Genomic DNA, 68,053 nt, shown 5'->3' on the forward strand with positions numbered 1-68,053 from the left:
TTCTGGGTTGGCCCAGCCTAGTATGGCCAGTAGGAGCCTGGCTTCCTTCCTTCCTTAATCAGCACAGCAATTCCTGTTGTACAAAACCAAACCTTTCTTCCTCCAAATGAACAAACACTGACTAGCACTCCTGAAATCTGTTGCAGGTTTTCCCCCGATCCTGGATCTGACTGGAAGTTGGTAATTTGGAGGTTCATGGGGGCTCACCAGCCATTTGCCAGATAGTCCGTGTAGATCCAGAGCAGCTGCTTCTCATTGATCTGTACTTGCCATGCAAACATTGATAGGATGGAGTTACTACAGTTTTTTGGTGGTGGTTGCTTTTAAGTTGGAAACAAGACACTTTTCATGGCAGAAAAACCTGCCCATTTAATGTCTTCAGTCCGGCTGGTAAAGGGTAATTCAGAGTGTTGGGAGGTTTGGCTAACCCTTCTCTGTGGTGTGTGTTAGAGTGTGTCTATTCATAGCTAAGCAAAATGTAATTGCCCTACCCATTAATAGGAACTTCATCAAAATCAGATCAGCAGGGGTTGGGAACTTCTGGTCCACAGGCCTAATCAGGCCAGCTAGGCCTCATTTGGCCCATGAGGCGACTTTGGGCCAAGCCATGCCCACCTGCCCACGTGGACAGGTAAAACCTGGCTCAGCCAAAATGGGGCTTGCAGGCACCGCCAGTCAGCTGATTGTCAGAAGTCCCATTCAAAGCTCTGCTCAAGTTAGTACTTTGAGAGGGTCTGCCAAAGACCCCTGTAGGCAAAAAAGCTTGTGTGATGTCAGGTGAGACTCAGCCTGCATGTCATACTTGGCCTGCGAGAGGTAGGAGAGAAAATGATTTGCCGCCCAGCCAGATCCACTGTCCTACCCCCAAGATAACAGATGCAGCATAGTTGTTGTTCTTTTTAATGTTGTTTCTGTAGTTTATGAGGTGGTGAGGAGGACTAGAACACAAAGCTATGGCCTCTTTTATCAACATATTGAGCAATTTTGTGTCAAGAGGGAAATCTGGCCAGAGTATGAATGAGAAGAATAGCACTTCAGACCATGAGTTCTGCAGAAATGGTCTTTGACAAACTATGGCATCAGGCAGCTAGCCAGAGCGCCAGTGTGGTGTAGTGAATGATGTGATGGAATGGGGAGACCTGAGTTCAAATCCCCATGTGGCCATGAAGCCAATAGGAGGGCTCTGAGTAAGTCACTATCTAACCCAAGAATAGCTAATGTGTTACCCGCCAGATGTTGTTGGACTACAGCATCCATCAGCCCCAGCCAGTTTAGCCAATGGTCAGGGCTGATGGGAGTTATAATCCAACAACATCTGGAGGGCACCCCACTGTCTATCCCTGATCTAACCTGTATACAGACACACCTTTACATTGTGTAGACAGGAGCTGGCTATCTTTTGGTTGGTTGATTGTGTTGCTTCTCAACCCGAGCTCTTTGAATAGCGTTGGCTACAAATCAGAGGGAACAAATAATAAATAAATCACAGACATCTACCAGCCCAAGGCACAACTGTCAAATGTTGAGTGTCTCCAAGGCCACAGATCAGAGCTGGCAGCACAAATCTTACGTCTTGTCCCAGTTTGATTGCAATTGGCTTGTTACGTAATTTGCAGAAAAGCAGCGGAGATCTTGGCAGCTCGGCCAGTCTGCACTGTAGTGCTTCAGACCATCTGCTCCTGAGTACATCGAAATGTGACTGGCATTCAGGGATGCCACTGAAAAACAACTATTACCACCAGTTCCTGATGACAACAGTGTATGTGCCATGACCCCCCAAGGGTAGAGAGAAGTCTACATGGCCAATGAGAAAATGTGATCTGATTGAGTAATCAGACCCAAGAAGATACAAAAGGCAGGTCGCTGGCCAGCAGTGATTTAGGGAGAAGACAATAAGAAGGACTCTTCTTTTTTCCTTTCCTTTTGGTATGTCAGTCTGTGTCCTGTGAGTGATGTTTTCCTTTTGTTTTCTTTCCCCTTAATCTGATCACATTGAATCTTGATTTTTTTTCTCAGACTTGTGGAAAATGTGACAGAAGCAGAGCGCAGCATTTCCTGTGTCAGGGTGACTGAGGTGTAGCAAGAAACCACAATGCTTATTTCTGGTGGTGATGCAGCAGTCTGGAAACAAATGTACTGCAGAAGCATCGCTCTTCCTCTTCTTTTTAAAGACCGAACTATTTACGATAACCTCGAGTGGAAACATTTACAGCCCGGCGGAACAGGGCGTGTTGTCCCTTGTACAGACAAGGCATTCAGCCTCATTTCTTTCCTTTGCCATATTAATAGTAAGTTCCAATGCCACATTTGAGATAAAGGAACAGGTGCCACAAACGGCCACTTACAAATCTAATTTTGAAAGGGTGGGGAGACATTGGACTGTACCCAGCTCTTCAGAGGCCAATCTTGCAGTGTAGCATCAAGGCTAAGACGACTTACAGGGTCAAACTCCTCCAGACAACTTATTTATTCAGTACTCATCCTGATTTGCTTCCACAAAACGTATGCAATGATCACACTACAGTATGTCCGGTCTATATTGAGCACTCATTCTGGTTTTCAAAGCAGTTATATGACAATGAGCATTCATCCTGATTTGCTTACAGGGGTGTTTTTACTCCTTCACATTAATCATTGGTCATCCCACCCTTTTCACTACATTTCCTTGTCACTTTCCAAATTGCAAACAAAAAACATCAGGGTGGTGGTTTTTAAAGTGGATTTGCTATGCTAGGGCAACAAAGTGCTTTTATCCACTTTAACTGCACAAACCTAAACTTCCAGCATGCACTTGAACCTCTCTTGCAAAACTCTGGCTGCCTGAAGGCCCCCCTGTGGTACCAGAGGTCATCTACTTGTCACAGAAGGCGAATGGTCAGTTGCGCAGGCAGCTAACATGTCTCTCCTGCCGAGTTAGCATCCACCCAGCCAAAACGGCTTCTTTTCATGCTAATATCAGCAAGGTGAGAAAGTGCTTTCAAATGATGCTGGATGGATATGTTTACTGGCTGCTAATGGCCTTGCGGCGTTATGCGCCAGTGCTACACGAAACCAGTAACAGTCCTTTTGTGTGTCAAAATACATGCCTTAAACATACTGCAAGGAATTCACAATTGACTGCAGCTTCTTGAGATGCAGACTCATAAGGGAAAGGAAATCAACAAAACCACAGTCAGAAACCAGGGACAGAAAGAGAATAGGAGTAGATAGAAAGTAGTGTGTCAAACTGAAGACGCACAAGAGGAGTGTTTATGTAGTTTATAATACGAGCTTCTCAGTTCTGTGATTCATGTTTTATTGTATACTTGCCAGAAATAACAATAATTATGCTGCTTTTATTGTTTTGTATGGTATTTTTCCATATTGTTTTTTATTATTTTAATTTTTGTATGTCACCCGAATTATTTAAGTTTTGGGGCAGCCGTACATGTACAGTAGATCGATAAATAATATTTTCAAAAAACAGATTACTCTCTTAGCGGAGTGTGGAAATACAGCAGACATAATGTTATGACAAGTTTCAGGGCTCCCAGGGCCTGCACTGGGCTTGGTTTCCTTGAAATGAAGATCACTGAAGACTGGTGATGTTTTCCGTGATGTTTTCTGTTTATTTACACAGGTATAGAGGCTGAGAATAAAATGGAAACATCCCACCATTATCCCTCCAAGAGAAACTGTTCCCACATTATATTTGGGGGGGGGGGCACCAGCACCAAAGCCATTGCTTTGGTTTCTCCCAGACAGCAAACCAGGCCTCTCTTTCGAGATTGCTTTACTGTTGCTTTTCTTCAAGCTGCAATACCATCACCTTCAGCCAGGGGAGGAGAGAAAGAGAGACATGCCCCCTTCAGCTTACCTTCCAGAAGCATCTACAGTGGTACCTCAGGTTACATACGCTTCAGGTTACATACGCTTCAGCTTACAGACTCCGCTAACCCAGAAATAGTGCTTCAGGACAAGAACTTTGCTTCAGGATGAGAACAGAAATCGGGCTCCGGCGGCGCGGCAGCAGCAGCAGGAGGCCCCATTAGCTAAAGTGGCGCTTCAGGTTAAGAACAGTTTCAGGTTAAGACGGACTTCCGGAACGAATTAAGTACTTAACCCGAGGTACCACTGTACAGCTAATTAGCTTCTATCACAACACTTCCGCTAAAGCTTACGTAACCAAGCAGTACTCAACCGACCTGGCTAGGCTGCTTCCTTACCAAAGAAACTGGTCAGATAATTTCTGCGCTCTCCTTCCAGGAAAGAGTGACCCATCTGGTGGGGCAAAGCCACAGCAACAATGGAGCTGCTGTTTACTAGAAGGTGAGAGGTGAAACCTGACACTCACATAGCCCTAACCTTGTTGCCTCTTCCATCCCTTCCTCTCCTAGTGACTGTGATGCTACTTCTAGGAAGCTATTGCTGGACAAAGTGTTCCTGTCCCCTTTTCTGCAGAAATCTTGCAGCTATAGCTATACAATCACGGGCTTAGAGGGGAGCCCCCAAAGCCATTTAATCCAACCCCAAACATATTATATTCCCCCCTTCCAAGAAGTCTGCCTCCCATTATCTCTAGAGACAGATGGATGCCAACTCAACCCCCCCCAAAAAACCCCGCATACTGTAAAGCAACAATAAGCCTACGGCAGAAGAACCATTTCTCCTCTAAGGCACAACAAAATAGATCAATACACGATAGATGCATATATGATTAAATACACACAGTCATTGCACAGTTGCATTTCCTAGCACCGACAGAAACCCCTTTCAGGCAAACTTTTTCCTATTCAGACCTCAATACCAAAAAAACCAGGGCTAAAGTCAATTAGCCTTCATCATCTCTCCTAGTGCTCAAACACAAAGGTTAGATTGCTCATTCTGAAGAGCTCACCCAGTCCCCATCACCACTAAGAAGGCTAATAATAATAAAAACAAACAGTGTTACAGTAGGTGTCAGATGCTGATGGTGGTTGCTCGTGAGTAACCAGGCAGAACTCCGACCTGTCTTTTACAGGTTTTATTGTGCAAACTATTTACAGTGCAGATCTACAAAGTTCATATCCATCTTAGTCACTTGCAGAATCCGGGAGTGGCCCTTTCTGGCTTCTCCCCCAACATAAGAACTTCGGCACCCCAAGCCTCCTCCTCCCCTCCTTGATTTCACCCTCTGCGCAAACCCTCCTGGCCAGCCTGGCGAGGAGATGCACTGGGGCTCTCAGCAGCAGCCTTGAGCTGTTTTCTCGCTTGACTGGACCCTTCCCTCTCTTCTCCACTGGAGGTGTGGCTTTTCCCACTGCTGGAAGAGGAACTGCTCCTCAGGAGTTTCGGAGGCTCTCTGTATCCCAACAGCCCCCCTGCCTCCCTCCCCTGTTCCGATGGCAGTCCCCTGACAGTAGGCAATGGGTATGTTCACATTAGGACCTTCTCTGCATCCAGTGTACTCCCACTGCCAGTATTTGAAGCCATATTCACATGTTAGCTACAATTCTTGATAGATACTGCTGTATGATATTTTTAAAATCAAACCAGTGTCAATCCGGCTAGAAAACTGGATGCAAAGTAAACGGTAATCTGAACATACCCTAACAGCCATCATGCATGCGCAGATGAGCACACATACGCAGATTAACAGCTTCATGAATAGGAGTTGGGGGGATGTTGCAGGAACAGGGAAACCAAAAAGGTCATGTAGGGGGCAGTGAAGATCCCTTCCCCATTCTCTGATGAAACACAGCAGGGGGAAATGACCTTTCTTCAAGTTGTGGATCAGTAATTTATCATTTTATCATGATCTCAGCAAAGCATTTAACTAAGTGCCCCCATGACATTTAGCTTATGAGCTAGCTGTTTAAAAGGCCTGGGGTGGATGCTAAAAAGACTGTAAGATGGCACCAGACCAGTCTCTCCAGGAAGGCTCTTCCATAACTGGTGTGACACCACCAAAAAGGCCTCCTCTGCCTTGCTTCATTTGGTGGAAGCACCCTCAGAGCAGGGCCTCTAATGAGGATCTTCAAAGATCAGGTAGAGAAGATTATTCTGGCAAGATTTATTCTTGACAAACCCATGCTGGCTGACACTAATCATTACATAGTTATGAAGATGGTTGCTCTGCTCCCCGGCTGAATTTCAGCAGGAAAAGGGGGCTTTCTTTCAATGCAGGAAACCAAGAAGCTGTGTCCCTGTTAATTCTTCTGGATCACTCAGCAGCTTCCATTCTCATCAGCCATCATATCCTTACAGATCATGTGTCTGAGATGGAGACTGAGGCCATAATGTTCAATGGCCCATTCCCATTGGGATAGCCACTTCCAGAAGGTGGTGCTGGGGGACTATCACTTTGGCCCATGGCATTTTTGCTGTGGTGTGCCAGAATGTCAGGCCTGGACAGGGAATCAAATGCGGCCCTCCAGGCCTCTTAATCTGGCCCTCTGGACTCTTCTCAGGCCACATATCTCCCCAGCCACACCCCTTCTCCAACCCCCATGAGTGTTTCTGCCTGGCCATGTTCTTTCTCCAGTGCTGGAGGCAGTATGTTTCTGAATACGGGTTGCTTGGAAACGCAGGTAGGCAGAGTGTTGATGCTCTCATGTCCTGCTTGTAGGCCTCCCACAGACATGTGATTGGCCACTGTGACTAGATGGACCTCTGGCCTGATCCGGCACTCTTCTTATCATCTTGTGTGTCCTTTAACTCTTGACAGTGCCACTTGCTTCTCTAGTTGGAGAATAGAGAGGGGTGTGCAAGTGGGCGTGTAGAAAGAAGTCTGTGGTACAAAGGGGAAATGAACCTTTGTTGCCCTTCCTGCTTTTCCTTCTGGGCCCACCCACCACTGGCACTGACCCCTGGAAGGCTGCTGCCTGGAAGGAAATGTGTCCCTCAATCTACATGAATCTGTTGAGTGAGGTCATCTGAGGATATGCAGTGCCGTGTTATCAGTATGCTGATAACACCCAACCCATCTCCCTTTCATCAAATTCAGGTGAAACTCTGTAAGTACTGGACCAGTGCCTGGAATCAGTAATAGATTGGATAAGGGCCAATAAACAGAAGTTCAATCCAGACAAGACAAAACTACTGTCAATGGTAGATCATCTGACCTGGAAGGTGGATGGTGGCATTCAACCTGTTCTGGATGGGATTACGACTCCCTCTGAAGGATCAGGTTCACAGTCTGGGGGTATTATTAGATCCAACCTTGTATTGGGAGGCCCAAGTGGTTCTCAGGCTATGAAGCATCTCTCAACAGCTTAGGCTGGTACACCAGCTGTGGCTACTTCTGACTAGATAGAAATAGCCTGGTCACAGTTATCCATGCTCTGGTGCTGCTGGGACTATTGCAATGTTCTGTACACACAGCTACCTTTGAAGACTGTCTGGAAGCCTTAGGTGGTTCAAAACATTGTGGCTGCATTTCTGACTGGCACTGGGAGTATGGATCATATATTATAAGTTTTGAAACAACCACTTTGGCTCCTAGTCTGGTTTTGAGCACACATCCTTATTGATTGGTTTTAACATTTGATGTAATTTAAAGTCTGTGGCTCTCCTGCCAACCTAGCAGTTCGAAAGCACGTCAAAGTGCAAGTAGATAAATAGGTACCACTCCGGTGGGAAGGTAAATGACGTTTCCGTGCGCTGCTCTGGTTCGCCAGAAGCGGCTTAGTCATGCTGGCCACATGACCCGGAAGCTTTCTGTGGACAAACACCGGCTCCCTCGGCCTATAGAGCGAGATGAGTGCGCAACCCCAGAGTCGGTCACGACTGGACCTAATGGTCAGGGGTCCCTTTACCTTTACCTTTAAAGTCTGTGACTAGGGTATCTTAACGGCCAAAGTTTCCCACTTGAATCTGCCTAGGTATTATGATCACCGCAAGGGGCCCTTCTCTGGCTCCATCCACTACCAGAGATGAGGTGGGTGGTGACCTGAGACAGGGCCTTTTTGGTTGTGGTGTCCCATCTCTAACATTTGCTCCCCTGAGAGGTTTGCCTGGGGCTGAGTCTGCTTCTTTTCTTTTCTATGTGTGTTAGGTGAAAACTGCTGTTGTCCTGGGAACCCTTGTGAGCTGGAGTCACATGCCTTAAATAAGCAAGAAAAAACAAGGTAGTGTTGTTATTCCTATATTAGGAAAGGAAGAACAGAAACTGAAAGATGGTAGGCTGCCTAAAACCACCTCATGCTGAAACGAGCTTTGAACTGAGAACTTCATGGTTTGCTCTTAAACTGAACTATGATGCACACAAACATGGGAGTGAGTGCTAATGATTTTTTTCTTTATTCAAAACTGTCAGATAGCCTGGGGAGCAGGCAGTTCCCACAAGACTGGAAATCATCAGAGGCCTACACTTACCCCTCTATTTCAGAGGCAGCATGGTGAGTATGTTACTCCAGAGTAGGAGATCGGGCCACTCTGCTTATCACTGGGTTTTCTCCTGTCCATGTAAAGTCCCAGCACCTCACCGCCTGTATAAAATCTCTCCCCGAATATAACCAAAGCATGCATAACAATTGTCAGATTCCCTTCTCTAGTTCAGCTAGCACAGGGATGTCCAACTGGTCGATTGCAATCTACCGGTCAGTTGTTCCTGGTCAACTTTGGGTTTGACTCCCCAATAAAAGCTGAACAACTTCGGTTAATCCAATGGGGTAGATCACTGCCAGTGTTTTTATCTGTGTGTATCTGAAGAAGTGTGCATGCACACGAAAGCTCATACCAAGAACTAACTTAGTTGGTCTTTAAGGTGCTACTGGAAGGAATTTTTTTATAGTGTTTTTATAGTGGGAGTAGGTCAAAGTCTCTTGGAAGTTGGACATCCCTGAACTAGCACATCATCCGAATAGGGTTTCCCCCCATCCAAAACTGGGGAGAAACACAGCTGTCGCCTGAGTAATGCTGAATCCAGCAGTATTCCCAAGCCCCTCTCATACAGTCCCATGCAAGGTAGGTCATGCACTCAGCTCTGAATTAGCTGTTCTGCTGAACAAAAGTATCTCTGTGTTGACTTGATTCAGTTTCCATTGAGCAATGTAGAACTTGCTTCTGAGTAGACATGTAGAGGATCAAGCATTAGTCATTATGCAACAGTTCACAGGAAAGGATTCAATGAGGAAGGGGCAATAAATCTGAAACACATCAAGAACTGTACTAGAGAAATGCTATTTGTAGGAAGAGCTCAGTCCTATGCTTGCTAATTAACATTATCAACAAATTAGATGATTAGCAAATGCGTTAGAAATCAACAGAGGAAATGGATAAAAGGTTCTGGTCTGCTCTTAAACATGGCATTACAAACAGCCTTAATGGGGGTTTTTTATCCTCATACCTTTGGGATTTATTATGATTATTTATTAAACTTATTAGAATGTGACCTGAATTAGGCCCAAAAAATACCTGGCCTAGTTTTATCGGTTTTGTTTTCAGCACAGAGCAGGAAACAGGGATTTCTTGGAAGGGGAGAGAGGGGAGCCTCCTGAATCTACCTCTGACAGATGTTACAATGTTGACAGATGAGGATTTCTTTCAATCCCCCTACAGAGAGATGTAGATGGAAGTGCAACCTACAGCCTTCGTAGACATCTTTACAACCAAAGGCAGAATAACAGCCTACTCCCCTCCCTGCCACACTACAGGAAGCTGCATCCCCAGCCCCTTGCCCAAGAGCGAATGTGTAATCTGCAGTTCTCCTGCTTTCCAAGTCTCCTGTCTCAACGACACAAAAACAGGTTTGGGGCCCTGAGAACCCTTCCCTTCCTTCATTTCCTTTGAGCTACTTCTGGAAAATGGTGTGCATGTTCAAGCCTGTCTTTGCATGTTCTCTGTGTTACACACGTGTGGCGACTTCCACATCTCAGTGATGTCAGCGGCAAAATTCCCTGTTGATTTTAGCAGCTTGTAAGCTTATTGATTTATTTCCCTCGTATCCAACTCCAACTCAGATCAACTTGCATCTGGTTGCCAGGGCACTCTCCCATCCCAGCAGCTTACAAAGCTAGACCTGTTCAGTTTTCAACAGTGGAATCGCAGATGATGCTTTCAGATCGTCGTCTGCGCTGTCTGGTATCATGGGTTAATTTTATAGGTTCCTCACCCGCTTTAGGTAACAACATGTAAATCTGAGCCACATGATTGGCCCAGTGGTTGCAGCGGTATGGTCATTCTTCGCCCCCTTTTGACCTTTGAGTAGGAAGTCTAGAACATAAAATATTAGCTCTGTGTGTGTGTGCGCGCTCTAATTTACAGCAAGTGCAATCTGTTTTCACTGTGCTAGCTCACAGCATTTCCCTGTCCCCCAATCACAGAGAAGAGTGCCCTCTTCTGGATGGATGGTATCACAGCATTTGACATCTTTATTTCAACTGCATTTGTTTTTGTCTTTGCTTTGTGGTTTATGGGCCATTAAATTAATAAAACACTTAAAAATTTAGTATAAGAATATAGGTTTCCTGTAGTATCAAACAATGGAAAAATGATGAATAAATAATCAGACAGAGGGATATGATATAGCTTTTCTGATATAACTGAAAAATGAATTTAAAATGTAGTGGGTTGGATTCAGAATTCAGCATAAAGGTAAAGGTAAAGGTACCCCTGCCCGTACGGGCCAGTCTTGACAGACTCTGGGGTTGTGCGCCCATCTCACTTAAGAGGCCAGGGGCCAGCGCTGTCCGGAGACACTTCCGGGTCACGTGGCCAGCGTGACATCGCTGCTCTGGCCAGAGCCAGAGCCAGAGCCAGAGCCGCACACGGAAACGCCGTTTACCTTCCCGCTGGTAAGCGGTCCCTATTTATCTACTTGCACCCGGAGGTGCTTTCGAACTGCTAGGTTGGCAGGCGCTGGGACCGAGCAGCGGGAGCGCACCCCGCCGCAGGGATTCGAACCACCGACCTTTTGATCGGCAAGCCCTAGGCGCTGAGGCTCAGAATTCAGCATGCCTGGTGCAAACTGACTTCCTCACCTTCTGGTTCCCACAACAGCCTTCCTAGCACCTAGCATTGTTCCACCAAGGGTTGGGGAGCCCTGCTGAATGGGGTCGGCTGTTGTGCAGATAGGAAGGCTGAGAGGATGGGTCACACACACAAAAAAAGCTGAGTGGAAGCTCCTTCTATGAGCAGAGCCCCCATTCGCATAAGTTTCCTCTGCCCCATTTGAGAGGAGGCACCCTTCCCCCTCAGCGCCCTCTGCCACATCTCAGCCCACCCAACAAGGACCTTATGGAGCACTGGAAGGGTGCCATGGGGGCACTCAGCTTCAACCAGCTCTCTCACACATGGCTTAACTCCGTGTCCAACTCATTGTATGAACTAATCTTAAATTGCATGTACACCACAGATCACCTTATAGCCTTTCATGCCTATAAAGCCAAATGTTTTGCTTAAAATACCAAGTCCGTAAAGGGGGGGGGGATGATATAATAGCTTTAACCACTTATAAAAGCAGTTTAAAAATATGCCACGATACTTTCTAAAGCCAGAATTCTGTCCCGTTTCTCTCACTGCAGCCTGAGTATGTGGCCAGCTGTTCTTGAGGAAAGGCCACCTTCCTTGCACCATGTTTAGGGATAAAGTAATGATTGCATGTCATCATATGCAATCCCATCCACATTTTTCAGAATTTCTGATAGTCAACACACTTTCAGTTTCTCCCTATAGCATATTTTCTTATTTTTGTTCATGTTTCTTGCTGTACACTGCCCCAAAATCTCATACAATAAAAGATGGTAAATAGGGGTGTGGGGGTGTACACACATGGCTCCCTCTAACAGCAATCTCATGCTCTGAGTGACAACGACTATGCGGCCAAAATGGGGCCACTGAGAAAGAAGTGGGAGGTTATGTGGGAAAATCCGGAAGTCGGCAGAAGGACAACTTTAAAAGCAAACAAACCCATAGGGGCTTATAAACAGCCTAATGAGGACTGAGCATGCTCAGTAGCCAAGGTATATTGAGTGTCGTGGGCTGGGGTGGGGAGAAGGAATGAAGCATGCAGAATTAAAGCAGGTTTAATGTCATTTTTGCTTAATCTTGACTCTTTTGTTGCAGGTCCCACCTTTTCTCTATATATAACTGCGGGGTCATCTGCGGCCTGTTCACACGTTTAGATAATGAGACTTACAATAGTCTATTCAGGCGGGCTCCTTTCGTAAGCAAGGACTCCCTTGGATCATCCCCGGACCCGGATCTTGCAGCGGTATACGCTGCTCTGCAAAGCGTCCCCCTAACGGAGCCGCGTTCAGACGACGCTGCTGAATGACTAATCTAACGGGGAGGGGGTGCCTGTCTTTCTTTCGCCCTGCCGCGGAGGGAAGGGATCCCGCAGCAGCTGCCAAGCCGGGGAGGGAGCCTCCAGAGCCCGCAGAGTGACGTGGCCAGGAGAGCACACGACAGGCGACGACACATAGGGGTCTCCTGGGCATGCGCAGTGAGGGAGGAGAAATATTGGGGAGGGGGCGATGCTCGGACGTCTCATGCCAACGAAGCTTGTATGGAGCCATCCTCGCTCAGGTTCTTGCACGCCGGGTGGCTGCTGCCTGGGAATTCAGTGGAATCCGTAAAAATGGGTGATCGCCCCCCAAATCACGCGCCCCTTAAGATCAGGAGTTGTGCTGGGGAAGGGGGTGAAATCCAGCCTCACAGAGAGAATAATGAAGTGAAGATGCTTAGAAAAGGGGAGATCATCCACTTCCTCACCAAGGGGTTGCCCTTGTAGCCGCGTGGGGCGGGAGGAGGTGGGCAAAGGATGCCTCGGCTTGGGCTGCCTCTGCCCGGCTCGCAGCAGCCTCCGCCTCCGCCTCCCGCCCAGGCTGTGAACGCCGAGGATTTCCCTCCCGTGGCAGGGATTCCTCCTCCGCCGCGGCCCCCGCGCGCGGAGGGGGCGGAGGGGGGCTGGGCTGGGCTGCTGATTCCGCGTCTCTCTGCAGCACTAGCCTAATTCCAGCACAGGAGCCTCTCTCCAGCTCCCAGCTCCGAGCCGAATCTCCCAGGACTGCGGGGGAAGCACTTGCAGAGGCGGCCGCGCAGGCTCAGTGAGATCTCACTGCGTCTCAGGTTCTCTCGCTGGGCAGATGCCAAGAAAAGGGGGGGGGAGGGAAGCGGGGGAGAGAGAGCCAAAAGAAAAAACCCGAAAGCCTGGGAAGCATCAGGGGCTTCTCCTTGGCACCGAGGAATCCCTGGGCTGCCTGCGCTGGGGAGTGGGGCGAATCCCACCTGCTGCTGCCAAGCAGCCTATTTTGCAGGGCCAGCCAGCTGCGAAGGAGACGCTCGGTCGCAGCTGGCCCTGGGCGCCAGGGGGCAGCACTGAGCCGCCTGCTTTGCAACTCCCCGAGATTCCCCTGCATTTCGCATCATCAGGAAATTCCCTTTGACGAGATGCCTCTGCAGCCTTCTGCAGTGTGCGCGCCCGGGGTGCTTGGCGCTGGCACAAGCTCTGCTTTCTGTTTCCCTCCAACCTCCCGCCCCCAAACCAGCCAAGCAGATTACAAGGGTAGCCCAGGCTGGACGAAGCGCCCGGCTCGGCCTGGAGGAACAAAGGGCACCCCCAAAACTGGCCCCAGAGGAAACAATTGTTTAGCTCGCTGAACATATGCAAACATCGCGAAGGCCTTGCAGCTTCAAGTTGGTGAAAACGAATCCTTGAATTTTCCTTGGAAATGGGGGGGGGGGGAGGAAGACCAAAATAAATTGAGGCGGCTCGACAACTTCTCTAAGAGGTCAGTTGGGGAAATGAACGCCTGAGGTGAGAATGGGCGCGTGCGAAGTGTCTCTGGCAAGCTGCCATCCCGAGCAAGAAGAAGGTGCAGCAATGCTACGTGGTCTCAGTGGTTGCCTCCGCCATGTAGTGCTTATCCGTACAAGGCAGGCTGTCGGCAGCAGCCGCCTCCCCGAAATATATCAGGAAGAAACACGTGCACGCTACCGCCGTAATGCAAGAGGAAAGCATAAAAAGGGAGAAGCCCCAATTCTGGAAAACACCTCAAGGAGGATGCCGATCCACCTAAAATGCATATACAAGATCACATCCGTGTGCATATGCATATCACTAATTTTGGAATCAGAACTATTGCCCGGTTCCGATTGCGCCCAGGTCCTAGCAGTGACCTAACTTCGCCCATATGCACGTATTGACAAGAAAGGAGGAAAAACCCATCCTTTCGCCCTCGCCTGCCCTGATTATCGTTTAAAGCGCGACTAATCCGCTTTAGCAGAGTTCTAGAATGCACGCTTCAAACTTGGGAAGTTATTCCCGCAGGAAGTTCGACGGGCGCCCTCTGGCGGCGGGTGCGCTTCTCGGGCGCCGCTTATTGGCTCTGCCCGCTGCACTTGCCGCCGGCTTTTCATTCTCCCGCGCGCCCCCTGGCGACCGGGGGGCGGGAGGGCTGCTCCTCGACTCGGACCCCGCCGATGCGGAGTTGCCGGGAGCGCCGATCAGGCGGCTCCGCAGCGCCTGGCCCCACAGGGCAGCAGGGAGACCAAGGGCTCCTCCGCGGCTCTCCCAGCTCCTCCTCCCCCTCCCTCCTCGCCGGTCTCTCCTCGCCTCCCGCCCCTGCCGGAATTGCCATATAAGGAACAGGAAGGCTCGTGCCGGAACAGGGCCTTTTAAGGGCATGGCCTTATATGGACTCTGCGTCCGGGGGCTTCCGGGGGCCGCGGCGGAGACTGCAAAGCGGGGATCCCGCGGGGGGGGGGGCGTGCGAAGGCTCCGGTTCCGAAGCCCGTGCCGAGGGACGGGGGCCCCAGCGGCCCAGGCAGGCCGCGGGACTCCCGCCTCGGGCCCGGCCGCAGCCCCCCTTCTCGGCTTCCCCCAGTGTCAGGCTCTGACGCCAGGCGGGGTCCTCGCGCCCGGGAGCCATATAAGGGCTTCCTGCCTTCCATATTTGGACATGTACGTCAGGAAAGGGGCGGTGCGGGGCCGATGAGACCCGATATATAGAGGCTGCTCTGGGGCGGGCGGGGAGCCGAGAGCTTCTAGCGAATCGAGCCAGGGGGAGCCCCAGGCAAGGCGGGCGGGGGAAGGGAACGCAGCGTCTCCCGCGGGCAGAGCCAGGGGGAACCCCAGGCCAGCGCCCACCCCGTCGACCCCCGCGCCTCTCGCCGCCCCACGGGCGCCGTAGCCCCCGGCCCAGCGCCCCCCCTCGCGCCCCCATGGCCGCGGCCAAGGCCGAGATGCAGCTTCTGCCCTCGCTGCAGATGGCCGATCCCTTCGGCTCCTTCCCGCACTCGCCGCCCACCATGGACTCCAACTACCCCAAGCTCGAGGAGATCATGCTGCTGGCCGGAGCCGGCTCGCAGTTCCTCAGCCCCGGCGGCGGCGGGAGCGAGAGCGGCGGCGCCGGAGGAGCAGGAGGCAACGGCAGCTTCAACCCCTCGGGCGAAGGCGGAGAGCAGTCCTACGAGCACCTCGCTGCAGGTAGGCAGAGGCACGTCCCGGGATGGGGGGGGGGCAGAGGGGCAGCCCTCCACCCCGTCGGGCAGGGGACTCCGCTATCCTGAGCGCGCGCGGGGAGGGAGGGGGATTCTCCGAGGTGCGTCACCCGCCCGGGCCAGGTAGCTCCGGCAGCTGGAGCCGCGCCAGGCGCTGCAAGATGTAGCGCTCCATCCTTCCTGAGCCCTGAGGGAAGCTGGGGGGGGGGGAGTCCCCGAAGTGGGGCCGACCAGGCGAGCGGGATGCCCCGAGATGAACAGCTAGCTGGGGGGTGGCAGCTGTGGCTCCGATGTCTGCTTGCTTGTTTGCTTGCCTTCGGGTTGGCGATGGACATAGTAGGAGGCGGCACTGTGGGGACTTACCTTGGGCCGCTCTTCTCTCGGCAGACACTTTCCCCGACATCTCCCTGAGCAGCGACAAGCCCTTGGTGGTGGAGACCAGCTACCCGAGCCAGACCACCCGCCTGCCGCCCATCACGTACACGGGTCGCTTCTCCTTGGAGCCGGCGCCTGGCAGCGGGGGCAGCACCCCTCTGTGGCCCGAGCCTCTCTTCAGCCTGGTCAGCGGTCTGGTGGGCATGGCCACCCCGCCTGCCACCTCCGCCGCGGCGCCGCCGGCCTCGTCCGCCTCGCCGTCCATCCCGTCGTCGTCGTCCGCCTCTCCCAGCCCGGCGCTGAGCTGCTCGGTGCAAGGCAACGACTCGAGCCCCATCTACTCGGCGGCGCCCACCTTCCCAGCCCCAGGCGGCGCCGACCTCTTCCCGGAGCAGCCCTTCGCCAGCCCGTCGGGGGGCTCGCTGTCCTTCCCGCCGCCGGCTTACCCGACGGGCAAGAGCACCTTCCAGCTGCCCATCATCCCGGACTACCTCTTCCCGCCGCAGCCGCAGCAGCAGCCGGGGGGCGACCTGGGCCTGGGCCCGGCGGAGCAGAAGCCTTTCCCGAGCCCGCAGCCGTCGCTGACGCCGCTGTCCACCATCAAAGCCTTTGCCACGCAGAGTAACGGGGGCGGCGGCGGCTCGGCGGCGGCGGCGGAGCCCAAGAGCCTCCCGGGGTCGTACCAGGCGCAGCTGGTCAAGCCCAGCCGCATGCGCAAGTACCCCAACCGGCCCAGCAAGACCCCTCCCCACGAGCGGCCCTACGCCTGCCCCGTCGAGTCGTGCGATCGCCGCTTCTCGCGCTCCGACGAGCTGACGCGCCACATCCGCATCCACACGGGCCAGAAGCCCTTCCAGTGCCGCATCTGCATGCGCAACTTCAGCCGCAGCGACCACCTCACCACGCACATCCGCACCCACACGGGAGAGAAGCCCTTCGCCTGCGACATCTGCGGGCGCAAGTTCGCGCGCAGCGACGAGCGCAAGCGCCACACCAAGATCCACCTGCGGCAGAAGGACAAGAAGGCCGCCGACAAGGGACACGCCGCTGCAGTCGCAGCCGCCCCGACGGCACCTTCCGTGGCCGCCTCCCCACTGGCGCCCTACTCCGCCTCTCCGGCCTCCTACCCGTCCCCCGCCTCCTCCTACCCCTCGCCGGGGCCGGCCTCCTACTCTCCCCCCGTGACGTCCTATGCCTCTCCCGTGACTTCATACGCCTCCCCCGTGACGTCACCCTTCCCCTCCTTCCCCTCCCCCTCGGTGGCCACCAGCTACGCTTCCATGGCCTCCTCCACCTTCCAGAGCCAGGCGGCAGCCACCCCGTTCCCATCCCCCGGTGGCCTCGGCAGCCCCTTCGGCTCGCAAGTGACTTCTGCACTTTCTGACATGGCCTCCACTTTCTCGCCCAGGACAATCGAGATCTGCTGAGAGGAGAAAAGGGGGCGAGGGAGGGACACACAACCACCACTAAGACTTTCCCGACGCCCACCCACCCGTCTAGGTAGGGTGGGGTGCTGATAAGTAATCTTCCTCTGGCACTTGGTGGAGGAACAGTGGGCTCCCTCGCAAGCCAACCCGGCCCCCCAGCTTTCCAGCAGCCGTGGGGTGGGCTGGGGTTGGGACTTATCTTTCAACTTCAACTGCCTGAAGACACAAGCTCCTGGACACCGGAGTTCCTCTCCACTTCTGTTCTGCATGGACGAGAGAGGTCTTTTTCTTCCGGGATGATTTCCCCCCAGCCCGCAATTCATTCCTTAGGGGGGAGCAATGGGGCTTTGGAAAAAAATCCATGCATAGACAATGTAATATTGTATTATGTGCCATGGCTTTGCTTTCCTTCTGGGTTCTTGACGTGAACAACCTCTTTGCATATTCATATTGCATTCTTTGGAGTACGAAGGGCCATCTCTCTCGCTCGCGCTCTTTCTTTTTTGTATAAATGGTAATTTTTCGCTCTTTTCGTGACGACAAAGCTGTACTGGGTTTTACAACTTGTTTTGGGGGGTGGGGTGGGATGGGGAGGAAACAAACAAACAAAAAAAGCAGCACTTAACTATGTATTTGAGCATGTCAACAGAGTGTGATGTTCTTTGTAAATATCACCTAGAGGATGAAACACTCTCGCGTGGCGAAAAGTTTTCGTTTGGTTTGATTTGTTGTTTTTCCTTTTGAGAACAAAAAAACAAAACACGTCCCAAGTCTTGGTGCCTTGTTGTGAAGCCCTGCTGACGTCATGCAACTCTGCGATTGGATGCTTTGCATCTAGCCTTAAGGTGAAAAAAAGGGAAAGTGGGGGGGAAGGGGACTCTGAGGCTCGAAGACACACACACACACAGGAAAAAGGGGAAAGGAGCCGGGAGACAGAATGTAAGCAAAAAAGCAAAACAAAGCAAAACAAAACCCCGAACTTCTCAAAAAGTCTATTTTTGTTACAGAAGTGTAAAATTTATAAATATATTCAGCAGTTGGAATGTTGTAGTTACCTACTGAGTAGGCGGCAATTTTTTGTATGTTATGAACATGCGGTTCATTATTTTTGTGGTTTTATTTTTGACTTTGTACTTGTGTTTGTTTAAACAAAGGTGACTGTTTGGCTTATAAACACATTGAATGCGCTTTACTGCCAATGGGATATTTGGTGTACAATACCCTCTGGAAAAGTCAATAAAAAATATCGAGAGACCAGCAGTCCGGCTTGCTCCTTCCTTCCTTCCTTCCTTCCTTCCTTCCTTATAGGCTTCCAGGGCTCTGGCCTGGCAACTCTCCTTTCACTCACTCCAGCTCCGGCCCTTTCCTGTACCTGCAGCCCAGCCGTCGGGTTGGGCCTCCTCCCGCACCAGTAGGAATCTCTGCCCTCGTGGTGGGAAGTGATCTCTGGATTTCTCTCTAGGGGGAGAATAAGATGCCCAAGTTCTCTACGACCCAGTTGTCATGCTTATGCGTGCGGCTCATGTCTCTATTCGCCCTTCATGCAATGCAGAGGTTTGTTCCACGCTGAACGACGTCGCCTTGCTCTCCCAGACCTAAAACGCCAACTAGCCCTCCCTTCCCCTTCCCACTGGGCATTGGGGGAGGGCGACCCTCGCGAAGGTTGGAGGGGAGAGGACTCTGCCCCCCGGATCTGCCAGGTCTGTGCCGAGCAGCTCGTCGTCGGAAGTGTCTGCAAGTCTCTGCGGTGCCTAAGAGCACAGCTGAGTCCTCCGCCAGCGCCCTCCGTTAGCTTAAACCCGACGGCTCTTTATTTCGCTGGTGGAGGCGTGTTTGCTGCAGAGACGGTGGCGAGGGGATCGCATGCCCCCAGGCAGGTGACCCTAGACGGATAACGCTGGAGGCATCCCGGTGGGAGGGGGAAGCCTGCCAGGCACTTGGCATAGATGGGGCAGGCGGGATGTGGGGCTCCTAATCCCCGTGGTCCGAGGTCCCAGGCAGCTGTGAGTCCCTCAAGCTCCTAGATAACAGCTCTTCTGCCAGGGAGCTAAAGAACAGACCTCCTTCCAGCCTCCCCCATTATAAGGGTGGTGGGGATGGATCCTGTTCCCACTCTATAGCAGGCCTGAGCTGCGGGTCCCAAGATCAGGACCAGACTAAGTAAAGCCGAGAGAGAGACCCTCTACGGAGGCACCTTGGCCAAACCCCGCTGCCTCCGTTAGCTGCTCACACCACAGCTACTAAGCCCGCTCTGCTCTCTCCAGAGCAGATGCAGTCTCTCTCTCCCCCTTCAAACATTGCCCTAAGGCAGGAGTGGCGGCATGCAGAGAGACCCATCCAGAATCGGGGCTGCGAATTGGTTCTCTCGCTTGGCTCTTGGCTTCTCTAGCCGGGTTCAAATGGCTGAGGAGCTCGTTCTAGGATGTTGGACCCTACCTTGACTGTTCTGAAGGGCCAAATTCCCTTTCAATCTCAAAATGCTGCTTATCACCCCGGAGTCTCCCTTCTGCTCCGGTTTATACGCAAGTAAGTCTCGTCGTGGGGTTTATTCCCTGGCAAACGGGTGTAGGGTTGTAGCTCTCGATCGCAATCTTCTGCATGTTTACGCAGGAGTAAGTCCTTCAACAGGGGCTCAGTCCTGGATCAGCGGGCACAGTATTGCAGCCTGCGTCGTCTCCGGCACAGCAGTAGGTCACTATAGTTCCCATTTTACAGATGAAGAACTGAGGCTGGAAGTTATATAATGACGGAAGTGAGCCGTGAAGCTATACTGCAGTGAGGGGAGCTGCTAGAGAGAAGGTCCCCCTGCTCTGCAGGTTTAATATACTCAGAAGCAGAGGTTTAGCAGAGACTCCCTCATTCTCCAATCCTGTAATACTTTCGCTCTCTTCAGGGTTGCCAACTTTTTTTTTTGGATAGGTTCCTGTGCAAGACAGGCAGAAACCTCACAGGTCCTGTATCTCGCAGCGTGGTGATCAGAGTGGTAGGAAAGCGCCACCCGATACATTTCTGCCTGTTCTGAAGCTGTAAACAGTTCAGGAAGTTGTGACAGAAAAACAGCTGGAAATTCTACTATCTCTGGGTGGGCCCTTTCTCACCTCCCCATTCTCAGAGCCTAAGACGAGACAGGGCTGAGCCTCAGAACTTGTTTTGAGTGTCTACATTATTCTGAAAACCCTGCGCCAAGCAGGGGCAGCCTGCATGGCTCTGGGGCTTGTGGAATCATGAAAATCAGACTTCCTCTGCACATGTGCAGAGTGCATTCGCTCCCATCTAGTGACTTTCTCCAGCCTTTAGGACATTTCGCTGATGTGAGGGGGAGGACATGGGGGCCGAAGGGACATTACTTCCGGACAGCTTGATCTCCTCCCCCGCCGTTCAGAAACCGGGCGCTGCCCCCATAGGCCAGTGGTAGACAAGGCATTCAGATGATGGACTGCAACTCTTATCATCCCTTGCTTAAGGGGGGGGGGCAATCGGAGTTGGGAGTCCAGCAAAATCTAGAGGGCTCTGAGTTGGCGACCTCTGCCCTAGGCTGCGGGGTACGTCGAACTGAATATCTGAATCCTACCCCCTAAACAGTATCTAGAAGTTTGCATTCCGACTTTCATCGCTGGCATTTTTCTACGAAGCAAACGGGATTTATGCATCTGATTTCAAAGTGGATCTTGTTTTTGACTCTGGGTGCTTGCGCTACGCGGGAAAGATGAGGAAATTCTAATAGGATGGGCTGGGAGGAGACGCCCAGCTCCTAATGGGAAGTAAGGGAAACTCCTTCGTCCAGCATCCCCTTGAAAAAGAAGCCGCGAGGCTGTCCGCGCCGTCGAACAGACGGGACTTTGATTCCACTCCCGGGCCATATACTGTATTAGTTCCGCACCACCCAGTCTCTTATTTCTGAAATGGCAGCAGCCGGCTGATACTGAGCCCCCTTGTCCCTCCCCCGCCAGCAAGCTCAACCCACCCAGTTAAGTCTGCTGCCCGACTTGGCATCCCGCTGTCTTTTCTTTCGACGGGGGCAGAAATGATGGCTTTGCTCCAAAGCGGCTCCTCCCGCCGAGGAGGCGCTATTCTGAGGCAACCCAGAGGGCAGGGCTTGGGCTTTTTGGATCTTGCACGGGGCGGGGGGGGGGAGAGAAAGCTGGTTCTGAAATCCCACTCTGGCCGCTCACGAACCAGACCCCCGCCCCCTGAGCCCCCTATGCCTTAAATGCAGGGAGAAGCGCAATGGGACAAGCGTTTCCTTGCACGGAGATGCAGCGTAGCATCTCTTTGCCATTCCTGGAGGAAACCTGCCGCCCCAGAAGGTCGTCACCCCAGTAGCTCTGGGCATTTGCAGCCTTTCAAATGGGAGTTCTCAGCAAACATATTCGGAAGTCGGTCGGGCACACAAGAAGGGGGCTGGCTTTGAAATAGGCGAGCTTAGCGCGATGGTGTCAGCCTCGCAATATACTAAATCCTCATAATTCCATGGCAAGAGCGTCCTGAGAGCCAATCGACCTTTTTCTTTCTGCGCCGTTTCCGAGCTGCGCCACAGGCGCAAGTTCAACCGGTGAAGCTCCCTTCCATCACTTCATCCCATGGCCAAACAGAGGCTGCAGCTCGGCGGCCACCTTCTGCTTACCGCAGGGCTGTATGGAGATGTGGCAGGGGAGTGAAATGGAGCCCCCGACTGACAGCACTTCTCTCTCAACAGGACCACCGAGCCCAGCCCTTGCTGCAAGGCAGGCAGGCATCCTGCACCTGCAGACTCCTCTCCTGCCCGACCTTTCCTTGAAGGGCTGCTTCCACAGCCAGGCAACTTGTGGATTCGCTCTTCTAGCCTTCTGTCTTAGGAGGAACGCTTATTTTGATACCCAGCCATCACTCCTTCCTAAGCAGTAAATTATGCTTTCCGTTTCTCATTACAGTTTCGGCAATCCTTCTAACAGCCCTGTAAGGTTGGCCAGTATCATTATCATCATTATTATTGCCGTGGGACTTGAGTCAGGGAGCTGTTGATTCTCTCCTTGATCTGCAGGAGTCTCTCCGTCTGACAGCCTGTATCCTGCTTGTGTTTGCGATGCTTGAATCTTCTACTTAGCGCCACCAGAACCTGGTAGCCAAAGCCAGTTCCTTCATCAGGGTTCTCATTGGTCAGAGCGTTTGGGGGGCGGGAGAAAGGCATTGATTGATTGATGGAGTGGGGTGGAGGTGGGGGTTCCTCGCAGCTTCAGGAGGCTGCTTCCGATTTACCCGGAGCCCACTAGAAAAACTTCAGATAGCTGAACGCATGGGATGAGGCTTTGGGGGACAAAAGGGGTGTTTACATCGTTGGGTCCTATCCATTGCCACTCAGACTGTCATGAGATTTCTCCTAGGGAAGCGGCGCGCAGGATTGCAGCCAGCGGGAGCTCCAACTGACACATATTGTTGGCTGCTTCAGTCCTAACGGGGGGGGGGGGCATATCCTCAGGGGAGCAGAAGGGAGTCCATCGATACAGAACCAACCGGCTGGCACTGAACACAGATGTGAGGAAGGAGAGACTGAGAAAATCAGAGAGAGAGATGAGAAGCAGTCTCCATTTCTCCCTTTCCTCGCCCAGCTTTGCTGCTTGTTTACTTTCCATTTGTGTTGCTGGACATATTTCTCTGCAGTATCTCTTTCCCCGGTGCCAGATTTGTAACTAAAGGGACTCCAGTAGAATAAATCTATCAACGGGCTGAGCTTCCGAGTTCTTGGAGCTGCCTCTCCACCCACTCCCGCCTACCTCTGGATATATCTTTCTCAGGCCCATAGATCTCTCCTTCCGGGAGTGGGCTTTCATCTGTGACCCTGGTAGGACTCCAACGGTTTGGCTGCGAGTTTGTGTCTCTTATGCGTCTTGTCTTTGGGTTCAACGGGATCATAGAATCACAGAGTTGGAAGGGATCACCAAGGGCCATCTAGTCGAACCCCCTGCAATGCAGGCATCTCAACTAATGCCTACTTCCAGTCTATTATACCCTCCTCCTAGTCTCAATAGAACTCACTCCTGCAGCCTGCTCAGCCTTGGCGCTATAAAAGAAAAGGTGCCTTGAAGCATGTGCAGAATGCCTTTCTCCCACCACCGAGTCACCACAACCAGACCCCACGCATCTGGGGTTATGGAGATGGGTTTCTTGGACAGAGGGTATAACAAAGACGCACGTTTTCAACTGCAGGCACCTTTAGAAATGAAATCATTTAGCTGCAGTAGTCGCCGAGACCCATTTATATGCCACAGAATTGGAAAGTGGGAAGATCCCCCCAAATTCTCCTGTTTTATCTCGGATATCTAGGTACTCTTATAGGTATGAGCTTTCTGGAGGTCCAAGGCTGCAAAGAGGGGCTGAGAGGAGAGCTGGGCTCTTTATACTGGTTTTGTAATCCAAGTGAGTTTTGAAGGCAGCTATGAGCCTGCAAACCTGCGGCAGAGCTGCAAATAGGGATGTGAAATGACGTATCCAGGAGCTCACCTCCTTTTATGCTGAGCTAAGCTAACCCATCAGAAATCCCAGCTTTCTGAATGCATCATAACTCACTAGGATTAGACCCACGACTAAAACGCGGAGAAAGAAAAAGGGGGGAGCCCCCCTCCCCAATACATGATTGTGGGTGAGCGTCTGATCAGCTGGGACCGTAGGCTGATGGGCACTTAAGGCATCTGCACTGGGTTATACTCGGCAGTACTCAAAATGCAAGCGAGCTGCCCATCGTTTTGGTGGACGCTGCCCCTCCTGCGCCTCTCTGGGTCCAGGAGCGAGCCTTCCCCGTGCGAGCAGCACAGAGCCGGCTGCCCCGCCAACCCACCGTCGAAAGGGTGCTGCGCGCCCTTTAAAACGCGCCCTCCACGTTTCTTCCTAGCCGACTCTGGGAATCCCCGCTTCCTTGGCAAGCGCGGAGCTCCCAGCTGCCAAGTGGAGGATTTTATTAGACGGCCGCAGCGGGAGCGGATGAGGGGGAAGGTGCTGACTCGGTCTGTCTGCAGCGAGGGATGGATGGATCCGGAGACTTTTTCTGTTTTCCCCTTTTTTTTTAACCCAGGCTCGGTCGGTTCACACGGTTTTCGCCGCGAGGACACCGGATTCCTGCGCGCCCTGGAAGCTGGCGCGCTCTCCCGACGGGGCCAGTCAGCGGGGGAGAATCTGTTTTGGCTCAGTTCGCCAGCAGCTGCTTGTAATTTAAAGCCCTGCTTCGGCGCTGACCATTAAGTGACAGGAAAGGCCTTGCGTCACTCTTGGAGCCGGCCCAGGCGCAGGGAAAGAGGGGGGGGGGGAGAGAGAAGGAGCACGCTAGTAGGCCATGCTTTGGTAGTAGTAGCAGCCGCCGCCGCTGGAGGAGCCCCCACTCCCGGGCAGCCTCCCGCGCCTGGGAAGCCAACCCCCCAGCGAGCAAGCGAGCAAGCAAGCGGCGCTGCTTGGCGGGAGCTGCCTGGCTCCCTCTGTGGAAGCCAAGCGCAGGAGGGAAGCCGCCTCACTCGGCTTTTGCCAGCCTCCGAGCCGCGAGAGCAGCGAGACGAGCCGTCGCCGTCATCCGATCCCAGCCGCCGAGCCAAAGCTGAGCGGAAGCAGCCCTCGTTTGGTTCCAAGCAGGAACTGCCTTGCCCATACATGGCGCTTCCTGCCCTGCGCGCCATACATGGCCCTTCCTCGCGCGCCATAAAAGGCGCTTCCTTCCCTCGGCGGCTGCTGGCTCGAGGCCTGGCCCGGCCTGGCCCGGCCCAGCCCGGCGGCGGGAGAGCAAAGGGAACAATCCGCCCGCGGGGTGAGGCGGGGAGGGAGGCAGGGAAAGAGAGAGAGAGAGAGAGAGAAAGGCGAGGTGACTGGGTTTGCCAAGCCCTTTATGGAGCGGCCCCGGAGGCCACGAAAGGAGGAGTGCTGGCGAAAAGAGGAATGGCTCTTTTGTTGCTGCCGCTGCTCAGGCCGTTGCCTGTTAGAATAAAAACAAAATAATGCCCCCCCCGCCGCCGCCCCGCCCAGCGCCCTGTTTTACCCAGAGGGAGTAATAGCGAGGTGAATAGAGGAGCTGTTCCTTGCATTCTGAGCAGATAGACCACTCCTCTTAGAATACGAATTTCCCAATAAGGCAGCTTTTCACCTTAGAAACCCATTCAAAGCCCTCACCCACACTATCTCAGTACATCCAAGCAGTGACTGTACATGTCAACTCCTTTTGCCTCCAGGTGAGCACCACTAAGTTGCTTGTTTTTGTCTTTCTTCAGTCAGGGTTCCTCTAACATTTTGTTTTATGCCACCCCAGTCTCTGAGCGGTGCACTTACCCTGGATACCCAGGGTTCGGTTTCCTTGGAATGAGAGACGGCGGAGACTGTGGTGTCTTTAGGATATATGGTTTATTTATACATGTATACATCCTGAGCCAATGGTGGAGGGTGTCACAGCATTAACACCCAAAAAGGGTATTGCTTCTCCGATTCCAGAAATCAGGTATGACTTTGTCTCTCAGCTGCCCAGCCTGCTTCTTGTTTCTAAGTCACATACCTCAGCTCTGGTTTTGTTCTTCTAACTACCAGACCTGGGGAGGGGTATGGACAGACAGACACCCATTTGTCTTCTTGCACAGAGCCACTTCCTTTGTGGCCCTAAGGACCCATACTTAGGAGTCCATTAACTCACCAAGAAGTTGGCCTGGCTATTCCAACAATTGAATCCTTCGCTAGATTTTAATCCTTGCTGGATCCAGGAATTGGAAGGCACTCAGGCCTACAGCTTAACCTCCTCTCCAAAAGCCCCACAACAATATGCATGATGGGCAGAGTTCAACAGGTTAAACATTTACCCTCTCTGCAGGGCCCTGATGAGAAAAGATGACGTGAAATTTCTGCCTGTAATGCAACAACTGAAGGTGTAGGAGCCTAGCCTGGAAAAAAGAAATAGGTAACAAGCAATGCTATTTTATATTAGCACAGTTACTATGTTTCCCTGTATTTAGTAAAGAAGATTGGTAAAGCCTCACTGCTTCTCGGCTTTGTATGCTCAGGTGTTGCAAGCCTTGGTCTAGAGGAGCAGCTCCCCAACATTTTTGTCCATGGACCACTTGAAAAGTGTTAGCAATGTGTGCAAATTTCCAAGTGTGTTCAGGAGGCAACTGTCTTGTGAAGTACCCATCTTTGGTGCAAATTGCTCTCCTGTTGTGCCAAGTGCCTTTCCCTCTTAATTCCCATTACCAAACTTCCAAGTGTGGGAGAATTTATAATATACTGGTTGTAGTGGGGTTTATATACTGGTGGTTGTAGTATGCTATCATTGGGTAGTGAGTTAACACCAGCTTTCTACAACTTGGTGCTCTCCAGATGTTGTTGGACTTCTAACTCCCATCATTCCTAGCCAGCCGGTCAATGCTCAGGGATGATAGAAGCTGTAGTCAAAAACACTGGGAAGCCTGACTTATACCACATTCTATACTCTGTCATACCAGGGTCAGGGCAGCATATACCGTATTTTTTGCTCTATAAGACTCACTTTTTCCCTCCTAAAAAGTAAGGGGAAATGTATGTGCGTCTTATGGAGCAAATGCAGGCCGTGCAGCTATCCCAGAAGCCAGAACAGCAAGAGGGATTGCTACTTTCACTGCACAGCGATCCCTCTTGCTTCTGAGATTCAGAATATTTTTTTTCTTGTTTTCCTCCTCCAAAAACTAGGTGCGTCTTGTGGTCTGGTGCGTCTTATGGAGCGAAAAATACGGTGTGTATATATATATATATATATATATATATATATATATATATTTGAACTCAATGAGAGGGAGTTTCCTTAGAGGAGCTCCCCAATTGGAGCCTAGACAGGGGCATCTCTGTGGCCTTAGGTGGGTGTAGAATTTGACACAAGTGTAATTCTTGCCCCTATCACCTCTGTCCCGCACATAATTTCACCCTGTTTTCGCCACTCTGGTGGCATATCTTCGCAGGTGGAACAGCTCTGGCAGTGGAGTGTTCCATTGGTGTATTTTGAATGTTCCACTAGTATATCTGTCAGACCAGCAGGGTATCTCATACCCTGCCAGTGCAAGGGGGCTTCCACAAGATCATAAGCCTCTCAGACTGCAGAACCTGAGAATGGTGTTACATCCCTAAATATGAGTTTCCAATAGGCTGCTGTAGGATTTCTCCAAAGTAATTGGCTTGAGAAACAGTTTAAATTTATTTAGTGGTAAAAAGATGTTTTTGTTGCTGCCAGAAATGGCAATTTCCTTTTTTTCAGATTATTGCTTACAGAGCTCCTAGGAGCAGCTCTTAAAAGATCCCTGCTTTAGGAGGGCCAAGAATAATATTGTGTAAGAGGCAGGGAGGAGGAGCGGATTCCATCTGTGTTTATTTTGGCCAGATTCTGTTAAGGTTCAGTAGTGATTGAAGCTGGCCAAAGTTGAAGGTTCCATCAATGTCCCTCAAGGAGTGTTAATATATTGCACATATTGGGCCAATATAAGAAATGCAAAGAAAAACAACAAAACCGAAAACCCAAACCCTTCTGTTAAAACCAAACTGAATACTTGACTTTGCAGGTTTCATGTTAGGTGGTGCCAGGAGGAATGGTAGTTACTCCAAAGGGCTTTGTTGCTAAAATTTGTGTTTGGCACGTAAACCTGAATGACTCGTGACTGTCTTGTTAAAACTTGCTTTTAAATAATGAAGCATAAAAGTGTATGTGCAGATGTTAGAAAGTAAGAACTCTATGTTGACTTTCTCAGTATTAATCACTGGTAAAATGTTGCGTGGCAAAGCTCAAATGTTGCTTTAAAGGAGGAGGAGAGATACCTCTTTCTCTTTGTGTGTAGATAAATAACACACAAACAGAGAAAGTGGTAATCTTTGTGAGGTTGAGAGAAAACCCAACTCCTCCTCCTTATGCAACAGTCATGCAAAGGCAGGTTTATTTTTCTTTTGCCAGCATGCAGGGAGGCAATAAGCTTCTATTCCAAATGGAAAAAATGCCATGCATGCTTACCACTCCCAATTCTTTCTGGATTCTGCAGATGCAGCAGAACAGGGACCTATATAAATCTGGCATCTTAACTGCAGACTCATAGAAATCTGTAGGACTCTCCTCTTCTATAACCTAATTTATTAACATTCAAGGTTATGATGGATACTCTGCCATTTCTCTCTTCCCTGCTTTAGCTGCTATATGAACACCTTACTATTTATTCTCACTCAGCATGATTGTCCATCAATGGTTAATGGTGGCTGGATCAAAGGTTTGATACTTTATGGAGCATACGGGGCATTATGGAGCTATCTTACCCATAGACAGTGGCTTAAACTGTGCTTTGCATGAAATCTATTGGGAATCTGGAAAGGGAGTGCATGAGAACAGTAGGTCCAACAATGAGGCAAACAAATTGATGCATTCTTCAGCATCCCACAGCAGTGGGACTGCCAGATGTGAAGAGAAAGCCAAGTACCTTAATTATCATCAAAGCTGTCTTTGGTATATATTGTTCCATGCCACCCCAATCTCTGAGTGGTGTGATTCCAGGGGTCTTGGCACTCACACAGGATTTGTATTTCCTTTGGAAAATAGGCACAATAGAAACTGCAGTGTCTTTATGATATATTGTTTATTTTTACATACTGTGTATACAACCTGAGTCTACAGTAGAGGGTTTTCCAACATTCACATGGGGGGGGGGCTTGCTTCCTACAGGAGCATAGTGTTGGATTCAAAGGCAGCCAAACAGCCATCTCTGTCTCTTCTCACATCTTGTCCCAGCCTGCTCGCCAAGAGCTCTCGCTCACTTCTCCCCTGCTTTTCAAACCTCTTGCAAAAACAATTTTTCTTCAGCCTCCATCATCCAGGATGAAACCCTATTTTTTTTCCTTTCTCTGCCCACTAGCACATACAGTTGGAGGAGGGCCCCCTTCCCTATATCACAGTCTTCTCCCCATTGATAGCTCCCCCCATGGGCTGATGACTGGCTGTCATCAGCCTTCATTCCATTTAATAGCTTCTCTCCCAGGTAATACCTTTTTCTGGGAAAAACAGGGCTAGCTTGCATTTTTACACTTCTAAATGCAACATTTGTCAACCCACCTTAATTCTCAAAGCACTGATTAAACCCCAAACACCCCAGAATCTAGTGGGAGTCAGGGCACCCACAAATGCATAACAATATACATCAAGTGCATTGCATTATCAATTGTAATACAATATTTGATTAGCGGTCTGTTGAGCTCAAGAACAATATTATTTACCTCCTAAGATTTATTTTATTCATCTGGTGAGTCATCAAAGCTAACCACAACTGGCAATGAGATTTTAGTTGTTGACAGAAGCAAAAGTATTGTCAATGAGATTGGAAGTTTTCTTGATCTGAGAAATCAATCTTAAAACTTATACTTATGTGTTTAGCTTTGATACTCAGTAATATTGCTAAGGACTGTGAGACTATTTTTCTGCATGTGTGAAATCTCTCAAGAAATGCATTCCATTGGTGCAATTGAACAAATAACTAATATTAGCTTATATATGAGTACCAAAATCAGAAACTGGAGAGAGAGAGAGAGAGAGAGAGAGAGAGAGATGATGGATATGTTTATTTTTAACTTGGATGTATAGAGATGCCAAGAATATTGAAAGGTAAAATATGAAAGCCTAGGGCAAAGACAAATAGTGCTCTAAGATCCAAGTATTAACCTTAGATTGGAATTCTGCTGAGGGCACTTGAGGCAATAGTGTGAGAGAACTAATTAGACCTCTGACTTTAATTTCAAACAGATATACCCTCCACCTCTCAGTGTAAAAAAACAGGCCATCTGAAGCTTAACTAAAATGAAACCAGAACAAATCTTTTTAGTACAAATGCTGAAATAGCTAGCCATAGCCAAATTTATCAAGTCTTGCAGGAGATGGACTCCTCCTGGGGTTTTATAGGAACTGAATGTAGTCAAGGTCAGTCTTACTTTTAGGCAGAATGAGGTAGCTGCCTCACACAGGAGTTGCTGAGAGGTGCAGAATGGACAGACCTGTGTGTGCTGTATGACCAGACCTCCACCCCCCAAACTAACCTGTTGCCCCCAAAAGATGCTCACTGTCTCATTGCAATGTTGAAACACAACTCAATTGCTAGTCTGGTTGGCTTGTGTACATGGCATGGGGATATGTACCATCTTGTCTTTAGGTGGAAAAATATATTGGGCCAGCCCTTTCTGCAGTGTTTATAAAGTCCAAAGGTGAAACCTGATAAGAGCTACAATGAAAGAGATAACTAGACTCCTGGAAGAGCCTGACAATAGAGTAAGGAAACATGAGGAATGGAGATTTTGTAACCAACAAAAATATTTCTAAACCTTGCCAAAGACAATTCACTTGGTAGAAAGTTAGTAGGGTTCCTAGCACTGGTTACCCAGTGTTTGGCAAAAAATGTATGGTGGAGTGTTTGCTTAGTGCACTGAGATCCTAGCTATTAGGAAAAGGCTTGTCCCTTTGAGGCAAAAGTAAATAACTTGGATACACTGAGAGAGGTAGTTGGTGAGACTTTCAGTGACTTGATAGAGAAGTCCCGTTATTGCTACTGTAGAGAATAAGCATACAGACATAGTGAGGACAGGGATGAGGTACCTGTGGTCCTCCAGGTACCTGGTTGGACAATAATTTCCATCTTCCACTAGACAGGGAGCTGATGAAAGAGTTGGAGTCCAACAGCAGGATTCTAGGATGCCCCGGTTTCCACATTCTTGGAAGATGGGAGTGGAGTTGTATTGTGGGAGGTTAATTAGAAGCAAGGAGAGATGGGGCTGTTGTGAATGTTAACACGGCAGACATCACACACTATATTGGTAAAAGCCAATAGTGCAGTTGATGGATGGGGGAGATCAGTGATTCTAGTACATGTTAGTGTCAATTCATTGGGAAATACAGTGGTACCTCGGGTTAAGAACTTAATTCGTTCTGGAGGTCCGTTCTTAACCTGAAACTGTTCTTAAGCTGAGGTACCACTTTAGCTAATGGGGCCTCCCGCTGCTGCCGCGCCGCCGCTGCTCGATTTCTGTTCTCATCCTGAAGCAAAGTTCTTAACATGAGGTACTATTTCTGGGTTAGCGGAGTCTGTAACCTGAAGCGTCTGTAACCCGAGGTACCACTGTATAGTTATCTAGTCCTGGAAGTCAAAGCTGTTACTCATGTTTAATTTCACAAATAATATTTTAAAGTGCATTCTTGCTTGAATGAGGCAATATCTATATATTTAGAGCACAAACCTGGCAAACAGAATTTGGAGACCCAAGCTGATTGTGCCTAAGAATATCTTTGAGGAAGGATTTGTATTCAAAATATAGTGGGTTCATTTAATGGATTTAGGTACAGCTGGAGGCTTATTCCTTTCCTTTTGTGCATTTGGTATATACCTCTTCATTTTTGGGGTAAGTGGGTACCTTGGAAGTAAGCATTACTAAAGGTAGAGTTGTTCAAGACAGAAAAGGCCTTGCTGAGAACAAATCAGTGTGGTTCCTGTAAACTTAGGGAAGTCCTGTCTCACCAACCTTACAGAACTGAAAGTATAAATAATTATATATTTGGATTTCCAAAAAGCTGCTGACAAAGCCTTCTAACAGGCTTGGGAGCCAAATGCACCCCTCCTAGCCTTTCTGTCTGGCCCTAGGAACACTCCCTGGGCTTATGCACTCTTCAGGCAACACCACTGCTTCACACCCCAAGTGTTTTTGCATGGTTGGGATGTGTCTGTGAACTTGGATAAGGCCTCTGGCTTATCAAGATGGATAAGCCAGGATGATTACTATTCCCATTTTTGCTTTTGTCCCCACCCACCACTGGGAAGTGGCCCCCAGAAGCTTGTCAAGAGGCGAATGTGGCCTTGGGCAGAAAACGGCTCCCCAAACCTGATTTAGAATATTGTGTGTGGTTTACATTGCCTTGCCTCAAAAAGGAAATTGTAGCTTTAGGAAGGTGTAGAAAGAGGCAAACCAAGAGATTAAGCGATTGAAGCAACTCTCATATAAGGAAAGATTACAATATGTGGGTCTGGGTCTCTTTAGTTTAGGAAAGAGGCAAGTGAAGAAGGATATGACAGAGGCTTATACCATTGCGAGTGTTATTGAAAAAGTGAAGCTAGTTCTCAGGAAAAAATAAAAGGAGTCATCCAGTGAAACTGATTGGCAGACAGTTCAGAACAGACAAAAGGTCAGATTCAGCAAAGCTCTTAGAAAACCATGGGTTCTATGGTTCTATGGTCTTCCCAGGAATGACTTTGTGTTGGCGTATGTGCACTAACCAAATGCAGTCCATCCGGGAATCATACATGAGATAGACATTTGCTGTTGCCCAAAGAGGTATTTATTTATCTGCTCCAGGCATGCCAGGGGAACTGCTCTTCTGAAAGTGCCTACTGCCCATTATATTTGGTGCTTTATAGAAATAATTCTCAAACTTGTGAGATGTCCACCTTTTGGGGAGGGGCGAGAAGTGGAAGGAGGAGAAAAGTTTCAGAGGAGATGGGACCCTGGGGTATGCCATGGATCTTTCCCCACTAACCAAGACCCAGGTAGACTGATCACCTTCTGACAGTGAACATCCTATTGGATTTGTGTGCATGATCCCATCCTTACTTCTCCTTGACTCCAAATGTGATTTGGGAAGAAGCAAGTTTAGGACTATCTGCTGTGCTCTTAATGTTTCCTGGAGTGTATCTGTAAAAGAGGTTCAGAGATATTCTGCAGTAATGCATATGTCAGATTACTGTCCTGATTCTCATGTCATTGGATGCAGCTGATGGTTGCATGCATGTAGCTATACACACATAACTACATACAAGGATCTATGGATATTCACCCATGCAACAGATAACTAGTGCTGAGGAACTAGAAAGCAGTGAAAGTTTTGAAGCGAGCAGAGTTAAAAATAATACTTGAGAAACACTGCATAGATTCACCCGACAGGCAGGAATTATTTTGGCAAAGACAGATTTCCAGAGAAACAAGAGGTAGAAGAGGCCTGAAATTCTGGCTAAGAATTGCATACTTTTCTTTTAAAATCCTGCAAACCATAAAATTAACTTAGCTTTTGGGAAAGCCAATCTACTAAGCACTTACACGGCCCTGGAAATTCTTTCTTGTGGCATTTCTTTGTTTACACTGCCCTCTTACGGTTTCTGGTAAAATAGCATCTGTATCTAAATTTGTAAATATTTTATTGCAGTTCCTTACATTATTATTTTTCTCTCCTTGGTCCTTGTCTTGGAAAACCATGTATCATTATTGTATTGTTCCTTGTGCTGGACAAGGATCTGGGAGACCAGGGTTCAAATGCCCACTGGGCCATGAAGCTCACTGGGTGATCTTGGGCCAGTCACTCTCTCTCAGACTAACCTACCTCACAGGGTTGTTGTAAGGTTAAAAAGGGAGGTTGGGAGGGGGAAGTGTGCATGCCACCTTGATCTCTTTGGAGAAAAGGTGGAATTATAAATGTAATAATAAATAAATATTTCCGATCAGTCTGGTTCTTGACTGATCTACTCTCTCAAGAAGATGAGGACCACTGAAAAAAAGACGATTAAGAAGAACCCTGCTGGATCAGGCCAAAGGCCCATCTAGTCCAGCATCCTATTCTCCCAGCAGCCAGCTAGGTGTCTGTGAGAAGCTTGTGAGCAGGCTCTGAGTGCAATGACACTCTCCCCATTTCTGCCCCCAGCAGTTGGCATTCAGTCACAATACTGCCTCCAACAGTGAAGGAAGAACATAGCTGTGGTGGGTAGTTGCCATTGATAGCTGCTTCTTCATGAAGTTTTCTGATCATCTTTTAAAGCCATCTGATTTGGCAGCCACCAAATTCAATGGTTTGGGTATGTGCTGTGTGAAGAAGTGCTTTCTTTTGTCTGTCCAGAATCTTCCAACATTCAACTTCAGTGGATGGTCCTGAGTTTCTAGTATTGTAAGAGAGGGCGAAAAAGTCTCTGTCCACTTTCTCACACCATCTTATCCCCCTTTACTCAACTTTTTTTCCAAAACTGAAAAGCCCCTTCAGCTTTGTTTGTGTAATGGGGCTTCTCCCCCTCTTCCTCCCGGACATACCCCATGAAACCCCGAAAGTTGGCTCTTAGGGGGGTTGGGAGAGCCTCCACAACGGTGCATGCAGGGAGGAGAGGGGAGATCACTCCTTTGGAACTATCCCCTTAGTGTGATGTTGAATTCCTCCTCCTATTATTATTGTGCAAATATTATGTACATGTGTGGCATGGGTTTGTGCCCCCAAATACCCCTGCTCCCAGTTTGTTGTACGGATAAAATGGTGCATGTACATCACTTCTAGCCACTTGGAGGAAAGGCAAGATCTAGACTGTAGGCTTTTTGGCTGTAGGCTAATGAAATCATACTTCTTGTGAATCCATGATGCATCTCGTGATTAAGTCCTGAGAGGTGCTGCATTGGGTCTACAAACAAGAGTGGTAAATGAGGAGTAGAGATCTTTTGCTGTTAAGCACTCAGCATCAGAGGCATAGCTGGGGAGGGGCTGGGGGCGAGGTGCACTGGGTGCCACACTGCGGGGGGTGGTACTTAACGCCTGGGAGTGACACGGTGGCTCGGTGCCTGCAGGCTCTGCGCTGCCCAAAATGGCAGTGTGGGGTTTGCATCCGCCTGCTGCCTCCCCCTCAGCCGCCCTATAGCTGAGGGGGAGGCGGCAGGCAGACTCCTTGGAGGCTCCTCCCAGCATGCCCTGCCCCAGCTCACCCCGCCCCCATGGGCGACTCGCCTTGCCCCCGGGCACAGGGCATGGGCACTGCCCTGGGTGCCCGAGCGGCTAGGTACGCTGCTGCACAGCATCATCGAAGGGCAATGGGATATTCTTAGGGAACTTCCAGGGGACAGATGGAAAAGAGTTTCTGAAGTAATGTATAGCTGATTCTATGGCAGGGGGAGAGGAAAGGATAGATAGATAGATAGATAGATAGATAGGTAGGTAGGTAGGTAGATGGGTGCTAGTACTCAGAATTTGTTCTCTTACTTGAAGACTGATATTAGTAGAAACAAAATATGATGCCTTTTCTTTTCATTCTGATGGATGTACATGTAAACTTGTGGCCCCTACAGTAGGTGTCTAATGGAGCAGCTAGCAGTGTGGCTTGTACAATCTGGTCTTTGTAGAACACAACATGTGTATCCATTTGACACTGCAGCTTAGATTGCTTGGGAATTATGCTGGAGAGTTCAGCATATCCAGGAGGAGACACAAACTCTCACAGAACTGGTAAATTCGGTGGTTACTTTCCATATGTACTCTGCCAAAGACAAAATGGTAGAGAAACTAAGTGAACAAAACAAACTAATCATTTGGCAATCTATGTGATAATTGACAAGGTTCTTATGGACACAATGCTTGCTAGGGGATGGCAAGTAGAAAGAAATGTTGAGTGTATTAGGAACTGTCTGGGAAGACTAACTTCTAAACAGTGGCGGCAGTATTCTTCATCTGAGGAACTTGGTTTCTTTTTTCGCTCCATCTGTTTTCTGCTTCCTAATGTGCTGCTGGCATGACAACTTTTCCACTGTCTATTCACTGTTTTTTTCCCATGACAAGCCATGGGAATCTCTCCTGAGTGCAGGAGTCAGTGTGGGATTGTATCTTAGTTTGATTCATCCCTTCTGGATGCCGTATATGTTGTCAGCTCTTTGGCAGTAGTCTTTCTGTGTTGAGAGAATAAGAACAAAGCAACTCTCTTCAAGGCTTCAGCGGTTACTTAATTTTGAGAGGCATGACCGCACACACGTAGCTTTTAAACTGCAGAAGCTATGGACTCCTACCATCGTTCCTTGAGGGTGCAATGCACAGGGCTTTGTCCATTGTACCTGGCTTCACAAATTCCACAAATCAGCTGACTGGCAGAGTTTGTGAGGTTGCATACATAAGGCCCCCATAACAGTTCAAGCTTCAGGACCACCAAAATGTAGGTCTGCCGCCGGCTGCAGCCCAGCCCAGTTTCAGCTATCAGACCAATCCTCTCCTGCCCCTTTCACCTTGCCTAGCCTTGCCAAAGCACAGCAGTCCTTGTTCTAAGGTGCAGCAGGCCCCAAAGCTAGGCAGGCAAGCAAGCAGTCCCACCTCTCCTTCTTTCTCTTTTTTCCATCCTATCCTTCTTTCTTGTCACTTATACAGCCACTGCTGCCCCCTTCCTCTTACCTCTCCACCTCTGCTTGCCAAAATGCCCAGGGAGAAGCTCCAGCGAGATCAGGCACTCCCTCTCTACAAATACCATTGGGGTGCCCAGCATGCCATGGGAGAAGGGCCCAGATAAGCCACTCCACCTTTTAACTTGCTGGCTACCACTGTCTCCTACCTAGGACACACTGCACTAGGCAGGGCCGGCAGGTGGGCATTGGGCAGAGCAAACCAAGAGGGTGGCCTGCTTACAGAGACTTCCCCATACCCTGGTCTCCCACTTTGCTTTGCAGTTCGTAGCCTATGTGGGTGGAAGTGCTTGGGCAGATTAGGGGTGTCGTCAGCTGTATATATCCAAGAAGCTAGAAGTGTGTTAGTGTGTTGGAGATCTTTAATCTGCCTTGATTTCCTGCTTTTCATGGTCTTTTGTTATCATTAGTATCATCTTACAATACAATATCCTGACTACTAAAGTGATTTTTTAAATGCCTGTACTTGAATTTTAAACTGTCAGGGCAGTATAAAGAAAAAGGACAACTCCTTAATTATTTTCAAAGTACAATATTGTATTCACCCAAACGCCAACCTATTTGAAGCCTTTTAAAAATTGCCTTTAGGGTGAGGGGGCAACATTGCTAACTTTTGCTCCCTACGGCAAAAATTGTAGATCAGGCACTGCCCCCCCCCCAATCTGATAGCACCACCATTAGAAGTATGTGTAACATGGCTCTGCAGCCTTAGTAACCTTCTCCCTCACAGTATCTGAGAAACTTTTAAAAATCCTTAACTTGCTTATAAATTCCCTTTAGTACTTTCCAGAATAGTACCACAAAGTCTGGGAGGGGAAATGTACCTACCGTACACCATTTCCTGCAGCAATGCTTTGCCATTTTAGAAGAGTTTCTACTTTAACATATGTAACTTAGCATATAGGCATCTGGCTGGCCACCGTGTTAACAGGTTGCTGGATTAGACCTGATCCAGCAGGTCCATCTTATGTTCTTAGCCATAAGATGTGGCAATAGGCAGTGGCTTAGATGGCTTTAAAAGAGAACAGGTAAATTCAAGAAGGATAAGGCTATCAATGGCTATTGGCCATAACTGCTAAACAGTACCTCCATGTTCAGGGTACCAGATACTGAAGACAAATGGAGTATGGTTATCCACCACATACCCTATCACGGATGGAAGCAAAGTACTAAGCTACAGTGACCTTAGAGGGGAGAGGGGAGTCTGAAAGGAAGACAGTATCAGAGAAGGAAGGGAGAGGGGAGTCTGAAAGGAATGGGAGAGGGGAGTCTGAAAGGGAGAGGGGAGTCTGAAAGGAAGACAGTATCAGAGAAGGAAGGGAGAGGGGAGTCTGAAAGGAATGGCCAGACAACACTTTGTGCATTACCACAAGTGGCCACATGATGTCACCAGGTGCCAAGGTACTCTTGATGTTTGCAAGGAGCGCATCAATTCAAGTCTGAATAATTCTTAAGCAGCTGGCCCTCCAAAAAATTCCTATCGAAAATCAGAACAATTTTGTTTGGCAGGAAATGAACCTTGCTAGTTAGCAACAATAGATTTCTCTTTAAAGACAGTGTTTTTCATCAGATTAATTTTGAATCCTTCATTTTGTTTATAATCTTTCTTTCCCTTTGTCATTTGAGGGGTCTGGTGTGTTGTTGTTTTACAGTCAGTAGAAGGCCATGCTCAGCATTCCTCCTTTCTTATAAACCTTAATACAAGATCTCAATGTAGGTTGCTGAGATGTGTTTGTAGAGTTTTCTGACACAGGTGCCAAATTAAATTGGCTTGCCCTAGCTACTGTATGTAGTTTGTCTTGGGCAGGGATATGTGTGTGTGTGTGTGTGTGTGTGTGTATGGTGGTGTATTGGGCCTGCCCTGCCACCACTGCCAGATACACACACACACACATGCCTATTGCAGATTAAACTTTGCCCCATTCACTCATTGCTGCTTTATGCCCACCAGCTCAATGTATGCTTTGCTGCCAACCCACCTGTTGCAATGTTATGGTGTATCACAGTACTTGGCTTATGCTTGTTAGGTTGATGACTTATCCATCACTAAAGAAGAGGAACTACATAACCAAAAGAAAACAAGGACACAGATCTCAATAAAGTTTTCATTATCTTACAATAATTTAAATAGAAATACATCTCGTTCACCATAGTGGGTAAAACAGTATTCAGTTGACCTGTGTGCCTGTCAGTCTGCTGCCAGCTGTTGCCTGTTGACAAACAGCTTGAAGATTCCACCTGCTTTTGCTTTTTTGGGTTCTCTGTATCTTTAAACTGGACTTGGATTGGTAGTGCTTCACACGGAGGAATCTTTCCGTCAGAAGACTGCCCTCTGACAGCCCTTCAAATAGAGATTTGTCCTCTGTAAAGGAGGGCACATGGGAACCCAGATGAGGGGGCAGGGAATAACTGGAGATGCTTGGGCACTTTTGATTTACAATTAAGGCCAGAAGGTAAAATATATATTTTAAATAAGAGCAAAATCTCTTAAAAGAAACAGAAGAAAACAATTATCCAAAAATGTATACAGTGGTACCTCTGGTTACGTACTTAATTCGTTCTGGAGGCCCGTTCTTAACCTGAAACTGTTCTTAACCTAAAGCACCACTTTAGCTAATGGGGCCTCCTGCTGCTGCCGCACGATTTCTGTTCTCATCTTGAAGCAAAGTTCTTAAAGTCCTGTATACCTGAAGGAGCATCTCCACCCCCATCGTTCAGCCCGGACACTGAGATCCAGCGCTGAGGGCCTTCTAGTGGTTCCCTCATTGCGAGAAGTGAGTTTACAGGGAACCAGACAGAGGGCCTTTTCGGTAGTGGCGCCCCTCCCTGTGGAATGCCCTCCCTTCAGATGTGAAGGAAATAAGCAGCTATCCTATCTTTAAAAGACATCTGAAGGCAGCTCTGTTTAGGCAAGTTTTTAAATATTTAATGCTGTATTGTTTTTAACACTTGATTGGGAGCCACCCAGAGTGGCTGGGGAAATTCAGCCAGATGGGCGGGGTATAAGTAATAAATTATTATTATTATTATTATTATTATTATTATTATTATTATTAAACCTGAAGTGTATGTAACCCGAGGTACCACTGTATAGATACACCCGAGTTCTTTCAAAAAAAACAACTTGTCACAGCAGTTTTCTGAAGGCCTAAAGGTAGGGAGGACTGCATGGCCTCTTATGAATCTGAGACTTTGGTTGAAGCAAGTTGCCTTGAGCAATATAGTCCACAAAGTAGACACTCTACCTGTAAAGGCTTTGGGTTGTCCCACCACAGATTTTACCACTGCTTTGGACTTTGTGCAGTTCATCACTGAAGGACGTGAAGGCTCATATGTATTTTTTCCCCCTCCCATAATTTTTTAATTAGATTTTCACATTTTTATACACTTTAACCTATTCAAACATTAAATTACAGGGTTCTCTTTGGACTCCCTCCCCTCCCTCCCATGGGTTCTTATATTAAAAGTTTAAGTTTTCTGCATCTTTTGCTTTATCCAGCTAATTATCCCTAATTATCATAATCAATTTCACATTACAAATGTCATTACAACGCTACCAATGATTTTAACTGTTTACAGTGTTTTTTTTAAGTAAACTACAAATTTACTCCAATCTCTAACAAATACTTGATCTTCTTGGTTTCTGATCTTGCCCGTCAGTTTCGCTATTTCCGCATATTCCATCAATTTCGTCTGCCAATCTTCCTTCATTGGTAGTTCTTTTTCTTGAAGGCTCATATGTAAGCCAGGTGTAACACATTTAGGCCTGGTGATGACTTATTAGCTGATTCTGAAAATGCTATTTGGCTGTTTTTATTTTTATTGTGGAGGCTCACTTACAAAATTTTGCTTGCTTTTGAGACTTAACCATCGCTTCCACACTTCCATTTGCTTTCCCCTGGGATAAAACACTCTTTGCTGCTGAATTGGAACTCTGAGGAACACAGAGACCCAGAATGTGGCTCGGTATAAGCCCTTTTCAGCTTCTATCTCTGTTGCTAGCAGCAGTAATTCTTCCAAATACCAGTTATTGGAAACCACAGAAGAGGAGAGCGCTGTTGCACTCTGGTTCTGATTGCAGTTCCCCATAGGCATCTGGTTGGCCACTGTAAGAACAGGATGCTGGACTAGATGGGCCACTGGCCTGCTTCAGCAGGCTATTATGTTCAGGCATTCATCTGAAGATGTGAGGTTTAAAACAGGAACAGGGGGATGTATGCAAGCCCTGCCCCCAAGGTCCTATGTTTAGGACATCCTTTCATACTTGCGCTCTTTGAACACAACAGTCTCGAGGGGGCTTTTACATTTGTTGTACAAAATGTGCTTAGAAGTGCAGTAGAGAGCAGGTCAGATCCAATAGTGATGCAGACAGAGTGACAGTAGGGTTGGTCATAATAATTTTGGCTGTAAGTCCTGGAAGACCTGCTCCTTCTGCCTTGCAGGCCTTTTTCCCACTTGGCTGGAAAGGGCGGGGTCCTGACTGATACAAGCTACAAAATTGAGGCTGCTGAACAGACTATTGGACTAGGGCGGCTGTTATGTGGGGCGGGAGATATCTTTTTGTATCTTTATTTTAGATCTTGGGATTTATGTGGACATTATTCAGTGTATTTTTTATGTTTAATTATTGTTTATGACTACATTTATTATGTTGCAATTGCGTATATTTCACGTTGCAACCTGCCTTGAGCATGGTTTGAACTGTGGAAAGGCAGCATACAAATAAAATTATGTATGTATGTATAATTCTGCTGGCTATTTTGCTGTATTGTGGGAAATGCATTCAAGCCAGTGCTGTTTATACTTTACAGGGACTTCTGGCAGTGTTTTGGATGTGGAACATTTTTCCACCCTAAAGGCTCACGTTTCCTTGGGAGTAATCTTCCAGGGCTTACAGGTTAGTGATGGGCAAGACTCGAGACAAAAGTGGGGACGCAATAGATGTGACTCTCACCTTTCTACAGTAAGCTGCATTCCAGTCATGCAAAGAGGTTTCTTTGCAGCCACTCACATGCCTACACATCTCCAGCCTCCATCCAGGCAAGGAAGACACATTAATACAGTTCAAGAATACATTCCAGCCTGGCAAAAGCAGCAAGTAGGGCGTGGAACAGGGCAAGTGGATGATATGGCCTGGGCAGAGTCCTGGGGGCCAAATAGAAAGGCTTGGGGGCACATTTGGCTCCCTGTTCTCAGGTTCTTCATTCCTGTTTTAAACAAACTTCAGAAAAGAAAGTGAAATGGAGGAGAAGGGGAATGGTGGCATGGGTAAAATGGAAGTACAAAGAATGAATGCCAAACATGGCAGGAGGACAGTGGATAAGCAAACACAAGGGAGGGAAGGAGGGAGATTGTGCTGTCGAGGCCAGAAGCAATCTGAAATACTCACTGCTCATTTTGGATTAGTTGACCTCCACCTCTCCACATCACACTGATGCCCTTTGCCTTGTTGTTGTTGTTTAGTCGTTTAGTTGTGTCCGACTCTTCGTGACTCCATGGACCAGAGCAGGCCAGGCACTCCTGTCTTCCACTGCCTCCTGCAGTTTGGTCAAACTCATGCTGGTAGCTTCGAGAACACTGCCCAACCATCTTGTCCTCTGTCGTCCCCTTCTCCTTGTGCCCTCAATCTTTCCCAACATCAGAGTCTTTTCCAGGGAGTCTTATCTTCTCATGAGGTGGCCAAAGTATTGGAGCCTCAGCTTCAGGATCTGTCCTTCCAGTGAGCACTCAGGGCTGACTTCCTTAAGAATGGATAGGTTTGATCTTCTTGCAGTCCATGGGACTCTCAAGAGTCTTCTCCAGCACCATAATTGGCCATTTCAAACCCCTGTTTTAAGCCATGGGGGTATTACTACAAACAACTGCATGTAAAATCCAGCAGCCCTAATAACATAGTAAAGAGTAGCATGTGAGATTCCAGGGGAATTTTTTCCACATAAACTTTTTTTTTGGAGGGGGGGATTGGTATCATTTGTTCACTTGTCACCATTTGTCCCCAGTCTTTGAGACAAATTACATATTTTTGTTAAAAACCAGCAATTTCACAACTGAGTTATTTACCAACCCGCAGACAGATACCACCTAGATTCTCTGGTCTGCTCATTTTCAATTTGTCAAATTGACAAATTCATGACAGGTGTGTACTAGTTATGATAGCCATTTGCTGCTTTCAGAATAAGAGACAGCCCATCTTGGAGTACCATAGAGTTAATGTGCTTGTGGGTTTCCCATAGGCATCCCGTTGGCCACTGTGGGTAGTAAGATGCTAGACTGGCTGGGCCTTTTGGTTTTATCCAGCAAGGCTCCTCCTCAGCTTCTTATGAACAAGCTGCTTGATTCATTGGAAAGCCGCTTCATATGGGTTGCATTTCTGAAAAACTTGGTGATGTGGACTGTGACCCACAAAAGTTTATTGGATTTCTTGGTTTTTAAGACCCTTTGCTTGTATTTAAGTACAAAAAATACATTTCCGAATAACATCACTTCACTCGTGGCGTAATTGGACTTGTGGGGAAATGGATTTCTAATTACTGTTGCATTTTGAATCTTAGAAAATTTCTAGTGCTCTACAGTATGCTAATGTAGTCTGGTACAACCATCATGATATTCCATTCCCACCTAATGGATGGCCTTGTGGCAATCTCGTTGCAAGGGAATTAGCTCTTCAGCGCTTTTTGTTTTCTGTGAAATCAGGGCAGTAGTGTGCTGCAGTTTCAGAAAGATACATTTTTGGCATCCGAAGAACTAAATGCAATGGGCAGTATCCAGCCAAACACTTTCACTAGTGCAAGCACAGCAGAAATCCCCCCTCCCACACTTTTAGATCTGTTGTGGAGTTTTTCCCAACCCTCTGCAGCAGATTTAGAGGGCACAGGGTTGAGAGGGGAGGGAGGGGAAGTTCGGTTGCATAGCCAAAAGTGCTTGCACCAGTGGAATGGCTGAGTTGGCTACCTCCCAAAATACTTAAAACACAAAAACTGAAATAGCAGGGCCTTGCCCCAGGGAGTGGCAGTCACCACTTCTCTAAAAGGGTGAGATGAGCACATTAGAATGCTATAGTAAGAGAACACAGTACTCAAAGATCACAAAATGATGCAAGCATGAGCGGGAATTTGTGTCACTTATCATTAGGCACTGTCCAGGGGCCTGAGCCCTGGGGTTTTTGCACCAGGTCCTGGATCTGTTGCCCCTCCCCCTTTAAAATAAATTAAATAAATGAGGGACTTCCGGGTTAGCGCTGCCGATTAATGGCGGATTCCCTCCGAGCTCCGGAGGGAATCGGCTCCGCAGGATCGGGTCTTGTCCGCGCCGGCGACGCGGGGACCCTTAAAAATCACAGGCGCGGATGCCTGTGAACGTGGTGACTCGGCGGGCACCATTTGCGCCCCCCCAAACCGCGAAGGAGCCTTTTTAAAGGCTCAGGAACGGGGACGGGGGACGGCGCGGTGCTGTGAGTCGATTGCTCCTTCTGCGGAGCGAAGCCGCATGCCATTGCCGGAGAAGCGCTGACTTTTTCCTTGAAACATTTGGACTCAAAAACAAGAACCCGTGAGTAAACATGGAATTTGGATTTTAAACAAATTTTTCCTGAATTGGGAACGAGCGGGGAAGGGTCAAAAAGGAAGTCGCCCCCCCCTTTGAGTAGATATTCTAACGCAAAGAGCTTGCAACTTAAGGTCGAGAGAACTTTTTTTTAAAAAAAAAAAAAATTTCACGGCTTGACGCTATAAACTTTACCGGAGGATAAACTTGACGTTTGGAGCTAAAGTTTCACCCCCCCCAGAACCCGGGGACGCCCCGTGAGAGAACCTGTTGAGGAACTATTGAAGATTTTGACAGCTGTCAAAATAGCTGTCAAAAGGAAAGGATAAAGGGAACTTTGTCTTTGTTGCATCTGCTGGCTATATTTGTTGCAACTTCTAGAAAATAAGGGAGAGCAGCTACAAATTAACTTACTGACTGGTTTTTTAAACTGAGAGACACTGTAAAAATGGCTGAAAGAAGCAATAATCAGACTAAACTCAACAAAATACTGGCTCTCCTGGGAAAGTTACAAGATCAGACAGATGTTTTGACTACAAATGCGAACACCCTGGCCCTGGCAGTAAACAACATTGCTGAAGCTGACAGGGAGTGGAGGCAGGAAGTTTATACACATCAACAACAAGAGGAATTTGAGAGTCACGAGACTGTGGATTGTGAGGAAAAGGAAGGTGGACTGGTAATTTTGCAGATGTCAAGGGAGAATTACAGCTTGGGGCCTGGCATGCCGACAACAAAGGAGAATAAAAACTTGAGGTGGAAAGTTTGGACTGAGTTGGAAATTGCAAATTTGAGAGTGGAACACCTCATTAGTATTAATCTTAAATATGGAGGGCCAACTGGAAAAATCATGGATCTTGTTGGGTCAGTGCCCCATCGAGCCTTGGGGCTTAACCTAAAGGACTATCCAAGAGGCCGGCAGAGAGGAACTGAGGGTGACTTGAGAGCCTCGGACGTGAGATCTCCAGGTTAAACAGTATTGATTGATGAACATTTATTGGGGACTAAACCGGGAAAGGGGGGTTGGAGTTTGGTAATCCAAAGGGTACAGAATTTTTAATTACTTACTTTTAATTTGTTTTGATATTTGTATGGAAGTTGGGAAAGCTATGGAAGGGAAATATTGACTTTAAGAAATATGTTAAAGAATAAGAAATGATGTATAAGATGTTTAAGATTAGATAAGCTAAAATTGGTGTCTAAAATGGTTAAAAGGAAATGAAAATGAGGAATGTAATAATAATTTTATGGAAGAATGAGGAAAAGTAAAATTACAGTATGTTAAAATTATTAAGTTTAAGGTTGAGAATTAAGTAATAAGGATTTGCAGGACTAATAATTTGAACTGGAATACAAGAAGGGGAGGGGAGAGGAGGTCTAAGAAAGAAGTTATATGAAAATAAGCAATTGAAATTTCATTTGTTTGTAATTGTTTTCTTTTTCTAAATTTTTGTATTTTCTGTTATTTTTTCTTTTTTGTGTGTGTCTATGTGTCTTATTGAAATGCTAATAAACATTTATTAAAAAAAATAAATAAATAAATAAATTAAATAAATAAATAAATAAATAAATAGGCGGACTCTGCTTACAGGGCAACTGAGCATGCCACAAAGTGCAGTGTTGGTAAGATGCCAACCATCTGATACCTTTATTTGTTCAAAGGCAGTGCAGCAACTGGGGAGGGGCTTGTGATAGAGAAGCTTGTTGAGTGACCATGAAGCTTACTGTGTGATGGTGGGCTTGTCACTTCCTTGCAGCCTAACCTACCTCTTAGGGTTGTTGTAAGGGGAGAGACTCCATCAGGCCTTCTCCCACCTGCCTTGCCCCACCCCCTGGCCCTGGGATTCTTCATAAGGAAACTGTGCCTGGAGGAAGAACTGTGAGGGGAGAGACTTCATCAGGCAAGGCCTCTTTCCACCTGCCTTGCCCCACCCTCCAGTCTCTGCTTCTCATTTTGTATTGTATTATGTTGTGCACTGTGGTTTGTTGTTGTTTTATTGATTGGAGTTTAGAAATTACTTATTGTAACTGTTGAGTGGATTTCTGTCTAATTTTGAAATGCTGATATTTAATATTATTCTATATTATTTTAATGAATGTTGAATGTTACTTTATTTGCATATTGTATGTTGTATTATGCATATTGTCTTATTTATATGATGTTAGCCGCTCTGAGCTCGGCTTTGGCTGGGGAGAGTGGGATACAAATAAAATTTGTTGTTATTATTATTATTATTGATCAAATATGTACAGTGGGAAGCCACAACCACTGCCCAGAACTCACTGAGGAATAGAGTCCAATTTGCAGGCAAAGTACTGGGCCTAGAAAATCCTGTTGCCACCCTATAGCTCAAAGCCTTGACAGCAGGCGCTAATGTTTGTTTGTTTTTCTTCTGAAAGTGAACCTAAACTTGCATATATACAAATGTATACATATAAATGCATACATATAAATCAGCATATTTTATGCAACCATGTCCCAAATCCTTTTCAGTAGTTAGCAGCACGCCTGCCTGTGACACTTACACAATCATATTCTGCACAGTATTAGCAGTAAAATATAAAATAACAATGGGCGTGCTACTTGGAGAAGAACCACAATTTTCCTGTGAATGAATAACTGTGGTTTGATGCTGAGAAAGCGTCTCTTCAATGGAAACACTTCCTTAGGAATCTTGATGCAAAACAAATGAGTAAAAACTGCACAGTTACTGTGGAAAAGAAAAAGAAAATGTCTTGAAATATCTTTACAAGAAGAAGCACAAAACGACATTGGTCTGATGGGGCAAACTGAGGCTGAGTAACAGCTTGAAGAGATAGTGGAGATCATCAAAAGCCACAGGACCTCTATATCTTTAAAACCTCACACTGCAGACATATCCCAGTCTCATCCTGATCACCAGGAATAGGAGAGTAGATAAGAAAACAGCAGAGGCCTCTTTAAAGAATTGGGGGGTGGGGGTGCATTTGAAAGAGCCTCTCAAAACCTTTAGGGGAGTGAGACATGTTTTAAGATTGTGAAATCCTGCCTTCGGCTATAGTTCCAGTTTAAGCAGGTAAGTGGTAGGGAGCCTGGGTTACCAGCAGCCAACAGATTGTTGACTGGAGTCAGCATTTCCACTATCTCTTTTGCCCAAGGCAAAAAAGATAGTGATGATGGAGAGGGGCTGCAGGATTTTGCTCTAAATGTATTTGGGGGGTTTTTTCTAACCCAAGAGCAGCATTGTAACATTTGAAAAATGCGAATGCCAGTGGATATCAAGTTCTGATTGGCACATTAGTCCAGGAGGTGCAGATCAACTTGGTTCATACTGGAATTCACAAACTGAATTGCTCAAGCAACTGCTCCCCTAGCTAGACTACTGCAATGTACAGTGTGGGGATGACTTTGGAGACTGTTTGGGAACTACAGCTACTGCAAAACACGGTCACTAGATTGCTAGCTGGCGCCAGATGAATAAAGAAGGCCTTCCCTGTGGCAGTGGCAAAAATCTTGGGGTCTCAAATTTCAGCGGTGATCTGTGTGATGCCAAAATTCAGTGCCCCTCCACCTATCTCGCTTCATTGTAAACCATGGTTGCAGCACCCGCAAGGTTCCGCACCCAGTGCAGCTGAACTGGTCACACTCTCCTAAATCTGCCTCTGGCTATGATGCCCCCCTGGTCTATGGAACTCTCTTCCCAATAAGCCTTGAGTGATACCCAAGTTATTGCCTGTTTGGCACCAGGGGAAGATCTTTTTATTTCCCCATACTTTTAACATCTGATGAGATTTTAATACCCATTCTAGTATTTCATTTTCACGCTGACTTTCCCCTGCTGTTTGTATTATGGAAGGAGTTCTATGTCTTCATGTTCTCTTAATTTTGCAGGTATACTTGAAACTACTGGAGACAAGACTGGAAACATGAAGCCATGTCTGGAGCCTGCAAGTCTGCAAGATACAGTTCAATCTAGTTCAAGCATTGAAATGTGTATGAAAGGTCTGGTGCTTATTATGAATCTTTAGTGAGTGCATTCTGTCTCTCTGTCTCCAGCCTCTAACATCACTTTTGTTTTCTCCATGAATTGATTTAAGTGACATAGCAAGTTTAAATTCAGTTGGACTGGTTAATGAGAGGAATATATTATTTTGCACTTACCTGTATGAATGCCTGCAAATTAAACAATTTCACGTTCCTGCAAGCAGATCATCCCCATTTGACTCACAGCCAGGCTCAGTATCCTTCCAGCTGCCTGCTATGGGAGGACCATATGCAAAGCCCGGTGGACTTCTTCCCAATTCAGAAGGGCTTCAGGTAGCACCTGTGTGGTCAGAACTGAGCTAACCATTGTACGAAGCATGAGTGAGGGATATCTCTATTGTCTAACAGGTGATGATGCTCCTGAGTATGAATAGCAATCTTTGCTCTGTTCCATCAGCTAAGCTATTCTATAAGTCCGTACAGTATAGTAGTGACCATTTCATGACCATGCGGCAGGAGCACCAGGGCCTTCCGCTATACATTGGGTGAAGTGAAAACCTTTCCTGCTACAGAATAGTGCTTGTGTAGCCTTTAGTACAGCAGTCTCACTTTCCAAAGGAGGCATGGTAGGGTTGAGACCACTGTTCGTCGGCATTGCACACATCCATTTAATTGGCCATTGGTGCTGAGCTACATATAAAAGTGGATGAGGGTGGCAGAAAAAATGGTCAGCTGGCAGTTTTGTACCGGCCATTTCAGGAAGAGAGGAGGACAAGGCAGCAGCAATCTATGTTGTGTGCACGTTTGGCTTACTATGAAGGTAAAAGATCTAGGGCAAGTTACAGGTCATCAGAACCGTATGCAGAGCATAGAATATTGTTATGCTCATCCCTCTTCTCCACGTGGTGAGAAGTTCCAGGAGTGTGGTACTTGCCCAGGTTCAGTTTGCTTTGGAAGGAAATTACTGGAGACTTATTGATGTTTTGTAATATTTGCATTTACTTACTGATATCTAGTCTGGGCATAGGTGGAGGCACAGTGCAAACCAAAGCTGGCTCCAGGTTTCATATGCTCTCGGGCAAAACTCTTTTTGTGGGCCCTTCTCCCTCTGAAACTACTTTCTCACTGCAGTTGTCTCCTCTTCCTCCTCACCACTACTGTTGTCTCCTTTATTGCCAGGTAGAAAGAGGATCAGCAAGCAGGCTGTGGTATCTACAGTGGTGCCCCGCAAGACGAATGCCTCGCAAGACGAAAAACCCGCTAGACGAAAGGGTTTTCCGTTTTGGAGGCGCTTCGCAAAACGAATTTCCCTATGGGCTTGCTTCGCAAGATGAAATGTCTTGCGAGTTTTTCCGACTTTCCCCCCCTTTCCCCCCCTTTTTCTAAGCCGCTAAGCCACTTATCCGCTTATCCGCTAAGCTCATAAGCCGCTGAAAGCCGCTAAAAGCTGCTAATAGCGCTGATCCGCTAAGCCGTCAATGGGCTTGCTTTGCAAGACGAAAAAACCGCTAGACGAAGAGAATCGCGGAACGGATTCTTTTCGTCTTGCGAGGCACCACTGTATTGCTCTTGAGTTTTTCCTACAAAGCACATTTGGAGATTCAGGTGACTTTATATTCCCATGTCCACCTTGTGGGGCCAAAAGCAGCTGGGATAAAATTTTGATTAGGAAAATGTAGGGCAGGGGGAGTTAAACACCCATTCTACCAATGTGGGGCTTCAATTAAATTAGCAGCACCCCACAGCTACAATTCAAAAAGCAACAGGGGGCAGTATCCAACGCACTCATTCCTTTAGCAGGAAGATTTGTACTTGTGCAACATAACTACCTACCCACCACTGCCCTGTGCACCCCACCCCAAATTTGCTCTGGAGGGCTGGGGGGGGGGGAATACAGAATATATTAATAAATCTTTGTGCTTGCAGAAGGAGGTACCTAGTGCTGCAATGGCTACAAGACAGGAGCTCCAGTCACAGCATTGGAGTAGCCAAGAGGGGGCAGGGAGGGGCAGCTGCCCCCAATCAATAACAATAAAAAATACATAGCAAACTGAGGCTCTGCCCCCCCTAACAAAAGACCTGCTCCCCCTAACAAAAATCCTCGCTACACCCATGAGTCACAGGTCATTTTAACATGTAACTTTGTTCTCACAACCCTTTGAGGTTGCCTAGGCTGAGGGAGAGCCACTTGCCCAAAGTCTCCAAGTTTGGTATAAAGCTTGAGCAGGGATTCAAAGCACATCCAAACCACAGTGCTCTAGCCACTACATCACATTATATAATTTGTAAAGTATTCCTGGAATAAATTAAGCTGAAGTCACATTGCATTTTGAAGTGTTTTTATCATTTGACAATCTTCCCCTGCTTCAATTAATGTTCATTACAACCACTCACAAGTTATTTTTTCCCCCAATTTTAAATGCCTCTCTCCCACCCTAGCTATTGCAGGAGTTGACACTCCCCGACTTGCCTGCTTTGGATAGTGGCCCACATTGCCCTGTGACTAGACACAGACACAATAACAGCACAGTGTGGCTGGTGATAATGTGAAATTTCCCCCATCCTCTTTCTGCACTCTTCCCATCTCAGTAGGATTTTGTTTGCCACCACCCTCTTCCCTCTAGTCTAGAGAAACCGACAAAGTTAGAGAAAAGGTCTTCTCATTTTGACCATCTGTGACTCTCCCTTTGCCAATGTTGTACCATCCAGGACTACGTCTCCCATCAGCCCCAGCCAGCATTGCCAATAGTTAGGGATGCTGAAAGTTCATAGCACCAGGTTGGCAAAGGCTAATGTAACTTATCAGTGGAACTGGCAAGTTCAAGGGGAAACCTTGTCAATTTAGAGTTCAATCCTATAGATGCAGAACCAAGTTCCCTTGTTTTCCATGGGTATAGGACTGAAGCCATAATATGCCTGTGTCTTTCCTTGAAAAAAGACGGATATGTGAACAACAGTGCTGGTGCACATCAACAACCACTAAGTAGACCTTGCCAATTTCACTGGAGTCCAGCAAGGGCTGATGATGCCACTGATGCTCACAGTCATGCAAAAGGAGGGGGAAGTAGGAAAGAGAGCCATGCCACACATCTATCCTGTCTAGTCATGTTATATGGGATCAATTTCAATCTGTTACCTTCGAGGATGTGGACAGGCTGCTTGGACGAGTGAAACCAACCACCTGTCTTCTTGATCCTTGTCCATCCTGGCTGATAAAAGCAAGCCGGGAAGGGCTGGGTGATGGGCTCCGTGGGGTGGTGAATGCTTCCCTCTGCGAGGGAGCCTTCCCAGACCCGCTGAAAGAAGCGGTCATTAAACCGCTTCTTAAAAAAAATCTTTAGACCCGGCCATAATGGCCAACGATCTCCCAGTCTCAAATCATCTATTCTTTTTTTAAAAAATAATTTTTCTTAACAGACCAATCAAATCAAATCACATAAATTCCGAATTACAGAGCCTAATTTTAAAATTTTTTGGGGGGTACCCATATTTCAAGTTCTGAAAGGGATCCAATCCTCTTGTTGCTGCTGCTTTAAAAGTCCACAAATCTGTCCAAATAATGTTCACAATTCTGTCCAATCCTTTCTTGCTGTTTTCCACATCTCTTCTAGTTGTTTTCATATATTTTTCCTTTCTCTTTGTCTTTGTGGCCTCTGATAGTCTCCATAAGCGGGTTGAAACAAATTTGTATTCCTGTGTAGATTTTTCCGTTCGTCCAAGAGTCATATTTCAGACAGCTACTGTATTTCATCACTTCCATAAAGAAAAACATTCTTGCTGTCTACTCGTTAACTTTTCACAGGTCTGTCCCTCTTTCTCAGTCCTCGAGGAGATTCTACCAGGAATCCAATATGAAAACAAAGCTTCCTCCTCCCGATCATGAATCTTTCGACAGGACCTGTCAAAATGGCGACTCCCTTTTTGTTGCTGTGCCATCAAAAGCCCTTGTTCTTTTTCTCGATCACACAAGCCAAACTTTTGGTAGTAAATCATTTCCACACAGTTTTTAATCATCCTGCTTAGGTCGGTTATGCGACGGTTCTTTTTGGGGAGGGGTTATTGGTTAATCACATAGAAGAAAAGAAAAAAAGTCCCCCCCCATCCAGTCCCGCTCCAGCATACTGAACCTGGTGTATTTTCTTCATGTTGTATTCCGTTAAATCCAACCCGTCACTCTCGTTTCACAGAGGTCACTTCAGTTAGCAGTCTTCACTCCCGTTCTTCACTTGAAATATGTGCATTTGCTTCTTTTCCAATTATATATTTCGAGCTGATGCAGCCAGTGCGCTATCAGAGACAGCGTCCGGGAGAGCCGGACCCCACTCGAGGGCTTTGTGCCTAGTGCCTTCACCCCCTTCTTTCGAATCCGGGGGTGAATTATGGACACAGCAGGCATGGCAGCGTTCCCCATTCCCTTGGGGCAACGAAGGGAGGCTGCATACTCCCATATCAGCCTCTTAATTACCTCGTGTGGGTCGGAGAGATGTTATTGTCGGCCATCTTACAATGCGCCCCCTGGCGTCCCCCTCTCAAATCATCTATTCTTGGGCAAGGTGATTGAGAGGGTGGTTGCTGAACAACTCCAAGCACGCCTGGAGGATGCGGACCATTTGGATCCCTTCCAGTCGGGAATCAGGCCTCGTCATGGGACTGAAACTGCCTTGGTCACACTGGTCGATGATCTCCGGCGAGCTAGGGACAAAGGTGAGAGCTGTTTCCTAGTTCTGCTGGATCTCTCAGCGGCCTTTGACACCATCAACCATAACATCCTTCTGGACCGTCTAGAGGGGCTGGGAGCTGGGGGCACTGTTATACAGTGGTTTCGCTCCTTCCTCCTGGGCCGTGTTCAGAAAGTGGTGGTGGGGGATGAGTGTTCAGACCCTTGGGCCCTCACTTGTGGGGTACCTCAGGGTTCCGTCCTCTCCCCCATGCTTTTTAACATCTATATGAAGCCGCTGGGAGAGATCATCAGGGGGTTTGGACTGGGTGTTCATCAGTATGCAGATGACACCCAGCTCTACCTCTCCTTTAAATCAGAACCAGTGAAGGCGGTGAAGGTCCTGTGTGAGTGCCTGGAGGCGGTTGGAGGTTGGATGGCGGCTAACAGATTGAAGTTGAATCCTGACAAGACAGAAGTACTGTTTTTGGGGGACAGGAGGCGGGCAGGTGTGGAGGATTCCCTGGTCCTGAATGGGGTAACTGTGCCCCTGAAGGACCAGGTGCGCAGCCTGGGAGTCATTTTGGACTCACAGCTGTCCATGGAGGCGCAGGTTAACTCTGTGTCCAGGGCAGCTGTCTACCAGCTCCACCTGGTACGCAGGCTAAGACCCTACCTCCCCGCGGACTGTCTCGCCAGAGTGGTGCATGCTCTGGTTATCTCACGCTTGGACTACTGCAACGCGCTCTACGTGGGGCTACCTTTGAAGGTGACCCGGAAACTGCAATTAATCCAGAATGCAGCAGCTAGACTGGTGACTGGGAGTCGCCGCCGGGACCACATAACACTGGTTCTGAGAGATCTGCACTGGCTCCCAGTATGTTTCCGAGCACGATTCAAAGTGTTGGTGCTGACCTTTAAAGCCCTAAACGGCCTCAGTCCTGTATACCTGAAGGAGCATCTCCACCCCCATCGTTCAGCCCGGACACTGAGATCCAGCGCCGAGGACCTTCTGGCGGTTCCCTCATTGTGAGAAGTGAGGCTACAGGGAACCAGACAGAGGGCCTTCTCGGTAGTGGCACCCGCCCTGTGGAACGCCCTCCCATCAGATGTCAAAGAGATAAAGAATTACCTGACATTCAGAAGACATCTTAAGGCAGCCATGTTCAGGGAAGTTTTTAATATGTAATGCTGTACTGTTTTTAACACTGATTGGGAGCCGCCCAGAGTGGCTGGGGAAACTCAGCCAGATGGGCGGGGTATAAATAATAAATTATTATTATTATTATTAAACGGCCTCGGTCCTGTATACCTGAAGGAGCGTCTCCACCCCCATCATTCAGCCCGGACACTGAGATCCTGCGCCGAGGGCCTTTTGGTGGTTCCCTCATTGCAAGAAGTGAGGTTACAGGGAACCAGACAGAGGGCCTTCTCGGTAGTGGCGCCTGCCCTGTGGAACACCCTCCCTTCAGATGTGAAGAAAATAAGCAGCTATCTTCTCTTTAAAAGACATCTGAAGGCAGCCCTGTTTAGGAAAGTTTTTAATACTTGATGCTGTATTGATTGGGAGCCGCCCGGAGTGGCTGGGGAAACTCAGCCAGATGGGCGGGGTATAAATAATAATAATAATAATAATAATTACAGTGGTACTTCGGGTTACATACGCTTCAGGTTACATATGCTACAGGTTACAGACTTCGCTAACCCAGAAATAGTACCTCGGGTTAAGAACTTTCCTTCAGGATGGGAACAGAAATCGTGCTCCAGCAGCGCGGAGCACCATTAGCTAAAGTGGTGCTTCAGGTTAAGAACGGACCTCTGGAACGAATTAAGTACTTAACCCGAGGTACCACTGTATTGTCAATTTCTTTGGAAAGATGCAGTAAGTTTGAAATGTGATTTGAAACCCACCTTCCTGTATGGCTGTAAATTGATTAAAAAACCTGATACCGGCACATTTAAAAATGTATTTTTGACTTTCATACAGTGTGAGCAAGATTCAAAAGTGCTTTAAACAGCATTTGTGAAATTGCTTTTCGTATTATGGACTTCACTAGGTCTTTGTCCTAAACAAGGGAGCTGTTGCCTGACACACTGTGAGGAAAATGAGCCTTTGTGCGTAGCTTGTGGTGTCGCATGGGTTCTCTACTCTGTGGAGTGCAAATGCAAGATTCTTACACCAGGGACAAAGGTGTGATGGAATAAAAGCATTCTTTCATTGCTCAGACTAAAAGGCTGCTGTATTTGAACTGGAAACATTACTGAGTTGCTGGCAGGTGAGAGAGGATTTGGCCACTAGTTCTCAGCAGGTCTGGGCAAGGTTGGAGAATGCAGTTGCTTATCTCCCCTCACCCATAAACATTCCTTCCTAGTCATTCATCTGTTTGCCAGATAAAGCCCAGCCATTTGAATCACACAGAGAGCAGGAATGGACAAGAATGACAGATGCAGATGATCAGCCCTCCAATTCCATCCTAGATGTCCCACCTGCTGACAAAGCACTAGGAGGTGGGGAAGGTGTTTGTCCTGTTGCTGGGCTGACCCCAGGGAAGGAGAGGCTGATCATTTGCAAGAAATGCAGATAGTATTACTGGGGAATGTGCAAGCCTTTGGGTTTATAAAATCCTTCACTTAAGGTAGCCCAGTAAAAGACAGAAGGCTTCCTACTTTGCCTTCCCCACAATCTCCTTCCCCCTTCCTCTCTGAGGGCTGCTTTGCTTATTGTGATTTTAATTGGTACATGTTTTAGACCTTTGTTGTGTACCTGCTAAAACTGTAGCAATTAAGAGCATACAAAACCCTTGGCAGACTGCCCTGGTATATTTCCTTGGAGTTTAAAAAACTGCTTATGGGCATCAGGTATTACAGCTTTAGATGTAGGTAGCCGTGTTGATCAATGGGTGGGAGGAATACCAAAATCACCGTAGAGGAATAAATTTATGAGGGCTAACTAAAATGTCACAAAAATGTGAGCAAGCTGGAGATGGTGTATAAGTGTACATCTTAAAGCTGCAACATGTGAAGTACCCTTCCCAGACATTCTTCAGTTGTCTTCAACACAATCCTCTGTCCAGCACCATGTTAAGGTTGCAAAATGATAACTGTTCTATGCAACACATTAATTTAATGTGTATGAAAATGTCATACTTTGCATGGAATTTCTAGCTATGTAAGATGGAATCCCTGGTTTAGGAACACTTAACCAATCCAAGTCTCCATTGTTTTTGTTTGATCCAACAACCAGCTCATCATTTCAGGAGGTCTCAGCTACACTTAATTCCCATGGACTTAATTCTCAGCCTTTATTCAAGGTTTCTAATGACACAGGAAAATACAGTGGTACCTTGGGATGCGAACGGGATCTGTTCCGGAGCCCTGTTCACATCCTGAATAGAACATAAGAAGCGACTGCGCGTCTGCGTGTGCGTAGGTCGCGTTTCGCTGCTTCCGCGCATGCGCATGGCGTCATTTTGACCTTCTGTGCATGCGCGAGTGGCGAAACCCAGAAGTAATGCGCTCCGTTACTTTCAAGTTGCCATGGAGCGCAACCCAAAAATACTTATCCTGAAGCATATTTATCCCGAGGTATGACTGTACTGAGAAGGGCAGTATAGATTGTGCAACTCCAAAAAGCCCAGACACAGTTTGATACCCAGAAAGTTGTCACTCTTTCTGCAAGGTGAGACCTGTTTTACTATTATAATCTTTTAGGTACAAGAAGTATGACACTGAGCACAAAGACACGAGCCCAACTAACAACTTGAAGTGGCTAAAATATTTGATGTAGTGTTGGGTAACCTAAGAAAGGTCCCAATATATTATAGGGAGCCATTGCAAAGGACCAAACCATGTGTGTGCATATTTGTTAATCCATGCTCTAGCCAGCAGAGGTGGATTTAGGGGAGTGCAACTGGTTTGCCCTCACTGGGCACTGAGCCGAGAGGACACCACAGGGTTTGCTGCAAAAATGATGAGCAACAGAAGGCAAGAGGTGGGGTGGTGGTGGCAAATTTTGGCCTCACACAGGGCACCGCTTAAATTTTAAAGCCCAAAGTCTGCCACTGTACCCAGTTAGACTACAGTGGTACCTCGGGTTACAGACTCTTCAGGTTACAGACTCCACTAACCCTGAAATAGTACTTCAGGTTAAGAACTTTGCTTCAGGATGAGAACAGAAATCATGCGGTGGCGGCGTGGCGGCAGCGGGAGGCCCCATTAGCTAAAGTGGTACTTCAGGTTAAGAACAGTTTCAGGTTAAGAAGGGGCCTCCAGAACAAATTAAGTTCTTAACCTGAGGTACCACTGTATTAAGCAGGTGTGGAGGGTATCTATTTTTATTATCGCTAAATGGCCTGAGTTGGGATAGTTCTTACTTTCTTGTTCCATTAGGTTTAATTGGATAGGTAAAGGTAAAGGTACCCCTGCCCGTACGGGCCAGTCTTGACAGACTCTGGGGTTGTGCGCCCATCTCACTTAAGAGGCCAGGGGCCAGCGCTGTCCGGAGACACTTCCGGGTCACGTGGCCAGCGTGACATCGCTGCTCTGGCCAGAGCCAGAGCCGCACACGGAAACGCCGTTTACCTTCCCGCTGGTAAGCGGTCCCTATTTATCTACTTGCACCCGGAGGTGCTTTCGAACTGCTAGGTTGGCAGGCGCTGGGACCGAGCAGCGGGAGCGCACCCCGCCGCAGGGATTCGAACCGCCGACCTTTCGATCGGCAAGTCCTAGGCGCTGAGGCTTTAACCCACAGCGCCACCTGCGTCCCCCAATTGGATAGGCTATGACTACTTTTAGATAGATCAGGACCCTTTGATTTCATCAGATTTTTGCATTAGTGAAAACTATTTTGGGGTAGCTCAGCAGACTAAAACCAAAGTGGCAATAAAAATTACACAATGCTAGGGATACCTTTGCCCTTAGACTCCAGTCTGCTGTGCACACAAGTTGTTTCGTTGTAAATCCTGACTCAGCTTAGTGGCCTGGGGTTCTTTGAATCACTTCTGAAATGTTCCTGGTTAGAAAGACTCAGGTTGCAGAGGTCACAAAGGTAGATCTGCTCTGGTTTTGTCCTAATCTTAATTTTATATGTCCAATGCCTTGCTTTCAAGAATGGGCAGAAGAAGGTGATGATAAAAATGAGGTCAGTTTTTAAGTGCAGGGTGAAAATAAGTTTCTCAGGTGGACATTTCAGGGGGATTCTCTGCTAATGGTAACATGTTGTAAGTAACTGAAAGAAGACAGAGGAACCCACTTTATCCCCTTCTCTTCCATGTGGAGGGACCATGGCACAGTGGTACAACATATATAGTATTTTGCTTGCAGGAGGTCCCAGTTTCAGTCTGTGACATCTTCCATTTAGAGGATCCCAGATCTGCAGCTAGTACAGATATCTGCAGGAAGACTTTGGAGGACTGCTGCCTTTCAGAGGAGGCAGTGCTGGTCTAGAAGGGCTGGTGGTTGGATTCAGTATGATGCCCCTTCATACGTTCATACCTGCCTCCTCAGATAAGCCCATGATAATGGAATGAGATGTGAGTTTGTTTTCCCATCCTTTCAAGTTTGCCTGGTCAGTCATTTCTCTGCTAGAGGTGGGGTTGTATAGCAGAGGCTGTCAGCAACATTCTGCATGTGCAGAAATTGCATAGCCGATTTCCGATACCCCAGCTCAGCTCTGCTCCAGATACTGGAAGCTGAACTCATCCTATAAATATGCACGTATTGCAAAAGCTGAATGTGGCCAGACATTGTGTTTCACCTCTGTGACCGAAGGCAGCAGGTACTGTGTTTGAAACATTTGGCTCTTTAATGTCACACAGTTGTTCCATTAAGAGGGTGCCTTTGTTTATGCTCTGCCCTCTTTTGTATGGCAGGATGTGGGTGGGTAGTGAGCCAGGCCCGGAGATATCTCTTAATGACTCAGAACAATGACCCTCTGAGTATAAACTGGTCGGGCCAGTCCATGGCTGGGCTGTTGTGTGAGAGTTCAAAGGCCCAATTACATGTTAAAAGGAAATACAACCTGGCTACAAAACTTGTCTCCATGCCTTCCAGGGATAACGGCCAGAGATTCCAACAGTTTTAAAACACAGCATGGCAGTTTAATTCCTGACTCTGGAGTTCAGGCTGGTTAGTCGGGCTTGGAGAGAAAAATAATGTTATGAAATAACTCTAGCAACAGTAACGAGTTGTTCTTATAAGCTGAGAAATCACAGACTTGGGGATCTACAATAGGGTATTACTCAGAGGGACAGTTGCACACAGTGGCAAGGTTATGTCTACAATGCCGAGATAGGGGTGGGAAATGAAGTGCGGTGGTGTAGTGGTTAAAGTGTTGGACTACAACCTGGGAGACTAGGGTTCAAATCCCCACTCAGCCATGAAGCTCACCGGGTGACCTTGGGCCAATCACTGCTTCTCAGCTTAACCTACCTTACAGGGTTGTTGTAGGGATTAAATGAAGCATAGAAGAACAGTGTACACCACCTTGAGCTTCTTAGAGAAAAAGGTGGGATATAAATGCAATAAATAAATAAGTGACACGCAGCCTAGACTTTGGGTACAGAAGTCTGTAAATGCAGATAAGACAACTCTCTACTTCTGCATCTCTGCAGTGCAAACCCACATGCCAGCCATTGACAGGTAAGAGTGGCACATGCAACAATTTGGATTTAATAGTGAAAATGCCAAAGAGGACCGCATTGTCACTGTGGCCTTCTGATAACAGCATCCTGCCTACAGCAACGAAGTTCCAGAGTGGCTGAACAAAAACTTCTAAGACAGCAAGTAATAGACCCTTCCTTGGGTGTTAAATGTTTGCTCACTGAAATCCAGACACCTGAAGATTTGAGTTCCACAGTCAGAAATGTGGCAGAATTTCAAATATAGTTGATGGAGGCAGCTTGAGGTAATATGGGACACAGGTAAACAAGATGGAAAGTATCCCACATACACTTCTTTACAATGAAGATTTCTTCAAACGATCAGATTTCACTTTCAGTCCCATCATTGCATCAATTACACACTCAATAAATAGAGGAGCAAGGATCGCTGCTCTTACTAAAATTTGCCAGGCAACAGGAGAGACTGAATCCTCCCCATCCCTCCATTGGCTGAGGTGGTTATAATATCCCTGATCTGTTCCTCCAGCTGCTGCCCTCCAGGTGACAGCAGTGGCATCCCAGAGGCCGCATGCTGAGTGAAACTTGCCCCCCACCCCAAGCAAGGTGGAGAGCTTAAAAGCTCTTTCCATACCGGAAAAACCTTGCTTGCATTGAACTTGCAGGATTTAAACAAGCAAGCCTTCAACCTTGTAGTTGTATGGTTGAAATTGCTCAAGTTAAAAGTGTGTAAGATGCAATCCTCCTGTACTACGTAGCATTCATGTAGTGCTATCTCTACAGTTCTTACAACAACCTTCTGAGGAGCCCTAGTATCTTTTTCTAAGGAGCTGCAGATTGAGAGGTTGAGAGACTGGTGTTTTGCACAACACTTTTAAAAGTGTTTGTGGAGGGATTTGACGAGAAGACTTTTGGTTTATAGAGCATAGCATCGTGACAGCACAGGAAATCCTGTGATGCGACAGTGGTTCAACTAGCAACGGTACCAAGTGGAAAATAAAATGATAATTGCCTTGATATATGATTATGAGACCATAGTGTGTATTGGCTGACCAGTAAAGTCACACATCCCAGAGATAATGGACACTATCCTACATGAACAAAGTAGAAAAAGAGATAAGCTGACCACAGGATGTCTTGCTAGGACTATGCCACCAGTGCCAGGAACTTGAATAGCACCTGCTGTTCTGATGCATGCTTGTAAAAATTCCCTTTGCTTGTAGTTGGTTTGGGTTTTGAGTAAATGAAATGGGTTCATGCATTTTCAATGGCATTGTGCATGAAAAATTAATATGTATTTGCTTAATACGCACAGTTGAGTTGGACCTATGTTTTTGTCATTGATAACTTCATGTATTGTTCAAAACATGGGGGTGTGGTTTATAACTTTACATGTGAATGATATGTGGTTCAGAACATGCAATTGAATATGTATTATTACTGTGTGTGCTTATGGAAGCTTCCATATGTAAAGGTATGTTCTTTGCAAGGGTGTGCATTGTTGCCTGGTGCATCACTGAAAGCCTTGCTATCTGTGTAGCGTATCAGTGGCCCTGGGGGCCTAAGTGATGTGCAGTGTCCTCAATTTCATGGTAGGTTACTGCCAAGAAAGCTAGGAGAAATCAGATAGTGGAGAAGGAGAACTTTCCTTCAGTATGAGCTCTTCCTTCGCTGTCGCCTTTCAGAAACACTGAGAAGCAGTTGGGACGCTTCATAAAACAGGAAGGGGCACTGTTCTGAGGTTTCCACAGTGATTGGTCATCATTAGGTGGTGGACTCTGCACTGGAGGTTTTTAAGCAGAGGTTGGATGGCTGTCTGCCAGGGATGCTTTAGTTGACATTCCTGCTTTGCAGGGGGTTGGACTAGATGACCCTTCAGCTCCCTTCCAACTCTACAAGCTAGTGATTCTAGAGTGTTCCCATCTGCCCACCAGCTGTTCTGAATGGCAGCAGAGGAGAAGAAAACCTCTGCTCTTCAGATCAACTAAAGGTAGAGGGTGCAGAATTTGATGACAACCTAGAAAGAGATCAACAGGAAGAGAAAGTCAGAGAGGGAGAGCTGTGATTAAGGAGGCATGATCACCTGACAAAGTGAAAAGGCCCCACTGATGTTGTGGCTTTGCTTTTGTAATTATTTTCACTGCCACAGTCGCACCACAGAAATATGTGGAATGGGTCAGGGTGTGTGTGTGAGAGAGAGAGGGAGAGAGAGAGAGAGAGAGAGAGAGAGAGAGAGAGAGAGAGAGAGAGAAGGCCTGGGAATTCTAATAGCAATTTGGAAAACTGGTATGTGTTCCTATGACCATTTCAAAGCAACCTATGCATTCAAATGGCCATTATCAGTCATTCAAAGGTATGTTTTTTAAAAAAAAATATTTCAATGTAGGCATATGAGTGAAGTGGAGGTTCATTGTTCTGTTTCTATATATCTTTTCAGAATATAGCAACTCTGGCTTATGCTACCTGTTTGCTGCCCACACACTACTCTCCATGACCGCATGACAGAGGAGTCCAACGGTCAAGGCTGATTTTAACCATTTACAGCCAAATGTCACTGGCTGCATCAGTACACAGCTCCTGGGTTAAAACCACCTTAAATTGGTAAAGAGCATTTGGGCTATAAGAGGCCTCTGTCCCTCACCTTCTCAGCCATACAGTCATTGACAGTGACTTGTGCTGTGTGAGGAGTTTCCTGGGTTTTTCTTGGGATAAGGATTTAATTGGTGCTTGTAACAGAAAATCATGGCAGTTGAGGAGAAGCTGTGGCAACTGCATGTTAAGTAAAGAATTCTACATTGTATTTCCTTGTGATTTTCACACCTTTAACTTCAGCTGTGTGATATAATATTCACTGTCAGCAGAGTAGGAGGTTACCAGGAGTACATGAAAGACTTCCTGAAAGAGCCTTCATATATCACTTTCCCAACAATTTGTGTTAACATACACTTTAAATTCACATTTCCAACCAGATTCCTACCATACTTTAATTAAAAACTACACAAGGTACAGCAGCAGTTATAGTTTATAGACACCTACAAAGTAAACAGCACAACTATGGAACTACAAGTAAAATTGGAAAGACAGAAAAATTCTTGCTATCTAGAGAACACACTAATTAAATCTTTTCCTCCACTCAGAAGTAGTGACTCGGGAGAGAATGGGTTGGTTGGAGTTAGAGAGCAAACCTTAATTTATGGACAGGCCAGCTCTAGTAGGCTGAGCCTTGGAATTTGTGCAGAATACTGGTAAGCATGCACAGAGTGTACTTCCTTCATCAAACAACTGCAGCCTGTCACAGTTAGGATTAAAGAGCAAGGATTTCAAGGCAGATGGCGTCTCATTTTTTTAGAGGACTGGGAATAAATTATATATGTTAATTGGCTTGTTAATACCAGTATATATTTACTATCTATGTCTGTTTCTTGTGAATGATTCCCTGCCCCACTAAAGGTGTTTGTTCAGTCAGTATTGCTGAGATGATTGGCAATAACTTAATCTGCTACTGTAAAATGTGTGCCTATGTAAACATATGTTTAAATTCTAATTATCTCTGACTGCAATTTTTGCATCCCATTGCCATTCAACTCTCACCTTACAATTTTCTCCTTCCTTACATGCCAAATAAGATTTCACTTCAGGCATCTGATGAAGTAGACTTGAATCCACAAAGGTTTATGGCGTAATATACTTGTTAATCTTTAAAGTGCCAAAATACTTTTTCTTTCTTTCTTAAAATTGCCTGATGCCTCTTTTGGGGCTGTAACTAAAATGACCTAAAAGAAGTGAAAGGAACCTCAACCCACCCCCCCATTCCTCACACTTCAGAGGCAAGGCAACCCTTTTATTGATCCCATCTCTTGCCTCCCTCCCCCAGCAACCAGGGGGAAATCCCTCAGCAACAGACAACACTTTCCGGCCACTCCTTTCCTCAGATCTAACACCCTCCTGCTGGATGCTGTTCCCGCCTTGAGTTCTCCACCCACCCACCCACTTTCTGTGCATTCCTTCAGTCTCTTGAGATGGGGGTGTGGAACAGTCCTCAGTGGCCCCCAATCTCCCACACATAATAAGGGCTGCAATCTCCACACCCACACTAGGTCTGCTGTGCTAAGACAGGATTTTTGTGTCCTCCAAAGTGACCACAGATTGCTCAAGAAAGGAAGGAGAGAGGCAACGAGTCGAGCTCAGCAACACTTGATCCTCCATCTTTCACAAAAACTTGAACTTTATCACTTTGTGATAAAACTATGGGGCCTGCCCAGTAAGGAAGTTTCTAACAAAGGCGCAGGGGAGAGGGTGAAAACTGAACTCTATAGCTATAGTCCAGGGGTTACTAATCTTTTTGGTCAGCAGGTGCATTTGGAATTTTAAGGAAGTGCCACTGATGCCAAACAAGAAATGGCTTCTGTTGGGATATGGCACAGGCTGAGCCAATGCAAACAGGAACTGGGCAGAAAGAATACAGCCCCTTACAGTAGATTTTTGAGGGGCAGCATAGGAGCTACTGGAAAGTACACTGGAACTCACAGGTGCTGCATTAGTGATCCATCACCAGTGTAGACTGATAAGCAATAGTTGGAGGAACAGACCAGTGATGTCATAATCATATTGGCTAAATCAGAGGGTATTTTCATTCTTTCTCTGGGATTACAGTTGTAAAGTACTTTGATGGAAACTATTGCAGATAGCATCCCCACCCCACCCCACAATCGTATTGACTGAATAATTTTTGACACTCTGAAATTTCGAGAGGGGGAAATTCTCATTCCTGTTACTACATAATTCTGATTCCGATTTTCAATGGGAAATTCAGTTTTCCAGAATTCATATCTCTGGGTAGTTACATGTGTAATTGTTTAGTCCAACCATAAGATTGGGTTGAAAGGGAATTCAGTTAAAAAACGAATATTTTTGTTTTTTGTTTTCCAGCTTTCCTTTGCCAAGTGTAAAAAATAAGAAAATAGACATATGATCAAAGTGAAATGGAGATTCTTGACTGCTTTGCCTCCAGAGTTGAGTAAACCTGCAAAGTTGCGTGACAGTTTTTCACCTACTGGGCCCATTAGAAGTCTGATTTTCCCAACTTCTTTAGTGTGAGGATAAGAGTGAGACTGCAAGTCAAGCTGAGGAGGCCTTTTAAGCAAGTATGTGGAGCCTTGACTCTCCATGCTTCCATGGGCAGTTAAATAACCCCTCCCTTAGTGACTCAGGGCAAAAGCACCCAAGCCCTTTCCCTTCAAAGTGCAGCCGCAATGGCCAGAGCATAGTTGGAGCTTAGCACTGAGGGTGCAGCCCTCTCATTCATAATGCCCATCCCTCCTGCTCACAGCATAGTTCCTTCTCATCCACCCCTGCTGGCAGTCCTGTATGCTGCTGCCCTACAGTTTGGCACGTCTCACACACAAGGAAACAGAGCTGTAAGATGAGCTAAGTCCAATTCCAGGGACTGGGATTTTGGTGCCACTGAGTCAGTCGAGAGGCGTGCAGTAGACCTGTAGAGAGAAGAGAGCAGCTAAAAATACCCTAGAGCCAACAACACACAAGGAGACGTGCAGAAAACACAGCAAGACAAGGGCAGGGAAAGACACTGCCATTCGGTCAGCTCAACTTCAGCTGTTTCCACCAGAAACCAATCCTGGTTTGCTGCTCCAATACAGCGGCCTACTATTTTGCCCCTCTGCCAAAGCCAAATGCATATAATCCCCTGCCTCACAACCACAATTACAGGGTGGCTTTCTGACTATGGTGTGGCCATTCTGCCCAGTGCATGTACCTAGGTGGAAAGCCAGGGCTAGCTCTAACATTAGGGAGAGAGAGGAATCTGCCTTAGGCAGCTCATTTTGGGGTATTGGGAAAAGGCAGAAAGTAGTTATTTATTTAATTTTGATATTTAGTGATTACTTACTGCTAAGTAGACAAGAGGATTTTGTCAGATTTTCTGTCTCAGCTTCAAAATATCTTGACTAGCCCTGCATACTGTATGCACCTTGTTGGTGTTGCTATGTGCTGCTAAACTTCAAGAAGCAAAATGTCCTGGGTCTGCCCTGCCATCATTACCAGACACAAACATATGCCTTATAGATTACACTTTGCCTTTTTCAGTCATTGCTGCCTGATACCCACCAGCTCAATGTATGCTTTGCTGCCAAGCCACCTGTTACAATGTTGTGGTATCTCACAATACTAAGCTTTTATTTGTTTTAAAAATGTTTTTAAAAGAATGTAGATAGTAGGCAGATGTAGATAGTCAGGCATGATGAGTCTCAATCCTTGGTTTCTGGAAATTGGGGACCAGATCACTATATCACCACCCTGATAACTGCAGAGCCTTTAACCCAAACTTACTGACTGTTCAGCTGTGTCAGGAAAAACCAAGCAGCCTATAAGCTTCAATAGCACACCGCTCTTCCTTGTAAAGCTTAAACTTTTCAGTCTGAGCACTTTGGTGTGAGACCTTGATCTGGGACATTATACCAAGTATACCAGACTTCTCTGACCCACCTCCCTTGATCCCTCAGTGTCTGTTCCACAGCCCCTTGGTCTCCCTCTGTATTGCAAACCTGGCTTGGACCACTTCTTTGACCCCTGTTCTGAATTCCCAGTCCCAGACTTTGGATCATCCAATACTCTAGTCTAGAGCCTATGTTCACATAGATATGCTCCCAGTCAATATGGAAGGTTCTAGGCCAACGCCTGACCCTGAAGAAATCAAGGCTACTTCAGCTCTTGAGTACTTGTGGTTCCTAACAAACTTACTGCTCCCACCCCCCTTTTCCGTTCTACTCAGCTGGGTGCAGCCTGGGAAAGCAGGGAGTGTTTGCTCAGCTGCTGGCTGAGGAGGAGCGATGATCTCTGTGGGGAAATAATATGGCACTGTAGAAACAGGTGGCTGCGAGACACTGTCCCTACTCCATGTGCGACAGCACTGAATGTCTTAACCCGTTGTGAGGGATGCCGACTTTTTTCCTGGGAGCACTTTGCTATTTACACCAGCATGACTGGAAGTATCTGGGCCCACTGCAGGTGAAGGCAGCTTTGTTCGTCGCTGCTTATCTATTTTGGGAAGAGGTACATTTCTATGGGTGGTATCCAAATTCTACTCAGAGAAGACCCATGGAAATCAATGGATGTGACTAACTTAGGTTCATTACTTTTAATAGGTCTACTCTCAGTATAACTTAGTTGGTGACAACCCTGATTTCTTACTCAACTGTTCAAAGGCAGATGAACTGTGCCACTTCACCCATCCTCCTGCATCTCTACTTATCCTTCTAGAGCAAGATTATTGTTATTGTGCCGGCAACAATGGCTACTACAGGCAGCACCATCCCTTTTTCCGTTGGTGTGAGAAACGGTACCACAGATAGCTTAGCCAGCCAGTTCCCCCAGTTATAGAGATCTAGGCAGTGTACTCTTCGATCTTGCTCTCAGGAGGAGTGTGGGCAGGGAAATAAACTGCTGGGGTCCTTTATTTACAGCAATGTCAGTTAGGCTTTCTTCCTCCTGCTGCAATGGGATTGGCCTCAAAATGGCAAGTTTAATGCCTGGAAAATCCCAGAGTCAGCACTGAGAAAGGGCAAATCCAAGCATACTGCATTCCTCAGGCCATGGGCCGGAGGTAGCAAGAGTCGGGCCTGTGCCTGCATGTAAAGTAGAGGACAATGGCAGCATTGACTAGGGGGCATCTCAAGAATGTGCTTAAGATCCTCATGTTGCGCCCACATAGATAAACATACTCTGCAGTGCCTATAGACCCCTAGCACTCTGGCTCCTGAGCATCTTGACCTTCCACCCACTTTATTTGCTCCGGGGGCTCCTGCCAGCCCCCAGTCCCATTCAGCTCTCCCCACCCCACTTTCCTTGTGAAGGTCATCTCAGCTTCTGCGCTCCAGGATCCTTCAACGTCTTTCCTCACCAGTTTGTGGATTATATCGCCCTAGTGGCAACACACTCTGACCAACTCTGTGAGCTAAGATGTTCATGGATGTGCAGGGAGGCGAAACTGGTGTGCCAGTCAAAGTATCACTTCATATATAGAATTGCCATGTTGTTGTTGCAAACTGGGAGGGGTAGCCCAACTGGGAGGGGGAGCCAATGCCACTGAAGACAGAGTCAAGATTCAAGATGACCTTAACAGATTGGAGAACTGGGTTAAAACTAACAAAATGAATTTCAATAGGGACAAATATAAGGTTCTAGACTTAGGCAGGAAGAACCAGCCATACAAATGTAAGGTGAAAGACACCTGACTTACCAGCAGTAAATGTGAAAAGGGTCTATGGGTCTTAGACCACAAGTTTAACACGAGTAAACAGTGTGATGCAGCAACAAAAAAGCTCATGCTACTCTAGGCTACATCAACAAAAGTATAGTGTCTAGATCAAGGGAGGTCATAGTTTTGCTCTATTTTGCCTTGGTCCGACCACACCTGGAGTACTGTGTCCACTTCTGGGCAACACAATTTAAGAAGGATATTTACAAGCAGAAATATGTGCGGAGAAGGGCAACCGAGATGGTCAAGGGCCTGGAAACCAAGCCTAATGAGGAACAGTTGAGGGAGTTGGGTATGCCTGAGAGGGGATGTGATAGCAATCTTGTGAGCCTTCATAATAGGTTGCATTATCTAAATCAGTGGTGCCTTGAATGATAGTCAGGGGTACTACGGGCAACACTGGCTTCTGTCCCTCTTTCCTTCCCTACCTTCCTCTGATGCCCTCTCACGTCCCTGCCTCCCAAAGGCTTGCACAACTGTTTGTTACAGCAGCCCTTGCTACAAACTCTCCAGGCAAATGGTGCCTCTGCTGCTGGCCAGGGAGTGCTTCCCAGGGCCCTGTGGGGCAATGTGAGGAGGCATCTCTTTTTGGGGCAGGTGGCACAGCTCAGAGACCAGGGGCGGCAGCTGTCGCTGCTCGGAGAA

At 47.3% G+C, this 68,053-nt stretch overlaps 1 protein-coding gene and 2 long non-coding RNA genes across 3 annotated transcripts; all 3 read left to right on the forward strand.

Moving 5' to 3' along the window:
* The first annotated feature begins 14,942 nt into the window (after window positions 1-14,942).
* On the forward strand, window positions 14,943-18,464 carry EGR1 (early growth response 1). The gene is made up of 2 exons (XM_079967732.1): window positions 14,943-15,388; window positions 15,790-18,464. The coding sequence occupies exons 1-2, from the start codon at window positions 15,124-15,126 to the stop codon at window positions 17,202-17,204; spliced, it is 1,680 nt and encodes a 559-aa protein (XP_079823858.1). The 5' UTR covers window positions 14,943-15,123; the 3' UTR covers window positions 17,205-18,464.
* A 5,698-nt stretch (window positions 18,465-24,162) lies between these two features.
* On the forward strand, window positions 24,163-48,082 carry LOC307209368. The gene is made up of 4 exons (XR_013835559.1): window positions 24,163-24,969; window positions 26,014-26,100; window positions 41,168-41,253; window positions 47,770-48,082. It is a non-coding gene; the product is annotated as an uncharacterized lncRNA (long non-coding RNA).
* Window positions 48,083-49,437: 1,355 nt separating this feature from the next.
* Window positions 49,438-60,051, forward strand: LOC307209370. Its single transcript, XR_013835561.1, has 3 exons — window positions 49,438-49,467; window positions 55,764-56,198; window positions 59,131-60,051. It is a non-coding gene; the product is annotated as an uncharacterized lncRNA (long non-coding RNA).
* The last annotated feature ends 8,002 nt before the right edge of the window (window positions 60,052-68,053 follow it).

Source organism: Podarcis cretensis, assembly GCF_951804945.1.
Source record: "Podarcis cretensis genome assembly, chromosome: 2".
Lineage (NCBI taxonomy): Eukaryota > Metazoa > Chordata > Lepidosauria > Squamata > Lacertidae > Podarcis > Podarcis cretensis.

Bases quoted from the DNA above. Each gene is read 5' to 3' on its own strand.
- EGR1 (XM_079967732.1), top strand. From the start codon at position 15,124: ATGGCCGCGGCCAAGGCCGAGATGCAGCTTCTGCCCTCGCTGCAGATG. The intron at 15,389-15,789 runs GTAGGCAGAGGC...TTCTCTCGGCAG, and splicing joins CTACGAGCACCTCGCTGCAG to ACACTTTCCCCGACATCTCC.